This window comes from Pristiophorus japonicus, chromosome 2, assembly GCF_044704955.1.
Source record: "Pristiophorus japonicus isolate sPriJap1 chromosome 2, sPriJap1.hap1, whole genome shotgun sequence".
Taxonomy (NCBI): Eukaryota; Metazoa; Chordata; class Chondrichthyes; family Pristiophoridae; genus Pristiophorus; species Pristiophorus japonicus.
Window position 1 is genome coordinate 46,657,914 of NC_091978.1, and position 72,089 is coordinate 46,730,002.

The 72,089-nt window shown below is 45.9% G+C and overlaps 2 protein-coding genes and 1 non-coding gene across 3 annotated transcripts in view; 1 reads left to right on the forward strand and 2 right to left on the reverse strand.

Annotated features, from left to right (window-relative positions):
- ino80b (INO80 complex subunit B) overlaps positions 1-15,466 on the reverse strand; it is a 152,211-nt gene extending 136,745 nt beyond the window's left edge. The window contains exons 1-3 of the mRNA XM_070859725.1: positions 15,266-15,466; positions 8,004-8,201; positions 6,773-6,908 (exon numbers count right to left, since the gene is read on the reverse strand). Coding sequence (XP_070715826.1) covers positions 6,773-6,908; positions 8,004-8,201; positions 15,266-15,466 — 535 coding nt within the window. The remainder of the gene's footprint in view (positions 1-6,772; positions 6,909-8,003; positions 8,202-15,265) is intronic.
- A 17,642-nt stretch (positions 15,467-33,108) lies between these two features.
- atp5fa1 (ATP synthase F1 subunit alpha) lies at positions 33,109-53,791 on the reverse strand. Its single transcript, XM_070866927.1, has 12 exons — positions 53,643-53,791; positions 52,242-52,320; positions 50,979-51,148; positions 48,790-48,963; positions 48,062-48,228; positions 42,347-42,495; positions 41,428-41,579; positions 40,199-40,423; positions 39,625-39,732; positions 38,081-38,225; positions 36,148-36,298; positions 33,109-33,335 (listed from the first exon to the last, which is right to left on the reverse strand). The coding sequence occupies exons 1-12, from the start codon at positions 53,700-53,702 to the stop codon at positions 33,254-33,256; spliced, it is 1,662 nt and encodes a 553-aa protein (XP_070723028.1). The 5' UTR covers positions 53,703-53,791; the 3' UTR covers positions 33,109-33,253.
- Positions 53,792-71,398: 17,607 nt separating this feature from the next.
- On the forward strand, positions 71,399-71,595 carry LOC139252017 (U2 spliceosomal RNA). The gene has a single exon (XR_011591438.1). It is a non-coding gene; the product is annotated as a U2 spliceosomal RNA (small nuclear RNA).
- Positions 71,596-72,089: the final 494 nt, after the last annotated feature.

The window sequence follows — 72,089 nt, forward strand, 5'->3', positions numbered from 1 at the left end:
GAGCCAGTGACCAGGTGTAACCTGGTCAGTCTTTAATGGCTTCCAGAAGTGAAGATACAAAGGTGAAGTTCAGCACGAGTGTACCTATGACCCTAGGACCTCGAACGGTAGTGCCCTCTGTTGGTGGGCAGACCTTATGTACATACATTACATCATTCCCCCCCGTAGTTCTTGGCACAAGACCATATTACAAGTTCAGACGGTCTGGAACCCTTTGCTCCCTGGTTGACCATCTCAGTACAATCCCAGTACTTTCCGAGCCTCTCACGACTTGGAGCTGGGCGTTGACCACAATGGGTTCTTCTGATGGCTGGACATGTGTTGGTTGGTCATCTAAGCTCGCGGTGTCTTCTTCCAACTGTTCCGGTTCATCAGTGTGTCTTAGCTTGATTTGCACATCTGCCCATTCTTGAGCTTAACCATATACACCCGGTTACCCTCCTTATCCATAACATTGCCCGGGAGCCACTTGGGCCCTTGACCATGGTTAAGTACATACACTGGGTCATTTACAGATATGTCGCGTGACACTGTGGCGCGGTCGTGATACCACTGCTGGCACTGACGTCAGGATAGACTTGAGAGAGCCTGGTGTTGAGGCCTCTATTCATCAATAGTTCCGCAGGCGGGATGCCGGTAAGTGTGTTTGGCCTTGTCCTGTAACTGAGCAATATGCGTGACAGGCGTGTCTGTAAGGAACCATGAGTTACACGTTTCAGGCTCTGCTTGATGGTTTGAACTGCCCGCTCCGCTTGACCATTGGACGCGGGTTTGAACGGGGCTGACCTCACGTGTTTTAAACCATTGCATTTCATGAATTCTTGAAACTCCAGGCTCGCTGGCAGACCATGTGTGGCAAACATGGCATTTGGGTTCTCAATGGTGGCAGTGAAAGTGCTGGATGACATGATCACACATTCTACCCATTTGGATTATGCATCTATCACCATAAAAAACATTTTACTGAGGAAGGGGCCCGCAAAGTCGATGTGGATGCTAGACCACGGTTTGGATGGCCATGACCACTGGCCATGAGACTGAGCGGAGCTTCCTTTGGGGCATTGCTTAACTGCATGCAAGTGCTGCAGTGATACACGCATGACTCTAAGTCCAAGTCAATGCCAGGCCACCAAACATAGGACCTGGTGATGGCCGTCATCATGACAATACCGGGATGCGTACTACGTAACTCCTGTACAAATTTCGCCCTGCCTTTCTTGGGCACCAATGTTGTTGGTCGAGAGCGGGAGAGTCCGTGAGTTCCGGGGAGTCCGAGTTCAGGAGTTCAGGAGGTCGGCGATTCGGTAGGCCCTGAGGTCGGCGATTCGGTAGGCCCTGAAGTCGGCGAGTAGGTAGGTCCTGAGGTCAGTGAATAGGTACGCCCTTAGGTCAGTGAGTTGGGAATTCGGAGGCCGGGAGTTCAGAGGCCGGGAGGCCGTTGAGGTGAGTTGATAAGTAGCTCTCTTTTCTCTATTTTCTCTCTTTCTTTTTAAGGAGGTCGGTAGTTCGGAGGCCGAGAGGTCGGGAGGCTACAGAGGTCGGTGAGTTTGAGAGGCCACAGAGGTCGGTGAGGTGAGTTCGTGAGTAGCTCTCTTTTCTCCATTTCTTTTAAAGTAGATTTTAAACTAGATAAGACTAACTAGAGTGATGGCAGTGCAGTTCAGTCCTGTGGAGTGCACATCCTGTGGCATGTGGGAAGTCCTGGATGCTTCGTGCAGCCTAGACAACCATGTGTGCAGGAGGTGTCTCCAGCTTCAACTGATCGAGCTCCACGTTTTGGAGCTAGAGCAACGGGTGGAGCCAGTAAGGTGCATCCGCGAGGCTGAGAATTACGTGGATAGTACGGTTCAGGAGGTGGTTACTGTTATGTCTGTAACCCTTGGCAACCTATATCATACCACCACCAGAGGGCCTACCTGTTAGAGTCCCAAGGGATCCCAACATCCCTTGGGAGCACTGTATATAAGCAGGCCTCCCACGCTGTACCGGCACTCTAGAGTTTAATTAAAGGAGCTAAGGTCACACTTACTCATTGCATACAGTACTCAGTTGCAACACTTTATTATGAGCGTAACAATTGGCGACGAGATAACAAACTACCACGTGAAAATGCAAAGAACTGTTAGCATCCTGGAGAAATTCCCAGAAGGGGACGATTGGGAAGCCTTCGTGGAGCGACTCGACCAATACTTCATCGCCAACGAGCTGGAAGGGGATGAGAACGCTGCCAAACGAAGGCCGATCCTCCTCACCATCTGTGGGGCAACGTGAAGAAACTTCTTGCTCCAGTGAAACCAACAGCCAAATCCTATGAAGAACTGTGTACACTGGTCCGGGAGCACCTAAATCCGAAGGAAAGCGTTTTGATGGCAAGATATCAATTCTACACGTGTCAACGGTCTGAAGGCCAGGAAGTGGTGAGCTACGTCACCGAACTCAGACAGGAAGCAAAGAGTAGGAGTAAATGGGGACTTTTCAGAATGGCAGGCAGTGACTAGTGGGGTACCGCAAGGTTCTGTGCTGGGGTCCCAGCTGTTTACATTGTACATTAATGATTTAGACGAGGGGATTAAATGTAGTATCTCCAAATTTGCGGATGACACTGAGTTGGGTGGCAGTGTGAGCTGCGAGGAGGATGCTATGAGGCTGCAGAGTGACTTGGATAGGTTAGGTGAGTGGGCAAATGCAATGTGAATAAATGTGAGGTTATCCACTTTGGTGGTAAAAGCAGAGAGACAGACTATTATCTGAATGGTGACAGATTTGGAAAAGGGGAGATGCAACGAGACCTGGGTGTCACGGTACATCAGTCATTGAAGGTTGGCATGCAGGTACAGCAGGCGGTTAAGAAAGCAAATGGCATGTTGGCCTTCATAGCGAGGGGATTTGAGTACAGGGGCAGGGAGGTATTGCTACAGTTGTACAGGGCCTTGGTGAGGCCACACCTGGAGTATTGTGTACAGTTTTGGTCTCCTAACTTGAGGAAGGATATTCTTGCTATTGAGGGAGTGCAGCGAAGGTTCACCAGACTGATTCCCGGGATGGCGGGACTGATATATCAAGAAAGACTGGATCAACTGGGCTTGTATTCACTGGAGTTCAGAAGAATGAGAGGGGATCTCATAGAAACGTTTAAAATTCTGATGGGTTCAGACAGGTTAGATGCAGGAAGAATGTTCCCAATGTTGGGGAAGTCCAGAACCAGGGGACACAGTCTAAGGATAAGGGGTAAGCCATTTAGGACTGAGATGAGGAGAAACTTCTTCACCCAGAGTGGTGAACCTGTGGAATTCTCTACCACAGAAAGTTGTTGAGGCCAATTCACTAAATATATTCAAAAAGGAGTTAGATGAAGTCCTTACTACTCGGGGGATCAAGGGGTATGGCGAGAAAGCAGGAATGGGGTACTGAGGCTGCATGTTCAGCCATGAACTCATTGAATGGCGGTGCAGGCTCGAAGGGCTGAATGGCCTACTCCTGCACCTATTTTTCTATGAACTGAGGCGCCTTGCAGGACATTGCGAATTCGATGGATTCCTGGTGCAAATTAAGAGACTTTTTTGTGCTTGGCATTGGCCATGAGGTTATCCTTTGCAAACTATTGACTGTTGAAACCCCGAACCTGAGCAAAGCCATAACGATAGCCCAGACATTTATATCCACCAACGATAACACCAAACAAATTTCGCAGCATAAAGAGGTTTGGCAAGTACTGTACACAAAGTAACATCGTTTTCAGGCAGGAATGCATATGGCAGAACGTACACACCTGCAGCTGCATGACCTCAGATGACTGAGTCCACCATCAACCATTAATGCGAGGCAGTTAACACCTTGTTGGCGCTGCGGAGGTGATCATCGAACCCATCAATACCGCTTCAAACACTGCATGCAAAGGCTGTGGAACAATGAGACACCTCCAGCGAATGTGCAGACGAGCTGCAAACCCTGCAAACCACCACGTTGCAGAGGAAAATCGATCCATTGTGGATCAGGCTGAACTAGAGACTCAAACCGAGGAGGCAGAAGTGTACGGGGTACACACCTTCACCACGAAATATCCACCGATCATGTTAAAAGTCAAACTGAACGGAATTCCAGTATCCAAGGAACTGGACACGGGTGCGTGTCAGTTTATCATGAGTAAAAAGGCCTTCGACAGGCTGTGGTGCAACAAGGCACACAGGTCCAAGTTCAGCTCTATTCATACCAAGCTAAGAACTTACACCAAAGAGCTGATCCCTGTAATTGGCAGCACTGAAGTAAAAGTCTCCGATGATGGAGCAGTGCACGAACTCACACTGTGGATCGTGCCAGGAGATGGCCCCACACTGTTCGTCAGAAGCTGGCTGGGAAAGATCCGCTGGAAGTGGGACGACATCCGAGCGCTCGACGATTCCTCATGTGCCCAGGTTCTGAGCAGGTTCCCATCGTTGTTTGAGCCAGGAATCGGAAGTTTCTCGGGGTGAAGGTGCAGATCCATCCACCACAAGGCACGGGCGGTGCCATATATGATGTGAGAGAAAGTGGAAATTGAGCTGGACAGGCTGCAGCGAGAAGGCATCATTGTGCCAGTGGAGGTCAACGAGTGGGCCAGTCCGATTGTTCCAATTCTCAAAGGCGACGGCACGGTCAGAATTTGTGAGGACTATAAAGGAACAATTAACCGTTTTTCGCTGCAGGACCAGTACCCGCTACCCAAGGCAAACGACCTATTTGCGACCCTGGCTGGAGGAAAGATGTTCACCAAGTTGGACCTGACCTCGGCCTACATGACGCAGGAGCTGGAGGAATCTTCGAAAGGCCTCACCTGCATCAACACGCACAAAGGTCTGTTCATCTATAACAGATGCCCGTTTGGGATTCGTTCGGCCGCGGCAATTTTCCGAAGGAACATGGAAAGCCTGCTAAAGTCGGTTCTGGGCATTCACGCTGTCTGCATAAAACTATGTAATCCGCCACAGACCAGGCACAGAGAACTGTGCTGATGCTCTCAGTCGGCTACCATTGCCCACCACCGGGGTGGAAATGGCACAGCCTGCGGACTTGCTCGGTGATGGATGCATTCGAAAACGAAAAGTCATCCGTTACGGCCCGTCACATCAGGACCTGGACCAGCTAGGATCCTTTATTGTCCCTGGTAAAAAACTGTGTCCTCCATGGGAGCTGGTCCAGCGTCCCAGCAGAGATGCATGAAGAGATCAAGCCGTTCCAGCGGCGCAAAGACGAAATGTCCATATCAGCGGACTGTCTTTTGTGGGGTAATCGCGTGGTTTTGCCTAAGAAAGGCAGGGAAACGTTCATACGCGACCCACACAGTACCCACCTAGGCATAGTAATGACGAAAGCTATAGCCAGATCCCATGTGTGGTGGCCCGGCATCGACTCAGACTTAGAGTCATGCGTGCGCCAATGCAACACTTGCTCTCAACTGAGCAATGCACCCAAAGTTTGTGGTCATAGCCCTCCAAACCATGGACTAAGATCCACGTTGACTTTGCAGGCCCATTCCTTGGCAAAATGTTCTTGGTTGTTGTGGATGCTTATTCAAAATGGATTGAATGTGTAATAATGTCTATACAAACCAGAACCAGGGGACATCGTCTAAGGATAAGGGGTAAGCCATTTAGGACTGAGATGAGGAGAAACTTCTTCACTCAGAGAGTTGTTAACCTGTGGAATTCCCTACTGCAGAAAGTTGTTGAGGCCAGTTCATTGGATATATTCAAGAGGGAGTTAGATATGGCCCTTACGGCTAAAGGGATCAAGGAGTATAGTTTAAGGGGTGTTGCAGTGGTGTGGGGCGGACTGGTTGGGCTGGGTGCTCTTTGCCTTTCCGTCATTGTTCATGGGTTTGTATGTAACCTTTAGGGCTACTGACCAAGGGCCATGCGGCTCCTTGTCGGCCAGCGCGGACACGATGGACCGAAATGGCCTCCTTCTGTGCTGTAAATTTCTATGTTTCTATGTTTCTATTACAACACGTTTACCCCACAGTAAACAGTCGGACTGGATGGAAAGCTCATCTTTGCGACGGCTGTACGGTTTGGTTTCATCACCCATTTCCTTGGGGATGGTCGACCAGTCCCCGTTAAGAACAGAACGTTTTACAACCGATAGGGTCGGATCCTGGCTGGTCCAGGTCTTAACTTGTTGAGCAGTGACAGGCGACCCTTCACTCTCAAAGGCATCCATGACCATGAGTAGCTCTGTGGGCATTGGCGTTTCCACCTCCGGTGTGGGCAATGGTAACCGGCTCAATGCATCAGCGCAGTTGTCAGTGCCTGGTCTATGGCGAATGACATAATCATAGGCAGATAATGTCAGCGCCCACCTCTGGATGTGACACGCCGCATTGTTATTAATATTTTATGTTCTGAGGACAACGATATAAGCGGCTTGTGATCGGTTTCCAGAAACAGGTACTGGTGCATTATTTTTACCCCATAAACACATGCTAAATCTACTTTCTCTACCATGCCGTAGGCTCTTTCCACCTTGGACAGGCTTCGACATGTGTATGCAACTGGTTGTAGTTTGCCTGACTCATTGGCTTGTTGGAGTACGCAGTCAACCCCATAGGACGACGCATCACAGGTCAAAACTAGATGCTTGCATGGGTCATACAGTACCAGTAGCTTGTGGGAACACAACAGATTTATAGCCTTCTCAAAGGCTCTGTCTTGAAGTTCACCCCACACCCAGTCATCTCCTTTCCTGAGCAGCTTGTGCAAAGGCTCTAATACTGTGCTCAATTTGGGTAAGAAGTTACCAAAGTAGTTGAGAAGACCCAGGAACGAACGCAGCTCCGTCACATTCTGGGGCCTGGGCACATTTTTGATGGGCTCTGTTTTCGCATCTGTCGGCCTGTCTGTCTGCAGCAAACTTTCATCCAAGGAATTTGATTTCTGGTGCCATGAAAACGCACTTTGAACATTTCAGCCTGAGTCCCACTTTGTCCAGACGACGCAGAACCTCTTCCAGATTGTGCAGGTGCTCGGCGGTGTCACGACCTGTGACTAGGATGTCATCTTGGAATACCATGGTCCTGGGGACGGATTTCAATCGGCTCTCCATGTTTCTCTGAAATATGGCTGCCGCCGAACGAATGCCAAAAGGGCACCTGTTGTGAATAAACAGTCCTTTGTGTGTGTTGATGCACGTAAGTTTCTTTGATGATTCAACCAGTTCCTGTGTCATGTAGGCCGACGTTAGATCCAATTTGGTGAACGATTTTCCCCCGGCTAGCGTTGCAAACAGGTCATCAGCTTTCGGTAGTGGGTACTGATCTTGTTTCGAAACTCGGTTGATCGTGACCTTGTAATCGCCACAAATCCTGACCGTGCCACCACTCTTTAACACGGAACAATGGGGCTGGCCCATTCATTAAATTCGACCGGTGAGATGACCCCCTCGCGTTGTAGCCTGTCCAATTCGAGCTCGACCTTTTCTCTCATCATGTGCTGGACTGCCCTGGCTTTGTGATGGATGGGCCTTGCGTCTGGGCCTAGGTGAATCTGCACCTTGACTCCCTTGAAGCTGCCAATTCCCAGTTCAAACAGTGAGGGAAATTTGCTCAGCACTTGAGCACACAAATCATCATCTGCTGATGACAAAGCTTTGATATCGTACCATTTCCATTTTATTTTCCCGAGCCAACTCCTGATGAATAACGATGGGCCGTTGCCCGGGATAATCCATAATGGGAGATCATGAACCGTTCCCTCGTACGACACTCTTACTGCTGCACTACCGATCACTGGTATGAGCTCTTTGGTGTAGGTACGCAACTTTGCATTTATCGGAATCAGCTTGGGTCTCTCTGTTTTAGTCTCCCACAGTTTTTCGAAAGTCCTCTGGCTCATTATCGATTGACTCGCACCCGTGTCTAATTCCTTGGATACCGGCACACTGTTTAATTTTACCTCCATCATTATCGGTTGGCTCTTTGTTAGCAATTTTACCTCCATCATTATCGGTTGGCTCTTTGTTAGCAATTTTACCTTCATCATTATCGGTTGGCTCTTTGTTAGCAATTTTACCTCCATCATTATCGGTTGGCTCTTTGTTAGGAGCATACATACGCTGTACACTTCCTCCTCGGAGCTCTCAAATGCCTCAGGCTGCATCGCCAGATCCACGCTGAATTGATCATCACCCAGGTGGTGTGTCGCAGCTCGCTTGCTCTGCTGTGGACATGTCTGCAGATGGCCCGTCTTCGCACACCCTCTGCGTACATACTGCCTGAAGCGGCACTGATGGGGTCGGTGATTGCCCCCACAACGCCAACACGTTGAGCTCGGATTTGCGCCCAATGGCGGGCTTTGAGCGGCTCCCGTTCTTGCATACGCAGTCGAGTAGGCCCTCGATGGTGAACTTTGAGCAGCTCCTGGTCTTGCAGGTGCACCCGAGTAGGCTCTGCCATGTACAGCTCTGCCGGCCGTTGATACAATTTTGTACTACTGGCCATGGAGTTCCTGTTTTGTCATGCTATCTGCTTCGTGCTTTTCTGCGTGGACATGCAAGCCTGGGCGATGGTGATGACCTTGCTGAGGTCCGGCGTCTCCGCAGCCAGCACCTTACTTAAGATCACCTCGTGGTTGACCCCGATCACGAAAACATCATGCAGCATGTCTTCCATCGCAGGCCCAAATTTGCAAGGCCCTGCAAGACACCTCAGGTGGGCAACAACTGCTGCTACGTCCTGGCCTTCTGGACGAACGTGCGTATAGAAGCGATATCTGGATATGAGGATCCCTTCCGTGGGTTTAAGGTGTTCCCGAACTAGAGCACACAGTTTTTTGTAATCCTTTTCTGTAGGAAGAGTGGGCGAGAGCAGATTCTTGATAAGTACATAGATCGTGGGGCACAGACGGTGAGAAGAAATGCCCTGCGCTTCTCTGCATCCTTGTCTTCATTTAGGTCGTTTGCCACGAAATACTGGTCAAGACGATTTGTGAATTCTCGAGAATTCCAACAGTACTCGATCGTGCTGTGCTCGTCATACTTTTGTGTGGATTCATATTTGCCTCGTCGCTAGTTGTGGTGTATGAAATGATACAATGAACTCCGTACTGTGAGCCAGTGACCAGGTATAACCTGGTCAGTCTATAATGGCTTCCATAAGTGAAGATACAAAGGTGAAGTTCAGCTTATATAACGGGCCCAGCACAAGTGTACCCATGACCCTAGGACCTCCGACGGTAGTGTCCCCTGTTGGTGGGCAGACCTTATGTACATACATTACAATAAGAACATGAGAAATAGGAACAGGAATAGGCCATACGGCCCCTCGAGCCTGCTCCGCCATTCAATAAGATCATGGTTGATCCGATCATGGACTCAGCTCCACTTCCCTGCCTGCTCCCCATAACACCTTATTTAAAAAAGTGTCTATTTCTGTCTTAAATTTGTTGAATGTCCCAGTTTCCACAGCTCTCTGAGGCAGCGAATTCCATAGATTTACAACCCTCTGAGAGAAGAAATTTCTCCACATCTCAGTTTTAAATGGACGGCCCCTTATCCTAAGATTTTGCCCTCTAGTTCTAGTCTCCCCCATCAATGGAAACGTCCTCTCTGCAGCCCCCTCATAATCTTATACGTTTCAATAAGATCACCTCTCATTCTTCTGAATTCCAATGAGTAGAGGCCCAACCTAACCTTTAACACTACCTCACCCCAAGTAATATTGGGGTCCCTACGCCAGACCAATGACAACGGTCCTTCTGTTCCTCGTCCAGGTTGACTGTCTCGTTATTCCTGGCTGGCCGTTGGCTCCTCTTGTCCGGCGACATAAATGTCTTCAAACTTCAGTAACCCACTAGTTTACAACACACACTCGTGCTGCTATATGTTTTCCTTCCTTCTGCTCAGCAATTTTTTCTTTTAGGTGATAGGGAATTATAGACCGGTTAGCCTGACATCAGTAGTGGGGAAAATGTTGGAATCAATTATTAAAGATGAAATAGCAGCGCATTTGGAAAGCAGTGACAGGATCGGACCAAGTCAGCATGGATTTATGAAAGGGAAATCATGCTTGACAAATCTTCTGGAATTTTTTGAGGATGTAACTAGTAGAGTAGACAAGGGAGAACCAGTGGATGTGGTGTATTTGGACTTTCAAAAGGCTTTTGACAAGGTCCCACACAAGAGATTGGTGTGCAAAATCAAAGCACATGATATTGGGGGTAATGTACTGGCGTGGATAGAGAACTGGTTGGCAGACAGGAAGCAGAGAGTCGGGATAAACGGGTCCTTTTCAGAATGGCAGGCAGTGACTAGTGGAGTGCCGCAGGGCTCAGTGCTGGGACCCCAGCTCTTTACAATATACATGCATGATTTGGATGAAGGAATTGAGTGTAATATCTCCAAGTTTGCGGATGACACTAAACTGGGTGCAGTGTGAGCTGTGAGGAGGTCGCTAAGAGGCTGCAGGGTGATTTGGACAGGTTAGGTGAGTGGGCAAATACATGGCAGATGCAGTATAATGTGGATAAATGTGAGGTTATCCACTTTGGTGGCAAAAACACGAAGGCAGATTATCTGAATGGTGACAGATTAGGAAAAGGGGAGGTGCAACGAGACTTGGGTGTCATGGTTCATCAGTCATTAAAGTTGGCATACAGGTACAGCAGGCGGTGAAGAAGGCAAATGGCATGTTGGCCTTCATAGCTAGGGGATTTGAGTATAGGAGCAGGGAGGTCTTACTGCAGTTGTACAGGGCTTTAGTGAGGCCTCACCTGGAATATTGTGTTCAGTTTTGGTCTCCTAATCTGAGGAAGGACGTTCTTGCTATTGAGGGAATGCAGCGAAGGTTCATCAGACTGATTCCAGGGATGGCAGGACTGACATATGAGGAGAGACTGGATCAACTGGGCCTTTATACACTGGAGTTTAGAAGGATGAGAGGGGATCTCAATAAAAACATAAAAGATTCTGACGGGACAGGACAGGTTAGATGTGGGAAGTATGTTCCCGATGTTAGGGAAGTCCAAAACCAAGGGACACAGTCTTAGGATAAGGGGTAGGCCATTTAGGACTGAGATGAGGAGAAACTTCTTCACTCAGAGAGTTGGAATTCCCTGCCGCAGAGAGTTGTTGATGCCAGTTCATTGGATATATTCAAGAGGGAGTTAGATATGGCCCTTACGGCTAAGGGGATCAAGGGATATGGAGAGAAAGCAGGAAAGGGATACGGAGGTGAATGACCAGCCATGATCTTATTGAATGGTGGTGCAGGCTCGAAGGGCCGAATGCCCTACTCCTGTACCTTTCGATGTTTCTATGTTTCTATGTGAAGCTGGAAGCAATTATTTTACAGGAGGATCTAGTCAATAACAGAAATCTAAGTGCAAACTGGATAAGAATGGAAAATAAAAATATCGGGATGTGATATATTTGGGAGAGACAGAAAAGATGAGAAAGGAGGCAGAGTAACAATATTGGTTAAAGAGGGAACACTTATTGACAGCACCTGTATGATATTCTTTAGAGAGTGTTGATGTCGATAAGGAAGGGGTAACAGACAGAGTTAATATCATTGGAGCTCAAAGGTTTTTTTTTTACAGATCTCCAAATTGTGGAAAGGAAATGGGGGGAAATCTGCAACCAGAATAAAGAAATGAGTCGGAATAACAAAATTATTTTACTGGGAAATTTTAATTATCCACTTATTGATTGGGACAGAGGGGGAATAAATGGAGAAAAGGGAATTAATTTCTAAAATGAGTACAGGACTCCTTCTCCAAGTGGCATGTACCAGGGCAGAGGTGTTGCTAGTTATGAATAATAAGAATAGGAGAATTAATTTGAACATTCATCTGACAGTATACAACAACTGGGGCTAGAACCTCCACTTTTGTGCTTATCGCCCAAAAATGGGTGTTATTTCCAGCGTGGGCGGCAAAAAATGGTTTTCGGATCGCCAGCTTCTCGCCCATTCTCAAAACACCAAGTTTACATTTTTGAAAATGGGCGTTACCGCGAGCGATATCAAATGGGCAGTAACGTTAAATTTTTTTACCTTCTGCCGTAAAGTGTGGCCGCCCTGAGCAACGGCATGGTAATGCTCGATTCCCGCGATTCTGCAGGTCAAGGGTCACCATGACATGTGCAGAAGAGGAGACAGAGAGAGGGAGCTCAGAGGGACTGAAGGCGTGTCTGGGTGTGGTGTGGCTGCTTTGGGAGGAAGGAGGGCGACTTTAGAGCTTCACAGCAAGTAGGCAAACAAAAAGTAGCTGTTACCAGACACATATTTGACCGAATTTGCCCTATAATGGAGGGAGAGGAGGAGGCATCACAGCACACTGTGGAGACTGATGCTGGAGAGAGCAGTGAGGTGGGAGAGGAGCACATTGGAGGCCGCAAAAGAGCCAGGAGGTTCTCGGACGAGGCAAATGCCTCCCTCCTGCAGGAGGTTGAGTTACGCTGGGGTGATGACACAGGGAGGGTGTGGGAATCCCACCCCAAAGGCCTACCAGAAGATATGGACCGAGATAGCAGAGGTGGTCTCGTCGGCGACCAACGAGGTGCGTGAGGGCAACCAATGCCGTAAACGATGGAACGACCTTGTGGGGTCCGCAAGAGCATGTATTGCATTGATTTACATGTACTTATGTATTTATATAATTTGATTTGTAATAGTCATGAGTGACTATCATCAGATGTGAGATCTTGCACTTTTACAAGGTAAGTGAGGTGCATGTGCGCAGGTGATGGCTTTGTTATATCGCCATCTGGGTGTAGCGGGGGCTCCTAACATTCATGTACATTCAAGTTCAGGTAAGTGGGTTTTGAGGGGTTTTTTGTGGTTCTGTACGCGGTGACCGGTGCATGAGGACGAGCTAGTTCCGGAGCTGCTGGGTGGTGTCTTTTTTAAAAAAGGAGGGAGAGAGAAAGCAGGGAATTATAGACTGGTCAGCCTGACATCGGTAGTGGGTAAAATGATGGAATCAATTATTAAGGATGTCATAGCAACGCATTTGGAACGAGGTGACATGATAGGTTCAAATCAGCATGGATTTGTGAAAGGGAAATCATGCTTGACAAATCTTCTGGGAATTTTTTGAGGATGTTTCCAGTAGAGTGGACAAGGGAGAACCAGTTGATGTGGTGTATTTGGACTTTCAGAAGGCTTTCAACAAGGTCCCACACAAGAGATTAACGTGCAAAGTTAAAGCACATGGGATTGGGGGTAGTGTGCTGACGTGGATTGAGAACTGGTTGTCAGATAGGAAGCAAAGAGTAGGAGTAAATGGGTACTTTTCAGAATGGCAGGCAGTGACTAGTGGGGTACGGCAAGGTTCTGTGCTGGGGCCCCAGCTGTTTACATTGTACATTAATGATTTAGACGAGGGGATTAAATGTAGTATATCCAAATTTGCGGATGACACTACGTTGGGTGGCAGTGTGAGCTGCGAGGAGGATGCTATGAGGCTGCAGAGTGACTTGGACAGGTTAGGTGAGTGGGCAAATGCAATGTGGATAAATGTGAGGTTATCCACTTTGGTGGTAAAAACAGAGAGACAGACTATTATCTGAATGGTGACAGAGTAGGAAAAGGGGAGGTGCAACGAGACCTGGGTGTCATGGTACATCAGTCATTGAAGGTTGGCATGCAGGTACAGCAGGCAGTTAAGAAAGCAAATGGCATGTTGGCCTTCATAGCGAGGGGATTTGAGTACAGGGGCAGGGAGGTGTTACTACAGTTGTACAGGGCATTGGTGAGGCCACACATGGAGTATTGTGTACAGTTTTGGTCTCCTAACTTGAGGAAGGACATTCTTGCTATTGAGGGAGTGCAGCGAAGGTTCACCGGACTGATTCCCGGGATGGCGGGACTGATATATCAAGAAAGACTGGATCAACTGGGCTTGTATTCATTGGAGTTCAGAAGAGTGAGAGGGGACCTCATGGAAACGTTTAAAATTCTTATGGGTTTAGACAGGTTAGATGCAGGAAGAATGTTCCAAATGTTGGGGAAATCCAGAACCAGGGGACACAGTCTAAGGATAAGGGGTAAGTCATTTAGGACCGAGATGAGGAGAAACTTCTTCACCCAGAGAGTGGTGAACCTGTGGAATTCTCTACCACAGAAAGTTGTTGAGGCCAATTCACTAAATATATTCAAAAAGGAGTTAGATGAAGTCCTTACTACTAGGGGGATCAAGGGGTATGGCGAGAAAGCAGGAATGGGGTACTGAAGTTGCATGTTCAGCCATGAACTCATTGAATGGCGGTGCAGGCTAGAAGGGCCGAATGGCCTACTCCTGTACCTATTTTCTATATTTCTATGTCCCTGCAGTCTGGTGGCGGCTCAGTGCCCGGTGCTGGCCGTGGGAACCTGGTCGGCTCGCGTAGGTTGCTCTCAGAGCTATTGCCGTGGTCCCTAGCGTCGGGCCGGTTCACAGATGTCTGTGACCCCCCCCCCCCACCGTCCTTCCTTTACGCCCGGGGTCCCAGCTGCTCCCTGAGGAGCTGTCGTCTAGCACTACACAGAGAACTGCTGACTCGCTGGCCTGAGCATCGTTTGGTTTGGAATCCTGGCTGGTGCTTGTTTCCTCTGGGGAACAGTGGTGGGTGACCCGACATCTAGGGGTATGGCCTTAGTGCAGTCTGCTCCTTCAGGCTCGTGGCCATTGATGCCATCGGTTGCCTGAGAGATGGAGCCGACCCGGGGCAAGCTATTAATACCGGTGCCATTGCCCCGCTGAGGTCGCTTGCTCCACAGCTCGTGTGTGTTGGTTGCTTGTGGCCATACTCCATGGTGCATAACTCTGGTCCCCAGGACGCAGGCTACAGCATTGGGTAGCTCGCTGGACCTGTGTGCACCCGATGGGTGTCTGCCTGCTGCATTGGCTGCGTGCAGTGGGAATCCTGCATCACACAGCTTTTCCTTACTTATGATGGACACTCTGGGGGTCCGATAATGATCACACGACTTTTCCTCGCTAGTTGCATATGCACAGTTCAGATCATCAATCACACATTGTACATAATCACGTGACTTTTCCTCGCCGGTTGCTTGTATACAATTCCAATTATCAGTTACACATTTTACATGTTCAGTTACACACTTTACATAATCCATTATACCTTTCGTCTCTAACTTACAATTACTGTTACATTGCTTAAATGTGTGGAACTGTCCCTTTAATTGTGATGGGTGGCAGGCCTCCTTTAAGAAAGCCTTGCTTGCTTTACTTCAATCCACTTCTCCGTTTGGTGCCACGTGTTGCTCCATCAGTCCTGCACCTCGTGGTCTGGCCGCGGCCATCTTTGTCTTCAGTGCTTCACCTCGTGGTTCGGGCACCACCTTTCCTTCGTCCACAATGTCGACTGCGGCGATCCTCTTCTCCCCGGGTTCTGCCTCCGCAGCTGGAAAGTCACCGCTGGATCTGATTTTCTCCCTCCTGAGTTCTGCCACTGGAGCCTGGAAGGTGTGTTCAGGTCGTCTCAGCTGGTTCATCTCCACGCAGTCGTGCTGAGCGGTCTGTGCCTCGGGTGCCATGCTGGTCTGCTCTCTGGTGCCGGGTCCACTCTCAGGTGAGGGCTTGCTTTGCCTCTGAGCGCAGAAGGCTTCGATCGCTGGAGGGGTGAGTCTTCCCACTTCCAATGGATCTTCTCCATCCACCTTTTGCCGAGCAGCGTTGGTCCATCACCTGCAACAATCCACAGAGGTAACTTGTGCACCGCGCCATCATGGAGTACCTTTACATTCACACGACCAACAAGTGGGATATATTCATTGGTGTAGGTGCGTAGCTTTGCCTGAACCGGGGCCAACTCGGGTCATTCAGCCGGATTGTCCCATAGCCTCTCAAAGGCTCCTTCATTCATCACTGACTGGCTCATCTCTGTGTCCACTTCCATGAAGACTGGACTTCCCTCTATCTCGACTTCCATCTTCAGCGGGGAGCACGTGTTGGTGCAGGTAAACATGCTATGTACCTCCCCGTGGGACTGGGCTGCCTCTCTGTCTAACAATTCATAATCCACGCTGGATTCATGGCCATCTGTGTACTCCTCATCGATACACTCATATTTCTCTTACACATTTGCTGAAGGTGGCCCTTTGTGTTGCAACATAGTCTTTAAAATGGCACAGGTGAGCCCTGTGATTCTCTCCGCAACGCCAGCATGGTGCTACTCAATTAGCCCCCGTCGGCAGTCTCTGAGTTAAGGGACTCGGGGGCCTGTTCTCTCTTTCCTGAGAGGGTTCACGCTCTACAGTCCAGCTCCTGAAAGGCGCCACTCTGTGTACAGTACCTGTCGGGTTTGAGACATCTGCCTAGAGCCGCAGGTCGAGGACATGAATGACTGGCTCACAGAGATGGCCTTCTGCAGTGTGACTGTGGTATCCGCCGACAGTAGCTTATGAAGAAGGCCCTCAATACCAATTCCAATGACAAAAATGTTCCACAGCACTTCGTTGAGGTGGTTGCCGAACTCGCACGGTGCCACCAACCTCCCGAGGTCTGCGGCATACTTCACGACTTCCTGGCCTTCGGGCCGTCGGGGGGTATAGAACCGGTATCTGGCTGTGAGCATGCTCTCCTTGGGCTTGAGTTGCTCCTGGATCAGGGTTACGAGCTCCTTTTATGACTTGGTCGTTGTCTTCGCAGCTGCCAGCAAGTCCCTGACGAGGCCATAGACGTCGGGCGCACAACTGGTTAGCAGGATAGCGCAGCACTTATCAGCCATTGTGGCCGGGTCGTTTGCTGTAAAAAAGTGTTCTAGTCTCTCCACAAAGGCGTCCCAATCATCACCATCGGCGAACTGCTGCAACGCACCAAGGGTAGCCATTTCCGCGTGAAAGTTCGGAATCTCATCGCTAATTGTTGTGTCCTTAGATGCTCTAACAATGACTCCATGAGGCAATGTGTTGTACTTGAACTGTAGTGACCTTAGTCCTTTATTAGTTAACCCCAGAGTGAGGATTACACCTGGTGGCCTGCCTTTTATACTAGGCCAGGCACACCTGTACAGGTAACCTACGAGTCTCCCTCTGGTGTAGGATACATGACACTCACCAAGGCTTCTTCGACAGTACCTCCCAAACCTGCAACCAATACCACCTGGAAGTACAAGGGCAGCAGGCGCGTGGGAACACCATCACCTGCAAATTCTTCTCCAAGTTATACACCATCCTGACTTGGAAATATATCACTGTTCCTTCGTTGTTGCTGGCTTAAAATCCTGGAACTCTCTCTAACAGCACTGTGGGAGTATATTCGCCAAACGGACTGCACCGGTTCACCACCCCCTACTCAAGGGCAATTAGGGATGGACAATAAATTCTGGCCTTGCCCACATCCCAGGAACGAATAATAAAAAGGGCAGATGAGCCCAATGTGGGTGAGCACCTTGGGAGTAGTGGCTATAATTTGATAACGTTTAGGATCTAATTGGAAAGAGAAAAAGTTAGTACACAAACTAGAACAGCAGACTGAATCAGGACAGATTTTTGGAAAGCTGAAGAATGAGCTGGCTAAGATCAGGTGGAGGAGAAATTGGCTCACAGGACTGTAGAGCAACAGGAGGAGGATTATTTTCACGTATTTGTACGCTGCAGAATAAGTATATTCAATTAAAAGGACACTACTAGTAGTTTCAGCATTAGATGATCAAATAAAGTGAGAAATGGATTAGAATTGAAAAGAACTATATATGAGGACTATAAGAACAATGAAAATATTAATGGAGAATGAGAAAATAAGAGGTTAAACACAGATTACTGAAAGCTGAGGGACTATGAGGAAAAAAAAAGCTCAAAAACATCTAAAAGCAACAGTAAGGTATTTTACAAGTATTTCAGTAAAAAGAGAATGGTTAAAAGTGAGGTGGGTCCCCGAGGAGAACATTGTCCATTTGTAGAGGATTATCAAAATACGGCAGAAGTATTTAATAAGAATTAGGAGCAGGAGTAGACCATTCGGCCCCTCGAGCCTGCTCCGCCATTCAATAAGATCATGGATGATCTTCTACCTCAACTCCACTTGCCTGTACTGTCCCCATATCCCTCGATTCCCTTAATATCCAAAAATCTATTGCTCTCTGACTTGAATATACTCAAAGACTGAGCCTCCACAGCCCTCTGGGGTAGAGTATTCCAAAGATTCACCACTCTCTGAGTGAAGAAATTGTCTCCCCATCTCAGTCCTAAATGGCCAAGCCCTTATTCTGAGACTGTGATCCCTGGTTCTAGACTCCTCATCCAGGGGATACATCCCCCCTGCCTCTACACCTGTCAAGCCCTGTAAAAATGTTGTATGTTTCAATGAGGTCACCTCTCATTCTTCTAAACTCTAGAGAATATAGGCCTAGTCTTTTCAATCTATCATCATAGGACAATCCCCCCCATCCCAGGAATCAGTCTGGTGAACCTTCGCTGCACTCCCTCAATGGCAAGTATATCCTTCCTTAGGTAAGGAGATCAAACGATGCACAATACTCCAGGTGTGGTCTCACCAGGGCCCTATATAATTGCAGTAAGACGTCTTTACTCTTATACTCAAATCCTCGTAATAAAGGCCAACATACCATTTGCTTTCTTAATTGCTTGTTGTACCTGCATGTTAACTTTCAGTGATCCGTGTACAAGGACACCCAGGTCCTTCTGAATACCAACATTTCCCAATCTCTCACCATTTAAAAAATACTCTGCTCTTCTATTTTTCCTACCAAAGTGAGTAACTTCACATTTCTCCACATTATATTCCATTTGCCATGTTCTTACCCACTCACTTAGCCTGTCTATATCCTCTTGAAGTATCCTTGCATCCTCCTCACAACTTACATTCCTACCTAGCTTTGTATCATCAGCAAACTTGGATATATTACATTTGGTCCCCTCATTCAAATAATCGATATAGATTGTGAATAGCTGGGGCCCAAGCACTGATCCTTGCGGCACCCCACTAGTTACAGCCCGCCAACCTGAAAATGACACATTTATTCCCACTCTGTTTTCTGTCCATTAACCAATTCTCAATCCATGCTAATATATTATCCCCAATCCCAGGAGCCCTAATTTTGTTCAATAACCTCTTGTGTGGCACCTTATTGAATGCCTTCTGAAAATCCATATACACCATATCCACGGGTCCCCCCATATCTATTCTGCTAGTTACAACCTCAATAACAGATTTGTCAAACATGATCACCCTTTCATAAATCCGTGTTGACTCTGCCCAATCCTATTATTATTTTCTAAGTGCCCTGTTACCACGTCCTTAATAATAGATTCTAGCATTTTCCCTACTACTGGTGTCAGGCTAACTGGTCTTTGAATTTAATTGAACTGGTCTTAATAAGTACTTTGAATTGGTCTTTGCCAAAGAGAAGGATATCAGAGAGGAGGTGTATCCTGAAGAGGTTGAGAGTGAGATGAGTGATATTGTGATGGATAAAAAGGAACATTGTAGATAACTTAATTAAACTAAGGAACAAGCCACCAGGATCTGACGGGATACATCCTGGGATCCTGAAGAAGTTGAGGGAGAAAATTGCAGAGGCTCTAGAAATCATATTTCAGAGCTCGACTGAGTGTGCGCCAGAGCACTGAACACAGACCAATGTCATACCCATTTTTAAAAGGGAGACAGAGCTGATCTGGGTGATAAGACGGTTGGTTTATCATCTGTGTTAGGGAAAATCTTCGGGCGTGAAATTCGACTTTAGCGGTAGTGCCAAATGGGCGATAGCAAACCGACAGCCTGTTTTACACTCCTCCCAATTATCTTTTCCAAATGGGCCACCTTTAGCTCTTCGGTAACCAGTGAACTGTACAATCCTGGATTTTTTTATTTTTCATTCACAGGATCTGGGTGTCACAAGGCCAACATTCAATACCTATCCCTAATTGCCCTTGAGAAGGTGGTGGTGAGCCGCCTTCTTGAACCGCTGTGGTCCGTGTGGTGAAGGTGCTCCCACAGTGCTGTTAGAGAGGGAGTTCCAGGATTTTGACCCAGTGACGATGAAGGAACAGCGATATACTTCCAAGTCAGAATGGTGTGTGATTGGAGGGGCATCTGTAGGGGGTGTTGTTCCCATGACCTGCTGCCCTCGTCCTTCTAGGTGGTAGAGGTCACGGGTTTGGGAGGAAGAATTAAAGTTAGTACAATATCCCCACCTGCTGGTGAACAAGTTAAACTACAGAAAGAGAATTATTTCTGCTGCTGAAAAATATCGTGCCTTTTTTGGTATGATAGTGTATTTGTTATGTAGTGTATTGTGCCAGCGTCAATTGTTAATTAGTGTACAGTGCCAATGTTTACACCAGTGATCTGCCCGAAACAGAGTCCCGCAAGTTCGTATACACTGATGACATTGCCTTGGCCACACAAAACACGAATTGTCCATCACTGAAGAGACCCTGACCAGTCATTATCATAGACAGTCCCTCAGAATCGAGGAAGACTTGCTTCCAGTCCTGAAGTGAGATCTTTGGTGGCTGAACAGATCAATACGAGAGCCACATACTCTATCACAGGTGGGACAGATAGTCATTGAGGGAAGGGGTGGGTGGGACTGGTTTGCCGCACACGCTTTCCGCTGCCTGCGCTTGATTTCTGCATGCTCTCGGCGTTGAGACTCAAGGTGCTCAGTGCCCTCCCGGATGCACTTCTCCACTTAGGGCGGTCTTGGGCCAGGGACTCCCAGGTGTCAGTGGGGATTTTGTACTTTATCAGGGAGGCTTTGAGGGTGTCCTTGTAACGTTTCCTCTGTCCACCTTTGGCTCGTTTGCCGTGAAGGAGCTCCGAGTAGAGTGCTTGCTTTGGGAGTCTCGTGTCTGGCATGCGAACTATGTGGACTATGTGTAATTTACAGAGGATGGAGGCCTACTTCCGCCGATGACAACTCCGACCAAACCTACAAAAGACCGTCACCTCGACATTCCACCTCAACACAATCCAAGCTTTGAAAGTCTCCTTTTGCGGCACAGAAGTAAACCATGCCATAAAACCCTCCTATTTAGGAGTCATGCTGATTGCACCCTGTCATTTAGATAATATCCCCAGAACCTTGGGAAGAAACTAAAGAGTAGGGTCAACTTGATTCATAAACTCGCCGGATCCACATGAGGAGCAGACACTCAGACCCTCCGTATGGCAGCACTCTCCCCGGTGTACTCTGCAGCAGAGTATTGCTTTCCAGCATGGCTGTCAAGTCCACATGTCAAATCCATTGATGTTCAGCTCAATTCTACTATGAGAATTATCACCGGTATGCTTTTATAGGCACCAACACCTTGCCTTCCTGTGCTTGCAAACATCACACCACGAATATGCACACACTACGTTGCGAATATGCAGCCTCCAGAGAATACAATCGCTACACCAGCAAAGACATGCTGATCCAGGCTGACTTGAACAACATACCACCAACCCGACTCAAATCTAGAAGGCCATTTTGGACCGTTGCCGAAGCCCTTCAGCGATCTCCCCTCAGCCTTGATGACCAATGGCGAAATGTTTGGAAGAACTGCGACATATGGAATGGATTCCTTATAGAGGACCCCACAGTACAACCTGAAGGATCAAACCTTCCTCGCAAACAGTGGACAACCATCAACCGCCTCAGAACTGGTCATGGTAGATTAAAGCACCCCATCGTACGTCTCTAGAGCTCTGAATCAGACCCTGGAGCACATCATTGAGCACTGCCCTCACAGGAAATTTGCAGGCAGCTTGCAAGATATCCACGCTGTTACACCGGAAGCTTTGGCCTGGATATCCAACTTGGATATTGACATTTGATTTGCTACTACCATACAGAAGAAGATTGTTTTGCTACAGGATGAATAATCCAGTTATCAATAAGACCATGAAGCTGTTGGAATGATGTAAATGCTGGGTGCTAGATATTTTTAAAAAAATATCTAGCACCCAGCGGAAGAGTTTGGGAAAAAAGTAACTTGCAAAACTAAAGGGATGATTTGAACCTAATTTAGCCGGCAGAAAACACACGCGATCAGACCTGCCGCCCATTTTACAAGCAGCTTGATTTCTCACTGAACAGGAGTTAGGTTAAAATGATATGGATCTTCACATATTTTGCACTGTTAAAAGGGCGTGAAGGTGGACAAGGACGGGTAAATTTGAACAAAAAGATAAACATTTGGGACTTGAATATCCTACCGTTTTCAGGATTTGAAAATGGCACCATGTTGGGAATAAGAGTTTGCATAGAAACATAGAAAATAGGTGCAGGAGTAGGCCATTCGGCCCTTCGAGCCTGCACCGCCATTCAATGAGTTCATGGCTGAACATGCAACTTCAGTACCCCATTCCTGCTTTCTCGCCATACCCCTTGATCCCCCTCGTAGTAGGGACTACATCTAACTCCTTTTTGAATATATTTAGTGAATTGGCCTCAACAACTTTCTGGGGTAGAGAATTCCACAGGTTCACCACTCTCTGGGTGAAGAAGTTTCTCCTCATCTCGGTCCTAAATGGCTTACCCCTTATCCTTAGACTGTGGCCCCTGGTTCTGGACTTCCCCAACATTGGGAACATTCTTCCTGCTTCTAACCTGTCTAAACCCGTCAGGATTTTAAACGTTTCCATGAGATCCCCTCTCATTCTTCTGAACTCCAGTGAATACAAGCCCAGTTGATCCAGTCTTTCTTGATATGTCAGTCCCACCATCCCTGAGTGTGACTTTCATTTTGGTGTGGAAATTTCAAAATAATTCAGTCACAGCTCCCATTTTGAAACTGCCCCCTGCCCCCCCCACCCCAACCCCCAGCCCACCACCCCACCCCACCCCCCCCCCAACCCCCACCCCACCCCCCCCCAACCCCCACCCCACCCCCCAACCCCCAGCCCCCTTGGTTGCTGTCCTGTTCTCGCTCTTGGTCCTGTCCTTTACCAGTCTTTCTCTTATAAGTTACTCCTGTTTTTTTCCAGTTCCCATTCCACCCCCACAACACATGGCTGCCACTCGGCCCTGCTTTCTCTCTAAGACCCCATTCTCCAATCACTTCTCTCTCATTCTCTCCCCCTCCTTCCATGATGCATTTACCCTTTGCAATTAAAAGCAATACAAAAATCTTAAAAGTGGATAGACCACACATTTTACAGCAAAGGCATTACGAGGTAGGCAAACAGAGAATGGTAGCAGCACACAGCTGGGTTGGGGCTTGGAGCTACTAGGTAGGGTAAGGGATGCAGGCAGTAGTTGATGCAAGGGGCATGGCTCTATATCATTCCGGAATACCAAGATGAGTAACTTTCACTTTTAGCCCATGTATAGAAACTGTGTGACAATGAGGCGATGCAATGGTTGTAACCCAGAAAAGGAGTTTGTATTATTCTATTGTTTGGTTCATCAATAGTTCTGTACCTGGTGTGGTCAACAACTTAATTAAAATGCTCCAGGACATTTGGGTTTTTAAGGGAGAACCAGTGGATGTGGTGTATTTGGACTTTCAAAAGGCTTTTGACAAGGTCCCACACAAGAGATTGGTGTGCAAAATTAAAGCACATGGTATTGAGGGTAATGTACTGACGTGGATAGAGAACTGGTTGGCAGACAGGAAGCAGAGAGTCGGGATAAACAGGTCCTTTTCAGAATGGCAGGCAGTAACTAGTGGAGTGCCGCAGGGCTCAGTGCTGGGACCCCAGCTATTTACAATATACATCAATGATTTAGATGAAGGAATTGAAAATAATATCTCCAAGTTTGCAGATGACACTAAGCTGGGTGGCGGTGTGAGCTGTGAGGAGGATGCTAAGAGGCTGCAGAGTGACTTGGACAGGTTAGGTGAGTGGGCAAATGCATGGCAGATGCAATATAATGTGGATAAATGTGAGGTTATCCACTTTGGTGGCAAAAACACGAAGGCAGAATATTATCTGAATGGCGGAAGATTAGGAAAAGGGGAAGTGCAACAAGACCTGGGTATCTTGATACATCAGTCATTGAAAGTTGTCCTGCAGGTGCAGCAGGTGGTGAAGAAGGCAAATGGCATGTTGGCCTTCATAGCTAGGGGATTTGAGTATAGGAGCAGGGAGGTCTTGCTGTAGCTGTACAGGGCACTTGGTGAGGCCTCAACTGGACTATTGTGTTCAGTTTTGATCTCCTAATCTGAGGAAGGACATTCTTGCTATTGAGGGAGTGCAGTGAAGGTTCACTAGACTGATTCCCGGGATGGCAGGACTGACATATGAGGAGGGACTGGATCAACTGGGCCTGTATTCATTGGAATTTAGAAGAATGAGAGGGGATCTCATAGAAACATATAAAATTCTGACGGGACTGGACAGTTAGATGCAGGAAGAATGTTCCCGATATTGGGGGAGTCCAGAAACAGGGGTCACAGTCTAAGGATAAGGGGTAGGCCATTTAGGACCGAGATGAGGAGAAACTTCTTCACTCAGAGAGTTGTGAACTTGTGGAATTCTCTTCCGCAGAGAGTTGTTGATGCCAGTTCGTTAGATATATTCAGAGGGAGTTGGATATGGCCCTTACGGCTAAGGGGATCAAGGGGTATGGAGAGAAAGCAGGAATGGGGTACTGAGGTGAATGATCAGCCATGATTTATTGAATTATGGTGCAGGCTCGAAGGGCCGAATGGCCTACTCCTGCACCTATTTTCTATGTTTCTATGTTAACCTCAATGTCTCTACCGCAATTATAGTTCTACAGTGTGTTACCAATTTTGAAACACTTTTAAAAGACATAATTGAAAAATAAAGGATAACAGTTGACTGGAGTATACACAAAAATCTACTTGTACTTCTTTCAATTTAGTATACTGTATTCGCTGCTCACGATGTGGTCTCCTCTACATTGGGGAGACCAAGCGTAGATTGGGTGACCGCTTCGCGGAGCACCTCCGTTTGGTCCGCAAGTGTGACCCTGAGCTTCCAGTCGCCTGTCACTTTAATTCTCCACTCCATTCCCACTCTGACCTCGGTCTTCTACACAAAAACATAAGAACATAAGAAATAGGAGCAGGAGTAGGCTGTACGGCCCCTCGAGTTTGCTCCACCATTTCATACAATCATGGCTGATCCGATCATGGACTCAGATCCACTTTCCTGCCCTTTCCCTATAAATCCTTATTCCCTTATCGGTTAAGAAACTGTGTATCTCTGTATTAAATTTATTCAAGTCCTGGCTTCCACAGCTCTCTGAGGCAGCAAATTCCACAGATTTACAACCCACTGAGAGAAGAAATTCCTCCTCATCTCAGTTTTAAATGGGCGGCCACTTATTCTAAGATTATGCCCCCTAGTTCTAGTCTCCCCTATCAGTAGAAACATCCTCTCTGCATCCACCTTGTCAAGCCCCCTCATAATCTTAAACATTTTGAGAAGATCATCTCTCATTCTTCTGAATTCCAATGAGTAGAGGCCCAACCTACTCAACCTTTCCTCATAAGTCAATCCCCTCATCTCCGGAATCAACCTTGTGAACCTTTTCTGAACTGGCTCCAAAGTAATTATATCCTTTCTTAATTATGGAAACCAAAACTGCACGCAGTATTCCAGGTGTAGCCTCACCAATACCCTGTACAACTGTAGCAAGACTTCCTTGCTTTTATACTCCATTCCCTTTGCAATAAAGGCCAAGATTCCAGGCCTTCCTGATCACTTGCTGTACCTGCATACTAACCTTTTGTGTTTCATGCACAAGTACCCCCAGGTCTCGCTGTACTGCAGCACTTTGCAATTTTTCTCCATTTAAATAATAACTTGCTCTTTGATTTTTTTCTGCCAAGGTGCATAACCTCACACTTTCCAATATTATACTCCATCTGCCAAATTTTTGCCCACTCACTTAGTCTGTCTATGTCCTTTTGCAGGTTTTTTGTGTCCTCCTCACACATCGCTTTTCCTTCATCTTTGTATCGTCAGCAAACTTGGCTACGTTACACTCAGTCCCTTCTTCCAAGTCATTAATATAGATTGTAAACAGTTGGGGTCCCAGCACTGATCCCTGTGGCACCCCACTAGTTACTGGTTGCCAACCTGAGAATGAACCATTTATTCTGACTCTGTTTTTTGTTAGTTAGCCAATTCTCTTTCCATGCTAATATATTACCCCCAACCCGGTGAACTTTTATCTTGTGCAGTAACCTTTTATGTGGCACCTTGTCAAATGCCTTCTGGAGGTCCAAATACACCACATCCACTGGTTCCCCTTTATCCATCCTGGTCATTACATCCTCAAAGAATTCCAGCAAATTTGTCAAACATGACTTCCCCTTCATATATCTATGCTGACACTGCCTGACTGAATTTTGTTTTTCCAAATGTCCTGCTATTGCTTCTTTAATAATGCACTCCAACATTTTCCCAACCACAAATGTTAGGCTAACTGGTCTACAGTTTGCTGTTTTTTGTCTGCATCCTTTTTTTAAATAGGGGCGTTACATTTGCAGTTTTCTAATCTGCTGGGATCTCCCCGGAATCCAGGAAATGTTGGTAAATTACAACCAATGTATCCACTATCCCTGCTGTTATTTCTCTTAAGACCCCAGGATGCAAGCCATCAGGTCCAGGGGATTTATCTGCCTTTAGTCCCATTGGGCCCAAGTTTCCACATGATTTGCGCCTGATTTTTTAGGAGCAACTGGTGGAGAACGGACTATCTTAGAAATCGCAATTCTCCACATTTTTTTTTCTGCAGTTCGAGTCAGGTAGAACAGTTCTACTTTAGAACAGAATTTTTTCTTCAAAAGGGGGCGTGTCCGGCCACTGACGCCTGATTTCAAAGTTTCCACAGTGAAAACGTACTCCAAACTAAAGTAGAATGGAGCAAGTGAAGATTTTTGTAGAACTGAAAAAAACCTGTTCTACACATTAAAAAATCAGGCGGTTACAAATTAGGCGTCCAGAACGAGGTGGGGGGGGAGGGGGGGAAGGGAAGTCATTAAATTCTACAATAAATCCTTATTTATACTTCTACAAATAAATCCAACCTGAATAAACATTTATAAGCAAAGAAAAGATTAAATAAACCATCTTCCTACCTGTGTGAAGTGCTGCAGCCATCGTTCGAAGGAAACCGCCGTTTGTTGCCGCGCAGGGGAGGGAGGGGAAGGAGACAGCGGCTTGTTGCCGTGGAGGGAGGGGAGGGAGGGGAAGGAGACAGCGGCTTGTTGCCGTGGAGGGAGGGGAGGGAGGGGAAGGAGACAGCGGCTTGTTGCCGCGCAGGGGAGGGAGGGGAAGGAGACAGCGGCTTGTTGCCGTGGAGGGAGGAGAAGGAGACAGCGGCTTGTTGCCGTGGAGGGAGGAGAAGGAGACAGCGGCTTGTTGCCGCGCAGGGGAGGGAGGGGAAGGAGACAGCGGCTTGCTTGTTGCCGTGGAGGGAGGGGAGGGAGGGGAAGGAGACAGCGGCTTGTTGCCGCAGAGGGGAGGGAGGGGAAGGAGACAGTGAGAAGGGAAGCCTCAGTGCTGATGGCAATATGGTTTTATTAAAAAATGTTCAAAAATTAAACAGCTACAAAGAACTACAAAAATGGCCGAGTGCCAATGTTTTCTTCACACTGAGCATGCGCAAACGCTCCAACGCGCACGCGCAGCGTTGCCGGCAGGAAAAAAGTAATTTTAATAGTACCCGCCCCCTCTCACTTACAAAATCGGTGCGAATGTAGGCTCCGCCCCCCTGGGCGCCGCGCCAAACAGACAAGGAGCTGCAAAGCGCTCGAGAATAGCGCGGTTTTTTTCTGGCACCGTTTTAGGCGTGAGAAACGGGCGCCCAGCTCGGAGGAGCGCTCGTTTTTTTAACCTGTGGAAACTTGGGCCCATTATCTTACTGAGTACCATCTCCTTAGTGATTGTGATTGCTCCTCCCCCTCTATAGCCCCTTGACTATCCACTGTTGGGATATTTTTAGTGTCCTCTACCGTAAAGACTGATACAAAATATTTGTTCAGAGTTTCTGCCATCTCCATGTTCCCCATTACTAATTCCCTGGTCTCATCCTCGAAGGGACCAACATTTACTGTAGCCACTCTTTTCCTTGTTGTATACCTGTTTTGCTATCTGTTTTTATATTTCGTGCTAGCTCACTTTCATAGTCTATCTTCCCTTTCTTAATCATTTTTTTTTAGTCATTCTTTGCTGGTTATTAAAAGCTTCCCAATCTTTTATCCTCCCACTAGCTTTGGCTACTTTGTATGCCCTTGTTTTTAATTGGATACCGTCCTTTATTTCTTTAGTTAACCACGACTGGCTATCTTTTCTTTTACACCCTTTCCTCCTCACGAATATATTTTTCTTGAGCGTTATGAAATATTTCCTTTAATATACACCACTGTTCATCAACCGCCCTACACTTTAATCTATTTTCCCAATCCACTTTAGCCAACTCTGCCTCATACCTTCATAGTCTCCTTTATTTAAGCTTAGTACGCTGGTTTGAAATCCAACTTTCTCACCCTCCATTTGAAACTCAATCATGCTATGATCACTCATTCCAAGGGGATCCTTTACTAGTATATTAATCCTGTCTCATTACACAGGACCAGATCTAAGATAACCTGCCTCCTGGTTGGTTCCATTACATACTGCTCAAGGAACCCGTCCCTTATGCACTCGATGAACTCTTCAAGGCTACCCTGACCAATTTGATTTGTCCAATCAATATGGAGATTAAAATCACCCATGATTATTGGTGTTCCATTTTTACAAGCCCCCACTATTTCCTGGTTTATACTCCAACCAACAGAGTTGCTACTGTTAGGGGGCCTATAGACTACGCCCACAAGTGACTTTTTCCCCTTATTATTCCTTATCTCCACCCAAACTGTTTCAACATCCTGATCATTTGAGCCAATATCATTTCTCACTGTTGCAGTAATTCCATCCTTTATCAATAGAGCTACCCCACCTCCTTTTCCTTTCTGTCTATCCTACCAGATTGTCAAATACCCCTGAATATTTAGTTCAGTCCTGGTCACCTTGCAACCACGTCTCTAATGGCTATCAGATCATATCCATTTGTATCTATTTGCGCTGTCAACTCATCTATTTTGTTACGAACGCTACGTGCATTTAGACAAAGAGCCTTTAAATTTGTTTTTTTACCTTTTTTTCCTGCTCGTTTCTTCCGCCCTTCAAACTCGCTTTCTTTATTTTTGCTTTCTAATTCCAACTTTACTCCCCTCCCAATTGAATCTATTCTCAGGTTACTATCCCCTGCCAAGCTAGTTTAAACTCTCCCCAACAGCACTATTTAACCCCCTCTCCCCCACCCCGCGAGGATAGCGGTCCCGGCTCTGTTGTGGTGCAACAAGTTGAGGCTTGTACAGGTCCCCCAGAAGCAGTCCCAATGACTCAGGAAACTAAACCCTCCCTCCTGCACCATCTCTCCAGCCACGCATTCATGTGCTCTATCCTCCTATTTCTGTACTCACTAGCTCATGGCACCGGGAGTAATCCGGAGATTACTGCCTTTGAGATCTTGCTTTTTAATCTCTCTCTTAGCTCCCTAAACTCTGCCTGCAGGACCTCATCCCTCTTTCTACCTATGTCATTGGTCCCGCTATGGACCATGATCTCTGGCTGTTCACACTCTTTCCTCCCCCCCCCCCCCCCCCCCAGAATGCCCTGCAGTCGCTCGGTGACATCCTTTACCCTGGCACCAGGGAAGCAACATACCCTCCTGGAGTCACATCTGCAGCTGTTCCAACACAAGCTCGAGGAACAGCACCTCATCTTTCGTTTAGGCACTTTACAGCCTCCTGGACTCAACATAGAGTTCAAAAATTTCAGAGTGTAACTGCTGCTAATCTTTGCCTCCCTTCCCTCCCCTCCCCCCACCCCCAGAGCCCGTTGCTTCCTTTTTTCCTCCTTGTTTGTGATGGCAGTTGGTCATAATCCCACTATTCACACCCTATCTTGACTAATGTTTTTCCTGGTATTAGCATTTGAATTTGGGCCATCATCCCATTTGTCTCTGATCTCTCATCTTCCAATCTTTCAGAGACCTTCCCTTTTGTTCTTTCTTCCCCTCCCTTTCAGTGCTCATTAAAAATCTGTTCTTTTCAAACACGTTCCAGTTCTGATGAAGGGTCATTGACCCGCAACGTTAACTTGGCTTCCTCTCCACAGGTGCTGCCTGACCTGCTGAGATTTCCAGCACCGCAGTATTTTGCTTTTGTACACAAAAATCTAGGCTAATATTCCAATGCAATACTGAGAGTGTTGGACTGTCTTTCAGATGAGTCATTAAACTGCAGCTCCTTCAGCTCTCTCAGGTGGACATAAAAGATCCCACTGCACTATTTCGAAGAGCAGTGGAGTTTCCCCCCAGTGTCCAGGCCAATATTTATCCTTCAATCAACATCACTAAAACTAAATGATCTGTTCATTATCAGGTTGTTTTGGGAAGCTTGTTGTGTGCAAATTGGCTGCCTTGTTTTCTACATTACAACACTGACTAACCTCAAAAGTACTACTTCATTGGCAGTAAAACACTCTGGGATGTCCTGAGGTTGTGAAAGGTGCTATAGAAATGCAAGTCTTTCTTTCTATAACCTAGATGGAAACTATGAGGTTGTTTGATCTGGGATGTTCATAAGTGAGATAGCCAGATAAGAGGGGTGAAAAGCTGCAAAAATTACGAGTAAGCTTATAGAGTTAGCGTGAGGTACAGAAAATTAAGGGAGGGGGATTTTACAGGGCGAACATTAGATTCAGTGAGTTGTCTCCCTTTGATAACCAATTTTTTTTTAATCGCTCTACCGTTAGCAGCTGTGTCTTCAGCTGCCTAGGCCCCAAGATATGAAAGTCCCTCCATAAACCTCCCCAGTTCTCTCTTCTCCTTTAAGACATTCCTTAAAACCTACCTTTGTCCAAGCTCTTGTCACCTGTCCCAAGATTTCATGCGGCATGGCAAATTTTATTTGATAATGCTCCTTGTTTTACTAGGCGCTATATAAATGAAAGTTGTTGTCTCAGTGATATGGTCAGGCTTGCATCAGTGCTCAAGCATGAACCTTCAGGGGTTGGAGCTGGAAACCTGTACAATCAGGATCAGTGTTGTCAGGACTGAGGAACGTGGTGAAGGAACCAAGGAAATGGGAATACTGCATGGATTAAGGTTGGCAAAAGATAGAAAACCTTGCAAAGCTACCCCCCAGATATTAGGGAACAGATACAGGCACTGCAAAAAGTAATAAGGTCCTAGGAGGACAGGTAGCACACTATTATTGGAACATCCATAATATAATTTTTGGTTAATTGTCAAGCAAGAAATATATCAAACCACAAGTTGAGAGTTCAAAAACATATCTAACTTTACTCCGGAGCTCCAAGATTTTCCTCCAGCATTATTCAATGTACTAATCTCTGATCATCAGTTCGAGTCAGAGCAGAATGGTTTATAATTTTAAAAACTCAGCTCAGATAACATTTGTGGAGAGTGAAAATTAACATTTCAGAACAATAATGTTGACAAAAGGTTATCGACCTGAAACATTAACCGTTTCTCTCTCCAGATGCTGCCTGACCTGAGTATTTCCAGCATTTTCTGCTTTTATTTCAGATTTCCAGCATTTGTAGTATTTTATTTTTGTTTCTGGTTTATAGAAAGACCTGTCTTGAGTCAGTTCATGCACCTAGAATTTAATTATTTGCCTACAAGAGAAATACAATGATTTACCATTTTCAGCTAATTTACCCTCATACTAATATCACCCTATTTGAATAAAGCATAACTGAGATTTCCATTCGTAACAATAATTGCAGTGAATAACTGCACTGCTCAGACTTGCCTTGTTATTGAAACTGTGCCACAAATTCAACTTATTTCCAGCAGGGGTGGAGACAGTATAAATGCTCTAATAATGTACATTGTGCCTCTTGGCTTGACTCACTAATTTGGCAGCTATCGAGAAGCAGAGGGGATGTCTAGAACCCGAATGATATAAAGTTACAGTTGTCCCTATTTGAAATGGTTTCAGAGGTAAATATGAAAGAAAAAGGAGCCTGTAATCAAACACTAGCTGGCATTTAACTGAAAAGTTTATTCTGCAAGATAAGGGTGTTTCAACTTATGTTCTTGAGCAGAGATTGAAGATAGCTTTATTCTGTCAACCCAGACATTGTTTGATGGCCTTGTGTAAAAGGAGTTTACATGCATCAAACTTGTATTATACCAGAGCGGAGTGTATTTCACGGCAGAGCAGGACCTTTATCTGCATCTAACCAAATGTTTCTTGACCGAGGAGCATTTGAAGGGAAGTCTTACTCTGTAGCCTTTGCTGTACCTGCATTTGGGAGTATTTGATGGAGCAGTACATAGTCATCGAACACATATACCAGACTGGGGCGTTGTATGGAGTAGCATAGAAGGCACTTTGTGAATACAACCTTTGTGTGACGCGTCTTGGGAATGCTCGATGCTGCAGCTGGGTCAAATAATGACAAGCGTTCACTCCCTCAACACAACCACCCTTGGTCTTGACCGGAAAATAGATCACTGCTTCCCAAAATAAGCAAGTCTCTCTGTTGTATAAACACACTAGTTAACTGATTGTTGGGTCAACAGCTTTGTAAACATGTGGTAGCATTGCATAGGAAATATGGTGGATCACTAATGGCTCTGTAGATCAGTACACTGTGGTTTGGTGCTGAATTATACAGAGCAGGATTCAATCAGTACACATTTAAAATGTTCCTGCTGGGGTCCTTATTTGTGCTATTTTAAAAGCCGAGCTCATTAGTGTTAGAGATGAGAATACTTTCCATTTCAGATAGCCAGTGTCAGTATCGAGCCAATAATGTGTCTCGGCCTCAGGAGCAGCCAATATTCACATTTCCAGCACCAGCCACTCTCTAGGCACTACACGCTGGATTTCCCAATAAACTCGCCAGTCTCCCACCTGCCTCTCCTCCTTAAAACCCACTTTGGTCACCCATCCTAATTAACCAGTGCCCAACCCCCAAGGCAGCCTGGGTCAATTAGGATGGGCGACCACCCTGCCCAATTTTCCCTTCTATGAACGGCAGGATGTAAACCAGGCAGCCCACTCACTGCTGCTTGGTGAGAACAATTGCCAAGTACTATTGGCCCTGACCATACCATATTCATCAACACCAACCTTTCACCTTAAATGAACATGCAAAGAAAAGGTCAAACTCAAGGGAATCGAGTGGAACATTTTATTCTCTGAAGAGAAAACCTTCTGTACATTTTGAACAAGCGCATAAACCGCTTTCCAACAGTTGATGCGAAGAGGAATCCGAGCACAACAAAACATTAACAAGACGGTTCGGCAAACATGGGAGTGAGCTTACGCCTCGAAGGTGGACAAGAAGTCCACTACGATCTTCTTCAGCTTGCCTTCCACCTCAGGATTGATCTGCCCCTCAGCCCTTTAACAAAAAAGAAAAAGATTCAAATAAAGTGTAGTTCAGACAAATGCGAGGCAGTCCAAGATGAGTTTGGAGTGTCTGTACGTACATTCACATAGTGCGGTAAAAGCATGTAGCGTGGTGAGCTGCAGGCACAAGTCTTCACATGCGACTATGATATATTGACAAGAGCCCGGCTCAAAAGGAGAGGATGGAGAACTTAATATTCCTGGCTACAAGGTATTCACGAAAGATAAGGAAGGACAAAAAAAAAAGAGGGGTGGCAGAACTGATCAAAGAAACTATTATAGCACTATGACATAATTGAGGGGACAAAGAAACAATTTGGCTAGACTTAAGGAATAGAGGACCTATTAGGCTACTGGGTGTATACTATAGGCCAAATAGTGGGAAGGAGATAGAGCAGCAAACTACAAAAATATGTAAAAACTAGATATAGTGATAACTTCAATTATTCCAATATAGACTAGCACAGTAACAGTGTAAAGGGCAAAGAGGGGGAGGAATTCTAAAAATATTCAACTGGAGAAGAGCTAAGTTCAGTGAGTTGAAAAGGAATCTGGCCCAGGTGGATTGGAAACAATTATTAATGTGCCAACAAATTTAACAATGGGGGGCCTTTACAGAAGCGATGATCTGGGTACAGAGGAGACACATTCCCATCAGGGGGAAATAAAGGGTGTTTAAAGCAAGAGTTTCCTTGATGACTAAAGGTAGATATTAAAATGAAACAGAAAAGGGAGGCTTATGATAAATGCAAGATTCGTAATGCAGTACAGAACCAAACTGAATACAGATAGCACAGAGAAGATGTAATAAAGGGAATAAGAGGGGAAAAGAGAGCATGAGAATAGATTAGTGGCCAACATAAAAGGCTTTTATAAACACATGAATAGTAAAAGGGTAGTCAAAGGGCGAGGCCGATGAGGGACAAAAAGGAGAACTCATTGTGGAGGAAGAGGGCATTTTCTTGTGGTGGAGACCAAGGACATGGCTGAGGTACTAAATGAGTACTTTGCATCTGTCTTCATTAGAGAAGAGGATGCTGCAAATGTCACATGAAAGGAGCAGGTAGTAGCAATATTGGATAGGATAAAAAGGAGAAAGCAGAGGTACTTAAAATGTTGGCAGTACTCAAGTAGAAAAGTCACCCAGTCCGGATGGGATGCATCCTAGGCAACCGAGGGTGAAAATTAGAGGCTCTGGACACAACCTCCCAACCCTCCTTAGATATGGGACTGTTTGCCAGAGGACTGGAGGTTTGCAAATGTTACGCCCCTGTTCAAAAGAGGGATAAGCCCAGCAATAACAGACCAATCAGCCCGACATTGGCAGTGGGGAAACCGAGACATCCGGAACAAAATTAACTGGCACTTGGGCTAATAAATGAAAGTCAGCACAGATTTGTTAAAGGCAAAACTTGATTGAGTTTTTTGATGAAGTAACAGAGGTTTGATGTATATATGGACTTTCAAAAGGCATTTGATAAAGCACCGCATAATAGACTTATTAGCAAAATTAAAGCCTGTGAGTTTAAAGGGACAGTGGCAGCGTGGATATACATTTGGGCAAGGGATAGAAAGCAGACAGTAGTGGTGAAGAGTTGTTTTTCACACTGGGGGGTAAGTATACAGTGGTGTTTCCCAGGGATCAGCATTAGGATCACTGCTCTTTTTGATGTATATTAATGACCTGGACTTGGGCATACAAAAAGGCAGCATTTCAAAGTTTGTGGATGACACAAAACTCGGAAAGTAGTGAACACTGAGGAGGATAATGGCAGATTTCAGGATGTAGACAGACTGATGAAATGGATAGACACATGGCAGATGAAATGTAATGGAGAAGTATGTACTGATGCATTTTGAGCTAAAGAATGAGGAGGCAATATAAACTAAATTATACTATTTTAAAGGGGGTGCAGGAACAAACAGACCTGGGGGTGTATGTACACAAATCTTTGAAGGTGGCAAGGTAGGTTAATCAGGCTGTTAAAAAGGACAGAGGATCCTTGGCTTTATAAACAGAGGCACAGAATACAAAAGCAAGGAAGTTATGCTTAACATTTATAAATCACTGCTTAGGCCTCAGCTGGATTATTGTTTCCAATACCACACTTTAAGAAGGGTGTCAAAGCAAGACGAGGGTGCAGAGAAGATTTACTAGAATTATACCAGGGATCAGACATTAGAGAAGCTGGGAGTGTTCTCCTTGGAGCAGAGAAAGTTAAGGGGAGATTTAGAGGTGTTCAAAATGAAGTTTTGATAGTGTAAATAAGGAGACATTGTTTCCAGTGGCAGGAGGGTCGGTAATCAGAGGACACAGATTTAAGGTAATTGGAAGAACCACCAAAGGGGAGTGGAGGAGAATTTAAAAAAGATATATAAAATGCAGCAAGTTGAGAGATTGGAAATGCGCTGCCTGAAAGTATGATGGAAGCAGATTCAATAGTAACTTTGAAAAGGGAATTGAATAAATACTTGAAGGGAAAAATTTACAAAGCTATGGGGAAAGAGCAGGGGAGTGGGACAAATTGGATAACCCAAGAAATAGGAGTAGGCAATACGGCCCCTCGAGCCTGCTCCGCCATTCAATAAGATCATGGCTGATCTGATCGTAGACTCAGCTCCACCTCCCCACCCGCTCCCCCTAACATTACCGAAGAGCTGGTACAGGCACGATTGGATGACTGGCCTCCATGCTGTATCAATCCATGATTCTATTTGTCTTGGTACATTGTTTTGTTTTAGATTATGCAAGTGCCTTTCACAATTTGGGGATGATGAGACTGCTGTTCAGATGACCCGCTTACCTGATTGCCGCCAAGATATCCTGGTGCTCACTCTTCATATGGGCTAAGAAAGCAGGTTCGAACTTTGTGATCTTGCTAGGCTCTATTTTATCCAAGTGACCTCGGACACCGGCAAAAATAACTGCTACCTGCTCCTCGATAGCCATGGGAACTGGAAGGCAAGTACAGGAGTTACTTCACGGACTGGTACAAATGCTGCAGGGAAAAGGTCAAAACCTCTCCCCATAGTATTTCACAACAATGTGATCTCCCACACAAAACATTCATAAACAGCGTCAAGACTGCAGTACCACTGCTGCTATACACACACATTTTGAACATGGGTGTAACATTTGTAATCTTCCAGTCCTCTTGGCACCACTCCCATATCCAAGGAGGATTGAAAGATTGTGATCAGAGCTGCTGCTATCTTCTCCCTAGCTTCACTCAACAACTTCGGAAGCATCCCATCTGGACTGGGTGACTTGTTAACTTTAAGTGATGACAACCTATTTAGCACCTCCTGTCCATCTATTTTTAATTCCATCCAATATCAATATACCCCCATCTCTAGTGCAACATTAACTTCATCCTCTTGTGAAATCAAAGTACTCATTCAGTACCGCAGTCACAATCTCTGCCTCCATAAGATTTGCTCGTTTGTCCTGAATCTCCAGATTAAATGGTCTCTAAATTGTCAGACTGCTTGTCCGGCATCATTTTGGATGAGCAGAACTTTTTTCCCAATTAAATACTGGGAAGACCCAAAGCCATTGTTTTCGGTCCCCGCCACAAACTCCATCCCTCTCCCCAACATGTGTCAGAGGCTGAACCACACCGCATATTTGACCCTGAAATGAGCTTCCGACCACATATCGGCAGCATAACCAAGACCGCCTAATTTCCACCTCCGTAACATCACCCGTCTCCAACCTTGCCTCAGCTCACCCACTGCTGGAATCCTCAACCATGCCTTTGTTACCTCTAGACTTGACTATTCCAATGGCCGCCCACATTCTACCCGACATAAACTAGAGGTGATCCAAAACTCGGCCGCCCGTGTCCTAACTACCCATCACCCCTGTGCTCACTGACCTATATTGGCTCCTGGTTAAGCAACACCTCGAATTTAAAATTCTCATCCTTGTTTACAAATCCCTCCATGGCCTCGCCCCTCCCCATCTTTAATCTCCTTCAGCCCCACAATTCCCCCCCCTCCCACCCATTCCAAGATATCTGCGCTCCTCCAATTCTGCCCTCGAGCATCCCTGATTATATTAACTCAGCCATTGGTGGCCATTCATTCGGTTGCCCAAGCTCTGGAATTCCCTGCCTAAACCTTTCTTTCCTCCTTAAAACCTACCTGGTAACCAAGCTTTTGGTCACTTGCCCTAATTTCTCTATGTAACTCGGTGTTAAATGTTTTGTCTTATAATACTCCTTTGAAGCGCCTAGGGAGGTTTGACTACGTTAAAGCTACATAAATACAAGTTATTGTTGCAGTAATCAACCCCACCATTCTTTTAACTATCCCTTTACTTCTTGTATTTTTAAGATTTTTCTACATGCTTACCGCACTTTTAGCAAAATAAATTCCTTTTGAATTTCCTATTTTCATTTGCTGTCCTACTAATGTACATTCTGATAAAGGTACTGTATGGTGAACTGATACCCTGCACCCAGGGGTACAAGTTGTTATCTTCCATAGGGCAAGAATCCAATCAAATACATTATAGTCAGGAGCTTTTGTGCAAATATGCCTAGGATTTTCAGTTACTGATGCACTTGCTGCATTGCAGACCAATCTCCTATAAAAAGACTACATATGGCACCCCTTATCCGTGTAACTTGCAAAGCAACTATGCCACTAACCATGGTGGAACAAGAGGTAACCCAAATTAAGGAAATCCAGCCATCTCCTTGCATCACAACCTGGGGGGTTACACTCACTCACCGTACTGTCCTTGTTTGAGCAGCTCAGTCAAACGAACACCACGATTCAACAGCTGTTGCGTGGCAGCATCCAAGTCAGAGCCAAACTGGGCAAAAGCTGCCACCTCACGGAACTGGGCCAGTTCCAGCTTCATGGTACCGGCCACCTGTAAAGACCAAGAATCAGAAGTTATTAGAGAGGCCTCAATACTCAAGGGAATCAGGGGTTGGGAATCAGCTAGAGCATTTTGAGGAAATTAATGAATCCAAGCATTTCAACATCCACTCTTGCTAGCGCTGGTTCCATAATCATCCTCCATTTGGAACCTTACCCAACATGACCATTGACAAACGTCAGCAGGCTAGTTGGTTGGCTAACAGAAGAAATAGGAGCAGGAATAGGCCATGTGGTCCCTCGAGCCTGCTCCGCCATTTAATAAGATCATGGCTGATCTGATCTTGGGCTCAGCTCCACTTCCCTGCCTGCTCCCCCGTAACCCTTTATTCCCTTCTCGCTCAAAAATCTATATCTCCACCTTAAATTTATTCAATGACCCAGCCTCCACAGCTCTCTGGGGCAGAGAATTCCACAGATTTACGAACCTCAGAAGAAAGTCCTCCTCATCTCCATTCTAAATGGGCAACCCCTTATTCTGGAACTACGCCCCCTAGTTCTAGATTCCCCCACGAGGGGAAATATCCTCTATGCATCTACCTTGTTGAGCCCCCTCAGTATCTTGTATGTTTCAATAAGATCATCTCTCATTCTTCTAAACTCCAATGAATATAGGCCCAACCTGCAAAACCTTTCACAAGTCAACTCTTTCATCTCTGGAATGAACCTTGTGAACCTTCTCTGAACTGCCTCCAATGCAATTATATCCTTCCTTAAATAAGGAGACCAAAACTGTACGCAGTACTCCAGTTGTGGTCTCACCAGTACCCTGTACATTTGTAGCATGACTTCCCCGCTTTTATACTCCACCCCCCTTGCAATGAAGGCCATAATTCCATTTGCCTTCCTAACACGTGTGGATAGGGCAGAGGTGGAAGAGGAGAGAAGGAGGATTACAGTCGAGCCGGATCTATCCTTGCCAGATGTCCACACTGCCAGCGATGAGGACGTCATCTTATTTTTCATATGTAATTAAGTGGAATTGATGCCAATTTGGTGTGCCTGCTACTCAGCAGACTAAGCATCTAAACTGGGACTTTCCTGGTCTGTGTCATTTCCGACTCAATAACAAACATATATAGCTATCAGAGAAGCCCACTGCTAGATTTAATGTCTTAAGCTCTCTAATTTGACATTTTTGCATCGATTCAAATCATCAAGATCCAGTCCTCTCCCATCTAACAATATTGTTCAATAAGCAATCTTCCGGAGTCAATAAAATGTAGGGACAGGCAGGCCCTCCTTAGAGAATGTTAATTGGAAAAAAAAACACAATTCACTGAAGCAGACGGAGCTGGATGAGAGTCATGAAAGTCCCTGCAGCAGTACCAAACTATTAGTGAGTTGCCAGGCAGTAATCAAAAAGCAGATAAAAGCTATGCTTTGAATACCTGTTTCATGGCTTTAGTCTGGGCAGCAGATCCTACACGGGACACAGACAAACCCACATTGATGGCAGGGCGGATTCCCTTGTAGAACAGTTCAGTTTCCAAGAAGATCTACAAAATAAAGGAGTTACACGATTAAACAGAAAACTACAACATCAGAACAAATAATTCAATGCATGACAAGAAGATACTGCTTACAAGACTACAAATCAAATCTAATGCTAATTCATTCTGCAATATGAAAGCGCAATACATTTTAAGTTTCATTCGTTAATGAAACTGATCAAATCAGTACTCCTGTCCTTTTAATCATTAAAGTTTTGGTACATTTTCAGAGGGCTCTCTTCTGCTCTATGCCTCCCATCAATCCATTGGCCACTGAAGTCCAGCGTAATCCCCCCCTGCAGGCTTACTGGAAATGACCAGCCACCTTGCATTGTATATAGTGATGAGATGTTATTGGAAGATGATCAGTCAGTGCCCCTGAATACATTCACAGTCCCCCTTCCCCAATCTTCAGTGATTCAAAGATTCACTTTTCAACTCGATCTTCAAAAAGAGTGCTTGTACAACTTACCTGACCATCAGTGATGGAGATGACATTGGTTGGAATATAAGCAGACACATCACCAGCCTGGGTCTCAATGACAGGAAGAGCAGTAAGGGAGCCACCACCAAAGTTATCATTCATCTTAGCTGCTCTCTCCAGCAGACGAGAGTGCAGGTAGAACACATCACCAGGGTAGGCCTCCCGACCTGGGGGGCGACGCAGCAGCAGGGACATCTGACGGTACGCAACAGCCTATAAGAGATTGAAGCAAGATCAAGACTACCGTTATTACAAATCTCATTACACTGTAGAATGAGTAAGTTCCTTGGGGTGGATGGTAATAAGTGCATTCTACTGGTTTAAGACTTGATTAAAGAAGCGACCTTACATTGCACTTATCAATGAATGGAATATAAGTCTGGTCCTAATCATCCTCAGCAACTGCATTTCAATAACTTAACTGCCCCAAAAGTGAACTAGCAACGGTTTAAAAAAAAATCTATTTATGGTATGGATCCCATAGCAGAACCTAGAGGATGGAGCCAAGTGGTTCTATTTCAAACAAGATCTTAATAACTGAATCTCTAAAGAAAATGCTCACTGATGAGATCCCAAGTTCGGTTCTTGGTCTGTGCTGAATTAATTGATCTCAGCAAAGGCAGCAGTAGAAGCACTACAAATGTCTGTGCCTCTAGACAAAGCAGTGGGCAGGGAGAAAAAACTCAGCCAGGGTTACTGTCGGTCTTGGCTCAGAAGCTGACCCGCACTGTACATTCACAATCCAGAAACATTAAAAACCTTTAGCAAAGGATAAAAATACATTTGCTACTAAAGGGAACAGTTCCAAGTTTTAACATAAATACAATAGCCAGCACAACTGGCAGGTTAGGCTAAGCAAAAGACATTTCCAACTGGTGGAACAATGATTTTAACTCTAGCCTGTTCACACAAAGATCGAATCACTGACTCAAGATCCAGATCTGGAAGAGTCTCAACACTTGCAATTCTGTCCAGGCTACTGAATCCTTGCCAAAGGGGCTACTACTAAAATAAAACAGTCAGTTGAAGAGAAGCACTGGCAGAAACTTAACAGCAAGTGGCCTTCTTCCTCAACCATGGAAACACAGAAGGGAGAAATAACTTTTGGAAGACAGAAAACAAGTGACCAACCAGAAATCTCAGGCAAAAAGAGAAAGGAGGAATCTAAAGCAATGGCTGTGGTTCAAAGCCACCCAGGAAAACAAAACAGTACTGACCTGTTTCGACAAGTCATCGTAGATGATTAGCGCATGTTTGCCATTGTCTCTGAAGTACTCTCCCATAGAGCAGCCAGAATAAGGGGCCAAGTACTGCAACGGGGCAGCATCGGAAGCTGTGGCAGAGACCACGATGGTGTATTTCATGGCATCTAGAAAACAAGTCAGAAACACAGGTAGAATTATTCGGTGCATGATCATTCAAAATGCTGATTGACATCAGTGTAGAAGCTATTGCACTCATGCTGCTTATGACTCAATATTTCTTGTGATCACTTACACCCACTATCATTTTACCCCCACTTTCTATAGGATCCTGGATGACTCTATTGTCCAGGAGAGCCAATGCTAATTGTAGAACTCCTACCACTGTCCCTTCCAAAATCAACATAAGCTCTTCCAAGTGTTTTTGCTAAATATCAAACCACTGATTTGGAAAAGTCAGCAGTCTTTTCCTGCACAAATGCCAAACACAGATTTGATCGAGGTGTTCAAAATCATGAGGGGTCTAGACAGTAGACAGAGAGAAACTGTTCCCATTGGCAGAAGGGTCGAGAACCACAGGATACAGATTTGAAGTGATTGGCAAAAGAACCAAATGCAACATAAGAAAAAACTTTACACAGCGAGTGGTTATGATCTGGAATGCACTGCCTGAAAGGGTGGTGGAGGGAGTCTCAATTTTATCTTTCAAAGGGAGTTGAATAAGTATCTGAAGGGGAAAAAATTGCAGGTCTATCAGGAAAGGGCAGAGGAGTGAGACTAGCCGAGTCAGCACGGGCTCAATGAGCCGAATGGCCTTCTCCGTGTTGTAACCATTCTGTGACTCTATACAGCATAAATCTTTATTCACTGAACAGACATATTTAAGAATGCATTGCATTTAAAATAATTATTCCTCCTACTGCTCTAATCCTACCTGCGTCTGTCAGTTTCTTGACCAGCTGAGCCACGGTGGACCTCTTCTGACCAATAGCAACATAGATACAGTACAGCTTCTTCTTCTCATCAGTGCCTTCATTGAACCTCTTCTGATTGATGATGGTGTCCATGGCAATACCAGTTTTGCTGAAACAAGAGATGTCGCATACATTACACAGGTCACTTCAGACTTATAGCAAGTTTGTCAGTCTCAGCCACAGACCAAAAACATCTCAAGCCCATTAACTACTCTGATAGGTTAACTGATCTCAGTTAGGGTAGCAGTCAAAGTGGTCTCCATGCCTCCAGATTAGAGGGGAAAAAAAAGAACAGCTATGACCCCCCCACTCCTAACTAGTCACTACTGCTGGAAGTGCAATGTGGACATTTGGAGCTAGGTGGTGGTGGGGAAGTGGAGGGCAGTTTTCAAGTTTTTGACATATCCGCAGCATGCCATCCGGCCAGCAAAACTCACCACGAATGCTGGTCACTTACATGAAGTACCAGAGTGCCAATGGAATTGTACCCCAGCGAGGGGCCAATAATAACTTCAGGAGAGATGGAGAGGACACAAGACTAGTGTCGCGTCTTCACTCCCCATCACAGCAACCCCAAGCAAGGCCAGCTGGAAGTGACCAGCGGAACGATCCATTAGCTCAGCATCCAATACTACCCCACTCTGGATCTATTAACTTAATTCAAATTCATCCCCTGGACCTGATGGCTTAAGATCCTAGGGTCTTAGAAGTAGCTGCAGAGATAGTGGATGCATTGGTTGTAATCTACGAAAGTTCCCTGGATTCTGGAGAGGTCCCAGCAGATTGGAAAACCACAAATGTAACGCCCCTATTTAAAAAAGGAGGCAGACAGAAAGCAGGAAACTATACACCAGTTAGCCTAACATCTGTCGTTGGGAAATTGCTGGAGTCTATTATTAAGGAAGTAGTAGCAAGACATTTGGAAAAGCATAATTCAATCAAGCAGAGTCAGCATGGTTTTATGAAAGGGAAATCATGTTTGACAAATTTGCTGGCGTTCTTTGAGGATGTAACGAGCAGTGTGGATAAGGGGGAACCAGTGGATGTGGTGTCTTTGGATTTCCAGAAGATATGTGATAGGGTGCCACATAAATGGTTACTGCACAAGATAGTTAGCATGGATAGAGGATGGGCTCACTAACAGAAAAAAAGAGTCGGGATAAATGGGTCATTTTCCAGTTAGCATACAGTAACTAGTGGTGTGCCGCAGGGATTGGTGCAGGGGCCTCAACTATTTACAATCTATATTAATGACTTAACATAGAAACATAGAAAATAGGTGCAGGAGTAGGCCATTCGGCCCTTCAAACCTGCACCACCATTCAATGTGATCATGGCTGATCATGCAACTTCAGTACCCCATTCCTGCTTTTTCTCCATACCCTTTGATCCCTTTTGCCGTAAGGGCCACATCTAACTCCATTTTGAATATATCTAATGAACTGGTCGCAACAACTTTCTGTGGTAGAGAATTCCACAGGTTCACAATTCTCTGGGTGAAGAAGTTTAGAAACATAGAAACATAGAAAATAGGTGCAGGAGTAGGCCATTCGGCCCTTCTAGCCTGCACCGCCATTCAATGAGTTCATGGCTGAACATGCAACTTCAGTACCCCATTCCTGCTTTCTAACCATACCCCTTGATTCCCCTAGTAGTAAGGACTTCATCTAACTCCTTTTTGAATATATTTAGTGAATTGGCCTCAACAACTTTCTGTGGTAGAGAATTCCACAGGTTCACCACTCTCTGGGTGAAGAAGTTTCTCCTCATCTCGGTCCTAAATGGCTTACCCCTTATCCTTAGACTGTGACCCCTGGTTCTGGACTTCCCCAACATCGGGAACATTCTTCCTGCATCTAATCTGTCCAATCCCGTCAGAATTTTATATATTTCTGAGATATTCCCTCTCATTCTTCTAAATTCCAGTGAATATAAGCCTAAGTCGATCCAGTCTTTCTTCATACACCAGTCCTGCCATCCTGGGAATCAGTTTGTTTAACCTTCGCTACACTCCCTCAATAGCAACAATGTCCTTGACCAAAACTGTACACAATACTCAAGGTGTGGCCTCACCAAGGCCCTGTACAACTGCAGTAAAACCTCCCTGCTCCTATACTCAAATCCTCTCGCTATGAAGACCAACATGCCATTTGCCTTCTTCTCCGCCTGCTGTACCTGCATGCCAACTTTCAATGACTGATGTATCATCACACCCAGGTCTTGTTACACCTCCTCTTTTCCTAATCGGTCACCATTCAGATAATATTCTGCCTTCCTGTTTTTGCCACCAAAGTGAATAACCTCACATTTATCCACATTATACTGTATCTGCCGTGCATTTGCCCACTCACCTAACCTGTCCAAGTCACCCTGTAGCCTCTTAGTAACCTCCTCAGAGCTCACACTGCCACCCAGCTTAGTGTCATCTGCAAACTTGGAGATATTACACTCAATTCCTTTGTCCAAATCATTAATGTATATTGTAAATAGCTGGGGGCCCAGCACTGAACCTTGCGGTATACCACTAGTCACTGCCTGCCATTCTGAAAAAAGACCCGTTTATTCCTACTCTTCGCTTCCTGTCTGCCAACCAGTTCTCTATCCACGTCAATACATTACCACCAATACCATGTGCCTTAATTTTGCACACGAATCTCTTGTGTGGGACCTTGTCAAAAGCCTTTTGAAAGTCCAAATACACCACATCCACTGGTTCTCCCTTCTAGAAAAATTCCAGAAGATTTGTCAAGCATGATTTCCCTTTCATAAATCCATGCTGACTTGGACCGAGAGGAGATCTCATGGAAATATATAAAATTCTGATGGGACTGGACAACTTAGATACAGGAAGAATGTTGCCAATGTTGGGGAAGTCCAGAACCAGAGGACACAGTCTAAGGATAAGGGGCAAGCCATTTTGGATTGAGATGAGGAGAAACTTCCTCACTCAGACAGTTGTTAACCTGTGGAATTCCCTGCCGCAGAGAGTTGTTGATGCCAGTTCATTGGATATATTCAAGAGGGAGTTAGATATGACCCTTACGGCTAAAGAGATCAAGGGGTATGGAGAGAAAGCAGGAAAGGGGTACTGAAGTGAATGATCAGCCATGATCTTATTGAATGGTGGTGCAGGCTCGAAGGGCCGAATGGCTTACTCCTGCATCTATTTTCTATGTTTCTATGTCACTGCTTTCCAAATGCGCTGCTATTACATCTTTAATAATTGATTCCAACATTTTCCCCAGTACCGATGTCAGGCTAACCGGTCTATAATTCCCTGTTTTCTCTCTCACTCCTTTTTTAAAAAGTGGGGTTACATTAGCTACCCTCCAATCCATAGGAACTGATCCAGTCTATAGAATGTTGGAAAATGACCACCATTGCAGTCACTATTTCTAGGGCCACTTCCTTAAATATTCTGGGATGCAGACTATCAGGCTCTGGGGATTTATCGGCCTTCAATCCCATCAATTTCCCTAACACAGTTTCCTGACTAGTAAGGATTTCTTTCAGGTTCTCCTTCTCACTAGACCCTTGGCCCCTTAGTATTTCCGGAAGGTTATGTGCGTCTTCCTTTGTGAAGACAGAACCGAAGTATTTGTTTAATTGGTCTGCCATTTCTTTTTTCCCCATTATAAATTCACCTAATTCTGACTGCAAGAGACCTACATTTGTTTTCACTAATCGTTTTCTCTTCACACATATATATATAATATATATATATATTATATATATATAGAAGCTTTTGCAGTCAGTTTTTATGTTCCCTACAAGCTTCCTCTCGTACTCTATTTTCCCCTCCTAATTAAACCCTTTGTCCTCCTCTGCTGAATTCTAAATTTCTCCCAGTCCTCAGGTTTGTTGCTTTTTTCTGGCCAATTTATATGCCTCTTCCTTGAATTTAACACTATCCCTAATTTCCTTGTTAGCCACGGTTGAGCTACCTTCCCTGTTTTATTTTTACGCCAGTCAGGGATGTAGAATTGTTGAAGTTCACCAATGTGATCTTTAAATTTCTGCCATTGCCTAGCCACCGTCAACCCTTTCAGTATCATTTGCCAGTCTATCCTAGCCAATTCACGTCTCATACCATCGAAGTTACCTTTCAAGTTCAGGACCCTAGTCTCTGAATTAACTATCACTCTCCATCTTAATGAAGAATTCTACCACATTATGGTCACTCTTCCCCAAGGGGCCTCGCACAAGATCGCTAATTAATCCACTCTCATTACACAAGACCCAATCTAGGATGGCCTGCTCCCTAGTTAGTTCCTCGACATATTGGTCTAGAAAACTATCCCTTATACACTCCAGGAAATCCTCCTCCACCGTATTGCTACCAGTTTAGTTAGCCCAATCTATATGTAGATTAAAGTCACCCATGATAACTGCTGTACCTTTATTGCACACATCCCTAATTTCCGGTTTGATGACATCCCCAACCTCACTACCATTGTTTGATGGTCTGCCCTTTGGTGTTCCGCAGCTCTACCCATACAGATTCCACATCATCCAAGCTAATGCCCTTCCTTACTATTGCGTTAATCTGCTCTTTAACCAGCAACAAGAGACTTGGATGAAGGGACCGAGTGTAATGTAGCCAAGTTTGCTGAAGATACAAAGATGGGTGGGAAAGCAAACTGAGGGCACAAAAATCTGCAAAGGGTTACAGACAGGCTAAGTGAGTGGGCAAAAATTTGACAGATGGAGTATAATGTGGGAAATGTGAGGTTATCCACATTGGCAGAAAAAAAAATACAAAAGCAAATTATAATTTAAATGGAGAAAAAAATTGCAAAGTGCTGCAGTCCAGAGGGACCTGGGGATCCTTGTGCATGAAACACAAAAAGTTAGTATGCAGGTACAGCAAGTAATCTGGAAGGCAAATGGAATGTTGGCCTTTATTGCAAGGGGGATGGAGTATAAAAGCAGAGAAGTTCTGCTACAACTGTACAGGGTATTAGTGAGGCCACACCTGGAGTCCTGCGTAGTTTTGGTCTCCGTATTTAAGGAAGGATATACTTGTATTGGAGGCTGTTCAAAGAAGGTTCACTAGGTTGATTCTGGAGATGAGGGAGTTGACTTATAGGCCCAACCTACACACATTGGAGTTCAGAAGAATGAGGGGTGATCTTATCGAAACATATAAGATAATGAGGGAACTCAACAAGGTGGCTGCAGAGAGGATATTTCCACTCCTAGGGGAAACTAAAACTAGGGGACATAATCTCAGAATAAGGGGCCGCCCATTTAAAACTGAGATGAGGAGGAATTTCTTCTCCAAGGGTTGTAAATCTGTGGAATTCTCTGCCCCAGAGAGCAATGGAGGATGGGTCATTGAATATATTTAAGGCGGCGATAGACAGCTTTTTGACCAAAAAGGGAATAAAGGGTTATGGGGAGCGGGCAGGGAAGTGGAGCCGCGTCCATGATCAGATCAGTCATGATCTTATTAAATGGCGGAGCAGGCTCAAGGGGCAAATTGGCCTACTCATGCTCCTATTTCTTATGTTCTTGAATTACTCATTCGACACTTGTCAAAACAGTATTGACAAATGCTGTTTAAGCAGAGCATTGTGATGGAATAAAGCAGCTAGTCAGCCCACTAATCTTATATATATATACCATCTCGGATCCTAGTTTTAAAAAACTGCTTTAATATATATGACTCTTACCCAGTCTGTCTGTCTCCAATGATAAGCTCTCGCTGTCCACGGCCAATGGGCACTAGACTATCTACAGCCTTAATGCCAGACTGCATGGGCTCACGCACTGAGATCCTGGGGATAATACCAGGGGCTTTCAGTCCCACACGTCTACGGATCTTAGCTCCAAGTGGACCCTGTTAGAGAAAGGCAAATACTGATGTTTATGAGGAGGATTCAAATTTCTACAAGCAAAAGGAACTAAAAAAGGAGACAGGACAGTTTGACTAAGTCACTCCAATGACATGGCGAGGTCAAGCTTTACCAACTGGCTGCATAACGAGCTGGAACTGGTGTTCAGCCCAGAGACCAAATTTTAGAATCTAGATCACAGCCCCAGAATGGAGCACAGCAGAAAACATGCATTTAAGGGGAGCCTAGATCAACACAAGAAAGGAATAGAAGGATATGCTGATAGGATTAGATGAAGAGGGGCGAGAGGAAGCTCGTGTGCAACATAAACACCGACATAGACCAGCTGAACTGAATGGCCCAGCTCTGTGCTTTAGACACGATGTAATTCTATGTTTAAAAAAAGTTGAAAACACGGTGAAAATTACATTAAAAAAAAGTTGAAGCATATATTTCACTGCATGAACAGTATAGCATCAAATATACTCTTATACTAGTAGTACTATCAGGAGCTAGGAATAATCCTGATAAACATTAGACCAAAGCAGTTTCTGAAAGCTCCTTACCTTTCCGTCAATGGCATTACCCAGAGCATCTACAACACGGCCAAGTAGCTCCTCTCCTACAGGGACATCCACAATGGCACCAGTTCTCTTCACAATGTCACCTTCCTTGATCAACTTATCATTACCAAACACGACAACGCCAACATTGTCAGGTTCCAAGTTCAGAGACATTCCCTGAAAGACACCAATTGAGTTAGTAGAAGGCATATGAGCACTCGAGTACAGATAGAAACTATTGGTTTGTTCATGGGTGTTAATACAGCTTCCAGTCAATTACCAGGATGCACATGGGAGCAGCCCAAGACGATCCTCATGCAGATGTTTCCTTTTTGTAACGAGGTGTGTGCGAATCTCTATGCCACCAGAGCATTTTTTTTGAGCAAAAAAAATCTCCCCTTCTTCTGAAGGCATGGACTTCCTTATGTACTGGCCAGTATTTAGCCCAAGTGGCCATTCTTCAACCTACAGAAGTGTTGGCAGACAGTTCAACAGTGGCCCCATTATAGTGGAGACCAATTCTCTCTCCATCCAGCATGCACTTGTCAGGAGTTACTGGATAATTATTTAGGATGTTAAAGGCAAATCGTGTGGTGTACATGGATTTCCAAAAGGCATTCAACAAAATGCCACATAATAGGTTTGCCAGCAAAATTGAAGCCCGTGGAATAAAAGGGATAGTGGCAGCATGGATTAGAAATTGGCTAAGTGACAGGAAACAGTAGCAGTGAACAGTTGTTTTTCAGACTGGAGGAAGGTATACAGTGGTGTTCCCCAGGGGTCAATGCTAGGACCACAGCTTTTCTTGATGTATATTAATGTCTTGGATGTGGATGTACAGGGCAATTTCAAAATTTGCAGATGATAAAACTTGGATGTATGGTGAAGAGGAGAATGATAGACTTCAAAATTACAGACAGGCTGGTGGAATGGGCAGATGAAATTTAACTCAAAAATGTGAAGTGAAGCATTTTGGTAGAAAGAATGCAGAGAAGCAATATAAACTAAAGGGTACAATCCTAAAGGAGGTGCATGAAGAGACCTAGGGGTATATGTGCACAAATCGTTGAAGGTGGCAGAGCAGATTGAGAAAACGGTTAAAAACATTTACGGGATCCTGGGCTTTATGTATATAGGTATAGAGTACAAAAGCATGGAAATTATGAACCACCTGCATAAAACACCGATTCGGCCTCAACTGAAGAACTGTGTCCAATCTGGACACTGCATTTTAGGAAGGATTTGAAGGCCTTAGAGAGGGTGCAGGAAAGAATTGAGAATGGTTCCAGGGATGAGGGACTTCAGTTACGTGGATAGACTGGAGAAGCTGGGGTTGTTCTCCTTAGAGCAGATTTGATAGAGGTATTCAAAATCATGAAAGGTCTGGCCAGGGTAGGTAGAGAAACTGTTCCCATTGGCAGCAGGGCCGAGAACCAGAGGACACAGATTTGAGGTGATTTGTAAAAGAATCAAAAGCGACAAGAAAAAACATTTAAAATGTTTCTTTCTTTTTTTTTTTATACACAGCGAGTGGTTAGGAGCGGGAATGTACTGCCTGAAAGGGTGATGGGGGCAGACTCAATTTTAGCTTTCAAAAGAGAGTTGGAGACATACATGGTAGGTCTACAGGGAAAGGGCGGGTGGGTGGGTCGAGCTGAAATGCTCTTGCAGAGAGCCGGCATGGGCGCGACGGGCCGAATGGCCTTCTCCCATACTGTAACCATTCTATGACTAAGAACAGAAACCCTGGCTGAATTACCTCTGCCAGGTACTGAGGCTAATTGTACTACCACCATGATCCTGGCCGAGATCAGCTAACTCAGCATCTTCTGGGAATCAAACCTGGGACCTTACAACAAAAGGTCTCTAGAATAGGAGCAGAGACCACTACAGAGGAAAGAACTACCAAATTCATATTCTCAATTACTTCAAGCCCTTATTAATTTTCAAGTGTGGTCCAAGTCATAATTTGCACAGGACCAAGGAGAAGTGAAAAATAAGCTATCCCTCCAACAGTTAGAGGCCAGGAAATCTCAAAAAGGAAACAATTACTGTTACTGGCGATACTTGGTTGTCACGATATAAATTTACTAACTGTCTAGAGATTCTACATACACGCAAGTTAGAGTTGAAGGACATAAATAGATTTTGTTTTCCATCAATTCATCACAAGTACTTTAGTGTTCAGTTACCTTCAGGCCAGAGGAGAATTCCACCATTTCTTCAGCCTGCACATTCCTCAGACCATACACACGAGCAATACCATCTCCGATCGACAGCACTCGGCCAGTCTCCTCCAGCTCAGCAGAGGTGTCAGCTCCTAAGATACGTTCTTCCAGAATTGAGGAAACCTCTGCAGTACCTAATGGAAAACACCAGAGATTTTAAATTATAGTTGAGGAGATATTGGAGATTCTGGGACTATTCCCACAAAAGCAGCAAAGGCCGAGAAGATTGAAGAAGTTTGTTTTAAAATCATGAAAGGATTTGATAGTGAAATGGAGATTCACTGAATTGGGCAGGCTGGGTTATCAATTTAAAATCATCACAGACTGAGAAGGTGCAGGGGAAACTTCTTTATACAGAGGTTACTAGATCATGGCAAACTTTGCCAGAGGGAATGGCTGAAACGGAGACCATTGCATCTTTCAAGACAAAAGTGGATAAATACTTCAAGGAGTGCAAGATACAGATTTTTGAGAGTGCAGGGCCATGAGTTTAGTTTAGGATTGCTCTACCTCGGTGATGACAGACTCAATGGGTCGAATGGGCTCCTATGCTGTGAATTGTTATGTTTCTACGCAAGAGCAAAAAAGGAGTCCAGGCTAGCTAAATCATGGCTAATTTAAATCAAGATTTACTGTAACTACAGACAACTAAATAGAAAATGTCTGGGCAAACCACCATTCCTGGCTATCTACTATAACCAATAAAACAAAATACTCCAAAATGCATTTGATTTTGGAAAACTTATTCAATTTCCTGACAAACCACATCCAATGCAAGTAAAACACAATTCAAAATTAAGCACCACTATGGGGTTTGGCATTCTTAAAGCAAAACAACTCTAGAACACTATCATAAGATACTGAAAAATTAATGATAGCATTGAGACCATATTAAGGTGATGATGTACCCACTGGCACCCCAATGTGGAGCTTGTCATAGGTCAATGCAGGTTCAAACCGATCATTCCCTTGGTCCGTGGCAGGCCATCACTTGCGCCACACACCAGAACAGAAAGCAAGTCACCTAACCATGCTCACATTAAACCAACCTTGAGTTAATTACATGATCTGAAGCCAAGCAAGGAATATAAATCCAAGGATAAAACAAATCAAAGGGGAATGTAACTGTTGACACTAAGGTTGACTTCTTTCATCTTCTCCTATAAACATTGAAATGTGAATGTCTACAAATATTAAGTTAGTCAAGGTCCTTTTCTGAAGACTGACCAGTCTTTTGAAGCCATGTCCTTGAAGTGTGAAGATTCTTGGTGCCTACAAAGGCTGCAGGAAGGGCATGTCTTGCCACCTATAAAGAAGACAACATAAAATAAAAACATTTTCCCCAAACAAACCCAGTACATAAAACAATTTAATAGCATTCTAGAGAATGTAGGAAGTAAGTCTCTAACGCAGGAATAATTCACAGTACTTCCACAGTGTTGCTTTCAAATTCAATATGCAGATTACCGTTGTGCTGAATTACTTTTGGTAAATTTAAGTTACATTCAGCTTTGGTTTATGGCAAGACCTGTGGACAGGTTTTACATTAGATGATTTGCAAGTCCGGTTCAAAAACATCACCACACACCTCATTCAAAAGAATGAAGACTTTTTTTTCTCCTCTATCAGTGATATGGCTGCATTGACTGCCCATCCCTAGCTGTTCTGGAAAGGTGGTGGTAGATGATCAGTATGTATCAGTAAAAATAGAAATATTATTTAACCAACTTAGTCAAATGCAATCTAATTCATAGATTGGAAAGGGTAGGTTTAAAAAAAACACTTACTCAACTGAATTCCACATCTGGTATGATTGACCTTCACTCCGTCTCCCAATTAAACATACCTAGAGGTAACCCATTGCTATTGTACAAAATTTAAGATTTAGTACATCTTGCCTAAAAACTAACCAACCCAATATCACTGACAATTAATTTAACACAAGGTCACAACCTCGTAACAGATTACTGTAACTAGTTACAGCATCAATGCAAAATATATAAATATTTCTGTTCAACTGAATATACAAAGCAAATCAATTATTTTATACAATGCCATTCCTATAAACCCTATATAACCCTGGTATAAACCCTAGGTACAGTATCAATCCAAAGGATTAAAAAGGGTTAGCATCTTGCTAAACCAATTGTCAAATATTAAATATGGCCCAATTAAATGCAACAAGAAAAAAAACCCTACAATGTTCTTTACAATTTTCAAACTCTAACCACAAAAAAAAGCAATTAATTCTGGAAATTAATCTACACAAAAAAACGGCATAAATGCAATTTACAAAAGGCTATAAAGGGCGATATTGTAAATCAAGTGACGGTCTGTACGAGACATTGAGGAGCTGACCTTCAGCAGGACGTGGTCAGGGAACCTCTCTCACAGACCCAGGGGCTGGGTTAGAAAGCTGCATGCTTGACAAAGCCCTCTTGCAATATGCACAAAACCATTTTAAAGAACTAACTAAATCCCCAACAATATACAGCTCCTGCTGAAAGTCACTGCAGGCCTCGCCAGCTGCCTTTCCAAAATGGCGGAGAAGGCGGCTCCGGGACATTTTATTCCGCTCGCCGGTGACATTACAAAAAAAACCGGCCTTTTGGCTTTCCCGGCGCTTACCTGAGCCCGCTGCCTGGGGAGAGATCGCGCGAAGGCGGTTGCGAGGCGGACCGACAGCATAGTTTCGGGCTTTCTGTTGCCTGCGGTTCTGGCTCGGAAATTGCCTTGCTCCTCCTCCGAGCGGCTCTGGAAAATGGCGGCCGGCTCACCGGCAGCGCCGCCCCTCAGCGGGAGGTCACCCGAGCCACAGCGAGGCTCCGCCCACAACCCGGAAGCACATTGCTGCTGGCTCAGGGCAATCAGTGCACTTAGGAAAGTGACCTTCTCTGGAGCAGTACAAGGTGCAGGGAGAGGGCACACTCCTGATTGAAAACCCTTCATGATTTTCAACAGCTCTATTAAATGTCTCTACATTACATTACCAACTGTGGCAGGCACGGCCAAGGTGGCCATTAACCGCCCTCTCTTCTGTGGCTATGTTCGAGCCAGGGTGTCCCTGGAGGTGGAGCACGCGGTGTCCACCAGTACGCTCGCGGCCTTCCGCGAGAGGTGGGCACCGGAGGGACTGGAGTACATCATCACCCCCGGGAACATGATTTTGATTTATTTTGATAACGTTCTCAAGTTAATTTGGATTTATGGGTTCTAGTGCCCTTTAAAAAGGTGGGGGGGTGGGGGTTCAACTCAAAATAGTTGTGGAGCTGTTGAGTGGGAGTGGCTCAGCCACTTAGTAACTGTGAGCCTGTGGAGGAAGTGCAACACCCTGAGAGGAGGATGAGAGGCTGTCTGCACATCCACAGAGCTGCTTGGAGAGAGGGGAGGAGAGCAAGAGCTGCCTGCAGGGCAATCTGCACTTGGCAAAGTGACCTTGCCTCGAAACATGCTGGGTGTAAGGAGAGGGCACACTGCTGATCAAATCTCTTCATAGTTTTGAACAGCTCTATTAAATCTCCCTCCCTCCCATTACCAAATGTGGCAGGCATGGACAAGGTGGCGATTAACCGGTCCAGGCAGCGGGCGGTCGAGGGAGTCGTTCAGCCCGACTGCCTGCCTCTCTTCCGCGATTACGTTTGAGCCAGGGTGTCCCTGGAGATGGAGCACTTGGTGTCCATCGGTACACTCGCGGCCTTCCGTGTGAGGTGGGCGCTGGAGGGATTGGAGTGCATCATCACCCCCTGGAAGCAAATTTTAATTTCAACCACTCATGTAAAAGTTAATTTATTTAATTTGTCGGTTTTAGTGCCCCTCCAGCAGTGGGCACTTGATTTATTGTTTTACACAATCTGCTGGGACCTCTCCAGAACCCAGGGAATTTTGGTAGATTACAACCAATGCATCCACTATCTCTGCAGCCACTTCTTTTAAGACTCTAGGATGAAGGCCATCAGGTCCAGGGGACTTGTCCATCTTTAGTCCCATTAGTTTGACTGTACTTTTTCTCCAGTGATAATGATTGTTTTAAGTTCCCTCCTCCTAATAGACCCTTGATTATCAATTTTTGGGATGAGTTTAGTGTCTTCAACCGTGAAGACTGATACAAAATATTTGTTCAAAGTCTCTGCCATTTCCCTGTTTCCCATTATTAATTCCCCAGTCTCATCCTCTAAGGACCAACATTTAGCTACTCGCTTCCTTTTTATATACCTGTAGAAACTCTTACTTCTAGAGGTATATATTTCTTGCTAGTTTACTCTCATAAATTATCTTCTCTCTATCATTTTTTTAGTCGTCCTTTGCTGGTTTCTAAAAATTTCCCAATCCTCTGACCTTCCACTATTCCTCGCAGCATTGTATGCCTTTACTTTTAATTTGATACCATCCTTTACTTCCTTAGTTAACCACGGATGGTTCATCATTCTCTTAGAGTCTTTCTTTCTCACTGGAATATATCTCTGCTGAGAGTTATGAAATACCTCCTTAAATGTTTGCTACTGCTTAGCAATGATGATCTATCATGATGATGATGATGAACCGTCTTACCCTTTAATATATTTTCCCAGTCCACTTTAACCAACTCTGCCTTCATATCTTTGTAATTGCCTTTATTTAAATTCAGGACAGCAGTTTGAGACCTAGCTTTTTCACCCTCAAACTGAATTTGAAATTCTACCTTACTATGAGGATCCTTTACTATGAGATCATTAATTAATCCAGACTCACTACACAGTACCAGATCTAAAATAGTCTGCTCCATGGTTGGGTCCACAACATATTGTTCTAAGAAACCATCTGGAATACACACTATGAACTCTTCCTCCAGGCTACCTTTGCCAATTTGAATTGTCCAATAAATATGAAGATTAAAATCGCCCATGATTATTGCCCTACCTGAAATGTATGTGTGCCTGGGTTTGCCTGCCACCAGGGGGAGCGACCGTCGGAGGTCATTGTGCCACAGACACACGTGCAGCTCTTGTATATAAAGAAAGCCTCCATGTTTATTCCTCACTTTGAGAGCTAATTGTTATGTATGGAGAAAGAGTCAAACTGAACACTGTGAGCTCAAAGTAAAGTGTGACAGTCTTTTATTGCAGATCTCCAGAGTGCCTCTCCGACCTGTGAGGTATCCTTAAATACCTGTGCTCCCAAGAGGTTATGGGATCCCTTGGGACTCCAGGGGATGAGCCCTTGGTGGCTGTATAGAGTAAATACGAGTTTAAATATATAACAACACTCCCCGCTAAAGTCAATAGTGTAACTATTTACAATGTGAGTCGATCTGGGGCCCTTCTTGCCCTGGTTGATCGCCTCGGTGTGAAAGCTGGTATTGTTGAATCATTTGTTGGGCCCTCACTGGGCTGCTGTGCAGCTGGCCTTGCTGGGCTGCTGTGGATGATGGGTTCTGCTTCGTGGTCAACCGTGGTGCCGGTTGCCACTGGTGTGTATGTTGGGGGCTCAAAAAATGTAGGGTCTAACGTGGGTTGCTCAGGATAGTCCGTGAATCTGAGTTTGATTTGGTCCAAGTGTTTCCGGTGAATGAAAGTTTGATCTGAAACACCCTGCTCCCCTCTTTGGCCATGACAGTGCGGGGAAGCCACTTGGAACCTTGTCTATAATTCAATACAAATACAGGATCATTGACTTCAATCTCGCGTGACACATTTGCGCTATCATGGTATGCACTTTGTTGAAGCCGCCTGCTCTCTACCTGTTCATGTAGATCAGGGTGAACTAACGAGAGCCTTGTCTTAAGTGCTCTTTTCATGAGCAGTTCAGCAGGTGGGATCCCAGTGAGTGAGTGGGATCTCGTGCGGTAGCTAAGAAGGACTCGGGATAGGTGAGTCTGCAGTGAGCCTTCAGTTACCCTCTTCAAGCCTTGCTTGATAGTTTGCACTGCTCTCTCTGCCTGACCACTGGACGCTGGTTTAAACGGGGCAGATGTGATGTGTTTGATCGCATTATGGGTCATGAATTCTTTGAACTCAGCACTGGTGAAACATGGCCCATTGTCGCTCACCAGGACATCGGGTAAGCCACGAGTGGCAAACATGGCCCGCAGGCTTTCAGTAGTGGCAGCGAATGTGCTAGCCTACATCTTACATTCAATCCACTTGGATTACGCGTCTACAACCACAAGGAACATTTACCCAAGAACGGGCCTGAATAGTCAACGTGTACCCTAGACCACGGTTTGGAGAGCAAAGACCATAAACTTAGCGGCGCCTCCCTGGGTACATTGCTTCACTGCGAGCATGTATTGCATCTGTGAACGCAGGACTCTAAATCCGCATTGATACCGGGCCACCAAACGTGGGATCTGGCTATCGCTTTCATCATTACGATGCCTGGGTGGGTGCTGTGGAGGTCATTGATGAAGGTGTCTCTGCCCTTCTTGGGGACCACTACTCGATTGCCCCACAGAAGGCAGTCTGCTTGCATAGACATTTCATCTTTGAGCCGCTGGAACGGCTTTATCTCTTCCTGCATTTTCCCTGGGACACTGGACCAGCTCCCGTGAAGCACACAGCTTTTGACTCAGGATAATAATGGGTCCTGGCTGGTCCAGATTTTGATCTGCCAGGCAGTGATGGGTGATTGCTTACTCTCAAATGCTTCCATAACCATGGCTAGATCTGCGGGCTGCGCTATTTCCACCCCCCGTGGTGGGCAATAGCAGCCTACTGAGAGCTTCGGCGCAGTTTTTTGTGCCTGGCCTGTGTCGGATGGCGTAGTTGTATGCGGACAACGTGAGCGCCCATCTCTGGATTTGGGCCAGTGCGTTGGTATTTATCCCTTTACTCTCGGTAAACAGGAATATAAGTGGCTTATGGTCAATTTCCAATTCGAATTTTAGCCCAAACAGGTATTGATGCATTTTCTTTACCCCATAGACACACGCTATCGCTTCTTTCTCCATCATGCTGTAGGTTCTCTCAGCCTTAGACAGACTCCTGGATGCATAAGCAACCGGTTGCAGTTTCCCGAAATCATTAGCTTGTTGCAATATACACCCGATGCCATATGACGACGCATCACATGCTAGTACCAAACGCTGACATGGATCATACAACACAAGCAATTTGTTTGAGCATAACAATTTTCTCGCTTTTACAAAGGCATTTTCTTGGCTTTTGCCCCAAACCCATTCATCCCCTTTTCGTAGTAAGACATGCAGTGGTTCTAACAGGGTGCTGAGACCCAGTAAGAAGTTACCAAAGTAGTTCAGGAGTCCCAGAAACGACTGCAGCTCCGTCACGTTCTGTGGCCTCAGTGCGCTCTCGATTGCCTCCATCTTCGCGTTGGTGGGCCTGATGCCGTCCGCCGCAATCATCCACCCAAGAACTCCACTTCAGGCGCCAGGAAAATGCGCTTCAAGCGTTTTAACCTGAGCCCCACGTGGTTGAGTCGACTAAGAATCTCCTCCTGGTTCTGCAGATGCTCGACTGTGATCCGACCTGTGACCAAGATGTCGTCCTGGAAGACCAAGGTGTGCAGGACCGAAGTCAGTAAGGTTTCCATGTTCCTCTAGAATATCGCCGCCACTGATCGGATTCCAAACGGGCATCTGTTATAAATAAAAAGACCTTTGTGCGTGTTGATGCAGGTGAGGCCCTTCGATGATTCCTCTAGTTCCTGCGTCATGTAGGCTGAAATCAGATCCAGCTTCGTGAACGTCTTTCCTCCCGCCAGCGTTGCAAAAAGGTCGTCGGCCTTTGGTAGTGGGTGTTGATCCTGCAGGGAGAAACAATTGACAGTTACTGTGTAATCTCCATAGATTCTGACAGTGCCGTCTCCCTTGAGGACTGGGACGATAGGACTGGCCCACTCGTTGAACTCGATCGGTGAAATGATGCCCTCTCTTTGCAGCCGGTCTAGCTCGATCTCTACCCTTTCTCTCATCATGTACGGCACTGCTCTCGCCTTGTGATGGATGGGTCGTGCCCCTGGAATTAGGTGGATCTGTACTTTTGCTCCTTGGAATTTCCCGATGCCTGGTTCGAATAGCGAAGGAAATTTGTTTAAGACCTGGGCACATGAAGTGTCGTCAGCGGGCGATAGCGCTCGGACATCGTCCCAGTTCCAGCGTATCTTTCCTAGCCAGCTCCTGCCGAGCAGTGTGGGACCATCGCCCAGTGCCACCTAGAGTGGTAGCTTGTGCATCGCTCCATTGTAGGAGACCTTTACAGTAGCACTGTCGATTACAGGAATCAGTTCTTTTGTGTAAGTTCTTAGTTTCATGCGAACTGGAGTTAAGACTTGCCTTGAGGCCTGTTGCACCACAACCTTTCAAAAGTCATTTTGCCCATGGTGAACTGGCTCGCGCCCATGTCCAGCTCCATTGACACCGGAAGTACATTTAGTTCAACATTCAGCATTATCGGGAGACAATTCGTGGTGAATGTGTGCATCCCATGTACCTCTGCCTCCTCGGTCTGAGGCTCTGGTTCGTCATGGATCTGTCCTCCGTGGATCCATCCTCCTCTGCAACATGGTGGATTACAGGTTTAACAGGATTTGCAGCTCGCCTGCACACTCGTTGGAGGTGTCCCATTGTTCCACAGCCCTTGCAAATGTAACCTTTGAATCGGCATGAATGGAAACGATGATCACCCCCGCAGCGCCAACAAGGTGTTAATGGCCTTGCATTCATCACCCTTGATGGTGGACTCTGAGACATCTGCATAAGTGCAGCTGCAGGTATGTGTGACCAGCCCTGTACGGCACGATTCGAAAACAACATCACTTCATTCACAGTACTTGTAGCAGCACTTGTGTGCTGAGAGATTTGCTTCGTATTGTCATTGGTGGCAATGAACGCCTGGGCTATCGCTATGACCCTACTCAAGGTTGGGGTCTCTACAGTCAACAGTTTGCAAAGTATGGTTTCGTGGCCAATGCCAAGTACGAAAAAGTCTCTGAGCATGTGCTCCAAATGTCCTTCAAATTCGCAATGTCCTGCAAGGCGTCTTAGCCTGGCGACATAACTCGCCACTTCCTGACCTTCAGACCTTTTGTAGGTGTAGAACCAGTACCTCGCCATCAGAACCCTTTCCTTTGGGTTCAAATGCTCTCTGACCAGTGTGCACAAATCGTCGTACGATTTCTCCGTGGGTTTCGCTGGAGTGAGCAGATTCTTCATGAGGCCACACGTTGGTGCCCCACAGACGGTGAGGAGGATCGCCCTTCATTTGGCAGCATTCTCTTCCCCATCTAGCTCGTTGGCCACAAAGTATTGGTCGAGTCACTCCACAAAAGTTTCCCAATCATCTCCCTCCGAGAATTTCTCCAGGATGCCCACTGTTCGCTGCATCTTTGGGTTCGCTATCTGTATCTCGTCACCAGTTGTTATGTATGGAGAAAGAGTCAGACTGAACACTGTGAGCTCAAAGTAAAGTGTGATCTTAGTCTTTTATTGCAGGTCTCCAGAGTGCCTCTCCAACCTGTGAGGCCTCCTTAAATACCTGTGCTCCCAAGGGATTATGGGATCCCTTGGGACTCCAGGGGATGAGCCCTCTGGTGGCTGTACAGAGTAAATACGAATTTACATATATAACACTAAGAAAGTAGAGTCAGGTCGCACCTGATTGAGTTCACGGTACTAAGCCTATTAAGTTATTCAATACGCAACATTTGGCGACGAGGCACAATACGAACTTTCACGCACAAAAAAAACCAATGAGCACCATTGGAATCCTGGTGTGATTCGTGGAGGGAGAAGACTGAGAGGATTTTACAGATCGCGTCGACCAGTATTTCGTGGCCAACAAGGTGGATGAAGACGTTGACGCAGTTAGGCGCAGGGCAGTTTTCCTCACGGTTTGTGGTCCAAAAATCTATGGTCTCATAAAGAATCTGCTCTCACCTGCACATCCAACAGAAAAGACCTATGAGGAATTGTCTGCTCTGATTCGGAACCATCTCAAACATAAAGAAGGCATCATTATCTCGACATATCGCTTTTACAAGCATGTCGTTCTGAGGGCCAGGACGTGGCGGAATTTGTTGCTGACCTGAGACGTCTCGCTGGGCCGTGTAAGTTTGGAACCGCGTTGGAAGACATGCCGCACGACGTCTTTGTAATAGGCATAAACCACGAGATGATCCTGCGGAGACACTGGATCTGAGCAGAGCCATCACGATCGTCCAGGCTTGCCTGACCACGGTCGATAGTACAAAGCAGATATCCACGCAGTGTCGGAACTCCACAGCAAATACTGTGCACCAGATTGTGTCGTCGGTTGGCAGAGCTGCACCTGGCAGGGCCTACCCGACTGTGTTGCGAAACCTGCAGCTGCTCGAAGAATTGGGTACGAATCCGATTTCACCCTGTTGGCGTTGTGGGGGCAATCATCGGCCTCATCAGTGCCGTTTCAAACAGCTGTGTGAAAATAGGGCACCTTCAGCTGATGTGTCTGCAACTCAGCAAGCGTGCTGTGACACACCACGTGGATGATGATGATCGATCCGTACCGGATCCGGCAATGCAACCCAAGATACCCGAGGAGGAAGTGTGTAGTGTACATTCGATCCTGACAAAGAGCCAACCGATAATAATTGAAGTAAAATTGAACGGCGTGCCGGTTTCTATGGAATTAGACACGGGTCAATTATGAGCCAGAGGACTTTCGAAAAGCTGTGGGACACCAAGGCCGTGAAACCCAAGCTGTGTCAAGTAAATGCAAAATTGCGTACCTACACCAAAGAGCTCATACCAGTGATTGACAGTACAGCAGTCAAGGTGTCGTACGATGGGGCGGTTCGTGATCTATCGCTGTGGATCGTTCCAGGCAATGGTCCAACGCTGTTTGGCAGGAGTTGGCTCGAAATAATAAAGTGGAACTGGAACAATATTAAAGCTTTGTCATCGGTGGATGACGCTTCGTGTGCTCAAGTGCTGAGCAAATTTCCCTCGCTGTTTGAATCGGGCATCGGCAACTTCACGGGAGCCAAGGTGCAGATCCACCTGGACTCGGATGCAAGACCCAGCCATCACAAAGCCCAGGAGGTCCTATACATGAGGGAGAAGGTCGAAATTGAACTGGACAGACTCCAACGTGAAGGGGTCATTTCACCGGTGGAACTTAACGAATGGGCTAGTCCCATTGTTCCTGTGCTGAAGAGTGATGGCACTGTCAGGATTTGTGGAGACTACAAGGTTACAATCAACCGAGTTTCGAAACAGGATCAGTACCCGTTACCAAAGGCGGATGACCTGTTTACACCGCTAGCCAGGGGAAAGTCATTCACCAAATTAGATCTGATGTCGGCCTATATGACACAGGAGCTTGTCGAATCATCGAAGAAACTTACGTGCATCAATAAGCAGAAAGGGCTGTTCATTTACAACAGGTGTCCTTTTAGAAACATAGAAAATAGGTGCAGGAGCACGCCATTCAGCCCTTCTAGCCTGCACCACCATTCAATGAGTTCATGGCTGAACATGAAACTTCAGTACCCCCTTCCTGCTTTCTCGCCATACCCCTTGATCCCCCGAGTAGTAAGGACTTCATCTAACTCCCTTTTGAATATATTTAGTGAATTGGCCTCAACAACTTTCTGTGGTAGAGAATTCCACAGGTTCACCACTATCTGGGTGAAGAAGTTTCTCCTCATCTCGGTCCTAAATGGCTTACCCCTTATCCTTAGACTGTGGCCCCTGGTTCTGGACTTCCCCAACATTGGGAACATTCTTCCTGCATCCAACCTGTCCAACCCCGTCAGAATTTTAAACGTTTCTATGAGGTCCCCTCTCACTCTTCTGAACTCCAGTGAATACAAGCCCAGTTGATCCAGTCTTTCTTGATAGGTCAGTCCTGCCATCCCGGGAATCAGTCTGGTGAATCTTCGCTGCACTCCCTCAATAGCAAGAATGTCCTTCCTCAGGTTAGGAGACCAAAACTGTACACAATACTCCAGGTGTGGCCTCACCAAGGCCCTGTACAACTGTATTCCCTGCTCCTGTACTCAAATCCCCTCGCTATGAAGGCCAACATGCCATTTGCTTTCTTAACCGCCTGGTGTACCTGCATGCCAACCTTCAGTGACTGATGTACCATGACACCCAGGTCTCGTTGCACCTCCCCTTTTCCTAATCTGTCACCATTCAGATAATAGTCTGTCTCTCTGTTTTTACCACCAAAGTGGATAACCTCACATTTATCCACATTATACTTCATCTGCCACGCATTTGCCCACTCACCTAACCTATCCAAGTCACTCTGCAACCTCATAGCATCCTTCTCGCAGCTCACACTGCCACCCAACTTAGTGTCATCCGCAAATTTGGAGATACTACATTTAATCCCCTCGTCTGAATCATTAACGTACAATGTAAACAGCTGGGGCCCCAGCACAGAACCTTGCGGTACCCCACTAGTCACTGCCTGCCATTCTGAAAAGTACCCATTTACTCCTACTTTTTGCTTCCTGTCTGACAGCCAGTTCTCAATCCACGTCAGCACACTACCCCCAATCCCATGTGCTCTAACTTTGCACATTAATCTCCTGTGTGGGACCTTGTCGAAAGCCTTCTGAAAGTCCAAATATACCACATCAACTGGTTCTCCTTTGTCCACTTTACTGGAAACATCCTCAAAAAATTCCAGAAGATTTGTCAAGCATGATTTCCCTTTCACAAATCCATGCTGACTTGGACCTATCATGTCACCTCTTTCCAAATGCGCTGCTATGACATCCTTAATAATTGATTCCATCATTTTACCACTACTGAGGTCAGGCTGACCGGTCTATAATTCCCTGCTTTCTCTCTCCCTCCTTTTTTAAAAAGTGGGGTTACATTGGCTACCCTCCACTCGATAGGAACTGATCCAGAGTCAATGGAATGTTGGAAAATGACTGTCAATGCATCCGCTATTTCCAAGGCCACCTCCTTAAGTACTCTGGGATGCAGTCCATCAGGCCCTGGGGATTTATTGGCCTTCAATCCCATCAATTTCCCTAACACAATTTCCCGACTAATAAATATTTCCCTCAGTTCCTCCTCCTTACTAGACCCTCTGACCCCTTTTATATCCGGAAGGTTGTTTGTGTCCTCCTTAGTGAATACTGAACCAAAGTACTTGTTCAATTGGTCTGCCATTTCTTTGTTCCCCGTTATGACTTCCCCTGATTCTGACTGCAGGGGACCTACGTTTGTCTTTACTAACCTTTTTCTCTTTACATACCTATAGAAACTTTTGCAATCCGCCTTAATGTTCCCTGCAAGCTTCTTCTCGTACTCCATTTCCCCTGCCCTAATCAAACCCTTTTTCCTCCTCTGCTGAGTTCTAAATTTCTCCCAGTCCCCAGGTTCGCTGCTATTTCTGGCCAATTTGTATGCCACTTCCTTGGCTTTAATACTATCCCTGATTTCCCTAGATAACCACGGTTGAGCCACCTTCCCTTTTTTATTTTTACGCCAGACAGGAATGTACAATTGTTGTAATTCATCCATGCGGTCTCTAAATGTCTGCCATTGCCCATCCACAGTCAACCCCTTAAGTATCATTCGCCAATCTATCTTAGCCAATTCACGCCTCATACCTTCAAAGTTACCCTTCTTTAAGTTCTGGACCATGGTCTCTGAATTAACTGTTTCATTCTCCATCCTAATGCAGAATTCCACCATATTATGGTCACTCTTCCGCAAGGTGCCTCGCACAATGAGATTGCTAATTAATCCTCTCTCATTACACAATACCCAGTCTGAGATGGCCTCCCCCCTAGTTGGTTCCTCGACATATTGGTCTAGAAAACCATCCCTTATTCACTCCAGGAAATCCTCCTCCACCGTATTGCTTCCAGTTTGGCTCGCCCAATCTATGTGCATATTAAAGTCACCCATTATAACTGCTGCACCTTTATTGCATGCACCCCGAATTTCCTGTTTGATGCCCTCCCCAACATCACTACTACTGTTTGGAGGTCTGTACACAACTCCCACTAACGTTTTTTGCCCTTTAGTGTTCTGCAGCTCTACCCATATAGATTCCACATCATCCAAGCTAATGTCTTTCCTAACTATTGCATTAATCTCCTCTTTAACCAGCAATGCTACCCCACCTCCTTTTCCTTTTATTCTATCCTTCCTAAATGTTGAATACCCCTGGATGTTGAGTTCCCAGCCCTGATCATTCTGGAGCCACGTCTCCGTAATCCCAACCACATCATATTTGTTAACATCTATTTGCACAGTTAATTCATCCACCTTATTGCGGATACTCCTTGCATTAAGACACAAAGCCTTCAGGCTTGTTTTTTTAACACCCTTTGTCCTTTTAGAATTTTGCTGTACAGTGGCCCTTTTTGTTCTTTGCCTTGGGTTTCTCTGCCCTCCACTTTTCTTCACCTCCTTTCTGTCTTTTGCTTTTGCCTCCTTTTTGTCTCCCTCTGTCTCCCTGCATAGGTTCCCATCCCCCTGCCATATTAGTTTAACTCCTCCCCAACAGCACTAGCAAACACTCCCCCTAGGACATTGGTTCCGGTCCTGCCCAGGTGCAGACCGTCCGGTTTGTACTGGTCCCACCTCCCCCAGAACCGGTTCCAATGCCCCAGGAATTTGAATCCCTCCCTGCTGCACCACTGCTCAAGCCACGTATTCATCTGCGCTATCCTGCGATTCCTACTCTGACTAGCACGTGGCACTGGTAGCAATCCCAAGATTACTACTTTTGAGGTCCTACTTTTTAATTTAGCTCCTAGCTCCTTCAATTCTTTTCGTAGGACCTCATCCCTTTTTTTTACCTATGTCATTGGTACCAATGTGCACCACGACAACTGGCTGTTCTCCCTCCCATTTCAGAATGTCCTGCACCCGCTCCAAGACATCCTTGACCCTTGCACCAGGGAGGCAACATACCATCCTGGAGTCTCGGTTGCGGCCGCAGAAACGCCTATCTATTCCCCTCACCATCGAATCCCCTATCACTATCGCAATTTTGGTATTCGCTCGACTGCAGCCATATTTCAGAGAAACATGGAGAGTTTACTGAAGTCCGTCTCTGGAACCGTGGTGTTCCAAGACGGCATTCCGGTCACAGGTCGTGACACTGCTGAACACCTGCACAACCTGGAAGAGGTTCTACGTCGTCTGGACAAAGTGGGGCTCAGGCTGAAACGTTCGAAGTGCGTCTTTATGGCACTGGAAGTCGAATTCCTGAGATGGAAGATTGCTGCAGAAGGCATCAGACCTACGGACTCGAAAACAGAGGCCATCAAAAATGCACCCAGACCCCAGAATGTGACAGAGCTGCGTTTGTTCCTTGGTCTTCTCAACTACTTCGGTAATTTCTTACCGAAATTGAGCACACTATTAGAGTCGCTGCACATGCTGCTCAGAAAAGGCGACAACTGGGTTTGGGGTGTATCTCAAGACAGGGCCTTCGAGAAGGCTAGAAATCTGCTTTGTTCCAACAAATTGCTGGTACATTATGACCTGTGCAAGCGTTTAGTACTGGCTTGTGACGCTTCATCGCATGGGATTGGTTGCGTGTTCCAACAATCCAATGAGTCGGAAAAACTACAACCCGTTGCGTACGCGTAGAGAAGCATGTCTAAAACAGAACGGGCCTATGGCATGTTGGAGAAAGAAGCTTTAGCCTGCGTATTTGGGGTTAAAAAGATGCACCAGTATCTGTTTGGGCTTCGTTTTGAGCTTGAAACCGATCACAAGGCAGTCAGATCTTTGCTTTCAGAGCATAGAGGTATCAATAGCAACGCGTCGGCCCGCATCCAGAGGTGGGTGCTGACATTATCTGCCTATGATTATGTCATTCGCCATAGACCTGACACCGAGAATTGTGCCAATGCATTGAGCCGTTTACCATTGCCCACGCCGGAAGTGGAGACGCCACAACCTGCAGACCTACTGTTGGTCATGTGTTATATATGTTAGCACTCTAGTAATGACTCCACGAGGTAAGGTATTGTACTTGAACTGTTGTGACCTTAGTCCATTTATTGCAGCTCCCTGAATGAGGGTGCAGCATGGTGAGCTCCCTTTTTTTCTTGGTTACCTGCAGTGTGCAGGTGACCTCTAGGTCTCCACCAGTAGCACCCTCTGGTGGTACAGGTATAGTGTATACAGTATGAGGATACATTCAGTGGCCTAATGTTACAGTACATACATTATACATGCACAATATCACTCCCCCCTAAGTCTTGTGCCATTGACCTTTGCATTGTGTGCTCTGGCCCTCGACTTGAGTGCCCAAAGCCCTTGCACTTTGTCTGTGCTTGGGAATGGCTCTCTCCCTGTGGACCTCCAAGTCCTTATTGCCACGACATTGGGAAATGGTCAGCAGTGGACGGTTGGAGATTGTAGTGAGGGTTGTGTGGGTTCTGGGTGTGATCCATGTGTGTCCGTTCCCCCCCCCACCCCCACCCCATACATAGACCATGTGTGTAGCTCGACATCTGCGTTGGCGTACATGTACAGAGAATAAAGAATCGGATTGGTTATATCACTGTTTGGGTTCAGCAGTAGTGGAACAAGTACATATTACAGGCAAGGTACAGATGTGGTATTACAGTCTTGCTCCTGAGGTGTGGGTGCAGGTAGGTGAGGACGCTTGTTCCGGAGCAACTGGACTGTGCCCCCTGCCAGCTGGGTGGCCTCAGATTGCTCATCTGGCTGTCTCTCAGGGCCTTTGCCGTTGCTTAGTGGTGGGCAGAGCCACAGGAACGTGTGGCCTCCCTGACCAAGGGAGGTTGCCTTTGGCTTTGTCGGCGTGCATTCATGATACATTGGCTCCGACCGCAATCAGCTGACTCGACATTGTTAGTTGTCTTTACAAATTTGCATTTGTTAATTATATCACTTTCCTGTGTACTATCAGCATGTCTGTGCGAGGTTACATTTAGATACCTGCATTTGTTAATCACATCTTTTTCATTAGTATCACCAGCATCACTGTTCAACAGTACATTTATATACTTGCATTTGTTCATTACATCTTTTACATTAGTGTCACCAGCATCATTGTTCAACGGTACATTTAGATACTTGCATTCGTTAATTACATCTTTTTTATTAGTATCACCAGCATCGCTGTACAAAGAGTGGAACTGTCCCTTTAATTGTGCTGGGTTGCTGGTCTCCTGTAAAAGGGCCTTGCAATCTTTAAGGATGTCATAGCAGCGCATTTGGAAAGAGGTGACATGATAGGTCCAAGTCAGCATGGATTTGTGAAAGGGAAATCATGCTTGACAAATCTTCTGGAATTTTTTGAGGATGTTTCCAGTAGAGTGGACAAAGGAGAACCAGTTGATGTGGTGTATTTGGACTTTCAGAAGGCTTTCGCCAAGGTCCCACACAAGAGATTAATGTGAAAAGTTAAAGCACATGGGATTGGGGGTGGTGTGCTGACGTGGATTGAGAACTGGTTGTCAGACAGCAAGCAAAGAGTAGGAGTAAGTGGGGACTTTTCAGAATGGCAGGCAGTGACTAGTGGGGTACCGCAAGGTTCTGTGCTGGGACCCCAGCTGTTTACATTGTACATTAATGATTTAGACGAGGGGATTAAATGTAGTATCTCCAAATTTGCGGATGACACTGAGTTGGGTGGCAGTGTGAGCTGCGAGGAGGATGCTATGAGGCTGCAGAGTGACTTGGATAGGTTAGGTGAGTGGGCAAATGCATGGCAGATGAAGTATAATGTGGATAAATGTGAGGTTATCCACTTTGGTGGTATAAACAGAGAGACAGACTATTATCTGAATGGCGACAGATTAGGAAAAGGAGAGGTGCAACGAGACCTGGGTGTCATGGTACATCAGTCATTGAAGGTTGGCATGCAGGTACAGCAGGCGATTAAGAAAGCAAATGGCATGTTGGCCTTCATAGCGAGGGGATTTGAGTACAGGGGTAGGGAGGTGTTACTACAGTTGTACAAGGCCTTGGTGAGGCCACACCTGGAGTATTGTGTACAGTTTTGGTCTCCTAACTTGAGGAACAACATTCTTGCTACTGAGGGAGTTCAGCAAAGGTTCACCAGACTGATTTCCGGGATGGCGGGACTGACATATCCAGAAAGACTGGATCAACTGGGCTTGTATTCACTGGAGTTCAGAAGAATGAGACGGGATCTCATAGAAACATTTAAAATTCTGACGGGTTTAGACAGGTTAGATGCAGGAAGAATGTTCCCAATGTTGGGGAAGTCCAGAACCAGGGGTCACAGTCTAAGGATAAGGGGTAAGCCATTTAGGACCGAGATGAGGAGAAACTTCTTCACCCAGAGAGTGGTGAACCTGTGGAATTCTCGACCACAGAAAGTTGTTGAGGCCAATTCACTAAATATATTCAAAAAGGAGTTAGATGTAGTCCTTACTACTCGGGGGATCAAGGGGTATGGTGAGAAAGCAGGAATGGGGTACTGAAGTTGCATGTTCAGCCATGAACTCATTGAATGGCGGTGCAGGCTCGAAGGGCCGAATGGTCTACTCCTGTACCTATTTTCTATGTTTCTATGTTTACCCCAATCCAGTTCGCTGCTCGGCATCTCATGTTGCTCCCTCAACACTTCCCCTCGTGGTCTGGTCGTGGCCATCTTGATTTCAGGTGCTTCACCTCGTGGTGCTGGCGCCATCTTCTTTCTTTCCACGAGGTAGGCTGCGGTGATCCTTTTCTCCCCAGGTTCTGCCACTGAAGCCGGAAATTTACCTTCTACGCCGATCTTCCTTTGGAGTCCTGCCACTTGAGCCCAGAAGGTGAGGACTGGTCATTTGGGTTGCATCATCTCACCGTTGAGTTGTGTGGTCTGTGTCGTCGCCACACAGTCGAGTTGGATGGTAGGATTTTCAGGCCCTGTGATGGATCCAAATTTGGGGCCGTATAGGACGTCGATCGCCGAGGCCTGGAGGCTTTCCCAGCTCCAACAGATTTCGATTTGTTTCATCCATCATCTTCCCAGCAGCGTTGGACCATCACCAGCAACAATCCACAAAGGTAGCTTGTGCATCGTGTCACCGTAGGACACCTGGACATCCATGCTGCCAACAACTGGGATGGTGTCGTTTGTGTAAGTGAGCAGCTTCACCTGGATCAGGAGCATTTTAGGTCATTCGGCAGGATTGTCCCAGAGTTTCTCGAAGGCCGTCTGATTCATCAGCGATTGGCTCGCCCCTGTGTCGAGCTCTATCGAGACTGGAACACCGTTGGTTTCAACTTCCATTTACAACGGGGAACTCTTGGTAGAGCAGGTATACACTCCGTACACCTCTTCCTGGGGCGGAGCTGCCTCCTGGACTCTCTCTTTGTCTTCATCAGCGCTGGAGCCCGGGTGATTGGCCAACTCTTCAGTGACTCAGTGAGTAAAATTTCTTTTACACATTCGCTGGAGATGACCTTTAGTGTTACAGCCTTTGCAAGTTTCGTCTCTGTATCGGCACTGGTGGGCCCCGTGATTTTCTCCACAGCGCCAGCACGGGACTAGCCGGTTGGCCCATGTGGTGGACTCAGGGTTGCGGGTCTCGGGGCAGCAACCTTGCCTCTGAAAGGCGCCATTCGGTTCACTGTACTCCTCGGGTTAAGAGTCCTGGGGGTGAGTCATCATCCTCTTGGAATCGCAGGCCGAGATCATGAATGCCTGGCTCACTTTAATTGCTTTCTGCGGAGTGACCGTAGTGTCCGCAGAGAGCAGCCTGAGGAGGAGGCCCTCGTGGTCGATTCAAACAAAGGTGTCCCTCAGTGCTTCGGTGAGGTGATCGCCAAAATCACATGGTGCAGCCAATCGTCTCAGGTCTGCAGCATATTTTGCAATTTCTTGGCCTTCGGGCCGCCGGTGGGTGTAGAACCGGTGTCTGGCTCTGAGGATGCTCGCTTTAGGTTTGAGCTGTTCCTGTATTATTGTTACGAGCTCCGCATACGTTTTGGTTGTCGTCTTCGCTGGGGCTAGCAGGTCCCTGACAAGGCCGTGGACATTGGGCCCACAACTGCTGAGCAGGAAAGCTCTGCGCTTGTCAGCCAGCGAGGTCGGTGTGTCTCTCGCCTGGTAGTTCGCGATGAAATAGTGTTCGAGCCTTTCCACAAAGGCATCCAATCTTCTCCATCAGCGAGTTGTCGAAAGTTGCTTAGGTTAGCCACGTTGCGCGTGAAAATTCGTAATCTCATCGCCAGTTGTTATATATGTAAGCACTCTAGTAATGACTTCATGAGTTAAGGTATTGCACTTGAACTGTTGTGACCTTAGTCCATTTATCGTAGCTCCCTGAGTGAGGATACAGTGAGGTGAGCTCCCTTTTATACTTGGTTACCTGCAGTGTGCAGATGACCCTTAGGTCTCTACCAGTAGCACCCTCTGATAGTACAGGTATAGTGTTTACAGTGTGAAGATACATTCAGTGGACTAATGTTACTTCATCGCATGGGATTGGTTGCGTGTTCCCGGCCTTTTGGCTAAGATCATGCGTAACTGACCTGACCAGCCACCATGACCTCCGGGTGGTTTCTCCCTGGTCAGGAAGGTATATGCTTGCTTTTTTTGGAAACAGGAGGTGTGTGGGGTGGCTTGACCCATCCACCTCCATGGCACGAACCTGGTATTGCAGTACTTCCAGGAACGGTGCAGTGGCTCTAGGCCTTTTGGCTAAGAGCATTGGCGCAGAGTGATCCTTGGCATGTGCAAGGTGACCTCTGGCGTTTGTGATTTGACAAAGAATTGGAACGATTGGCTACGAATTAAAAAAAAAAAAAAAAAATGTTACTGTACATACATTATACATACACAACATCATGGATGGCTTTATGAGTGAAGGGTCGCCTGTCACTGCTCAACAAGTTAGGACCTGAACCAGCCAGGATCCGATCTTATCGGTTGTAAAATGTTGTGTCCTTAGTGGTGATTGGTCGGCCATTCCCAGGGAAGTGTGTGATGAGACCAAACCTTACAACCGTCGCAAAGATGAACTAGCCATTCAACCTGATTGTTTGCTATGGAGTAATGGTGTTGTTGTGCCCAAGAAAGGCAGGGAGAGATTTGTACGGGATTTACACAGTACCCATTCCGATATTGTGATGATGAAGGCCATTGCCAGGTCTCGCGTTTGGTGGTCTGGCATTGACTCTGA

Excerpts from the sequence above, each read along its gene's own strand:
- atp5fa1 (XM_070866927.1), bottom strand. The coding sequence starts at position 53,702 with ATGCTGTCGGTCCGCCTCGCAACCGCCTTCGCGCGATCTCTCCCCAGG. Across the intron at positions 51,149-52,241 it reads GACATGGCTTCAAAAGACTG|GTACTGCAGAGGTTTCCTCA; the intron begins GTCAGTCTTCAG and ends GTTTTCCATTAG. Across the intron at positions 36,299-38,080 it reads GCTCAAACAAGGACAGTACG|TTCCCATGGCTATCGAGGAG; the intron begins GTGAGTGAGTGT and ends CTTGCCTTCCAG.